This window comes from Zophobas morio, unplaced genomic scaffold (genome assembly GCF_036711695.1).
Source record: "Zophobas morio isolate AGI-343-1 ecotype UQ-CSIRO unplaced genomic scaffold, CSIRO_AGI_Zmor_V1 ptg000081l, whole genome shotgun sequence".
Lineage (NCBI taxonomy): Eukaryota > Metazoa > Arthropoda > Insecta > Coleoptera > Tenebrionidae > Zophobas > Zophobas morio.
In genome coordinates, this window is record NW_026972186.1 from 1,127,658 (window position 1) to 1,199,746 (window position 72,089).

The 72,089-nt window shown below is 31.4% G+C and overlaps 1 protein-coding gene across 1 annotated transcript; it reads left to right on the top strand.

Annotated features, from left to right (window-relative positions):
• The first annotated feature begins 24,785 nt into the window (after positions 1–24,785).
• On the top strand, positions 24,786–43,746 carry LOC135144057 (uncharacterized). The gene is made up of 3 exons (XM_064076002.1): positions 24,786–25,013; positions 42,801–42,916; positions 42,966–43,746. The coding sequence occupies exons 2-3, from the start codon at positions 42,810–42,812 to the stop codon at positions 43,636–43,638; spliced, it is 780 nt and encodes a 259-aa protein (XP_063932072.1). The 5' UTR covers positions 24,786–25,013; positions 42,801–42,809; the 3' UTR covers positions 43,639–43,746.
• The last annotated feature ends 28,343 nt before the right edge of the window (positions 43,747–72,089 follow it).

Below are 72,089 nucleotides of genomic sequence, written 5' to 3' on the forward strand. Positions count from 1 at the left end.
TCCCGTTTACAGCACAAAGAAATGGAGACACCGAAGGCAAAACTGATGACTCCGGGCTTCTACAGCAATAGAGCGAAAAACCATCAGACCTTCAGTCCAGTTGTTACGTTTCATTCTACCCCATTCGAATCGTTCTAGCAATAGTCCCCAGAAGCTCCGAATTGTATTAATCCGAGATACAACAGGAATCGAGGGAGCATCGACCAGCAGGAATCATTCTAATATGACAGCAAGTGGGCTGTGACTTCGGTGGCGATGGCGACGCACTGATGTAACACGACGGGGGACTACGAAATTTTGGAAAATTTTCACTTTTCGAAATTAACGGTTTGAAAATATTTTGTCAAACTTGTTTATGACGAAAGATTTTTCAGTAGTTGATCCACACCTGAAAATTTTGCGTTTTGTGAAATGATGAAAATGAAGTTTTAAACCGGATTATTCGTAACTACGAGCAGTTTTCAAGATTTATAAAATTTTGACGAATTTTTGAAAAATTAAGGAACAATGAAAAACGTGTAATTTTAATTTTCAGACTGACCTTATTTAGAAAATCCAAAAGTGTTATTCAAGAAAATATATGATTTTTTTTTTTGTAATGAGAAGATTAATTTTTCCTTTTATCAAAAAATTTTTAAATGTCTATTAAACTCAAAAATTCGATTATAGGGGAAATCAATGACTATGTTATTATAATATGTGTCCTGGATAAAGAGTTCTTTTAGAAAAATTTCACGAAAATAAGGTTTTTCTTTTGTTATAGATAACGCTTTAAAAATATATTTGTGGGAGTTGAGTTTTACAGATGTGAGTGATCTGGAAATAACTTGCTTACGACGAAAATACAGATACAAATATATTTTTTTATTTTTTTTTAATTAATGAATCCCCATTTGAAAATTTTGACTATTTTTGTGAGAATCAATGTGAAATTTCAAACCAGGTCTTTAATTTTTTGTGTCAAGAGTGTTTAGGTGAATACATTATGGCATTTATAGCTCGTAACAACAATCGGATTTTAAGATTTACAAAATTTTGACGAATTTTTGAAACATTAAATAACAATGAAAAAGGTGTAATTTTAATTTTCAGACTGACGTTGTTTAGAAAATCCAAAACTGTTATTTTTTAGCTTCGACAACCTCAGGATCTCAACATTCAAGAAAATATATGATTTATTTTTTTTTGTAATGAGAAGATTAATTTTTCCTTTTATCAAAAAATTTTTAAATGTCTAATAAACTCAAAAATTCGATTATAACGGAAATAAATGACAATGTTATTATAATATGTTCTCTGGATAAAGAGTTTTTTTAGAAAAATTTCACGAAAATAAGTTTTTTTTTTTTTTTTTTTTTGTTATAGATATCGCATTAAAAATGGGTGGGTGGGTGGGGAACTTTTATTTTTACTACAGTAAAATATCTTTGTAGGAGTTGAGTTTTATAGATGTGAGTGATATGGAAATAACTTGCTTACGACGAAAATACAGATATTTTTTTATTTTTTTTTTTAATTAGTTAATCTCCATTTGAAAATTTTGACGATTTTTGTGAGAATCAATGTCAAATTTCAAACCAGGTCTTTCATTTTTTATGTCAACAGTGTTTAGGTAAATAGATTATGGCATTTAAGCCCCGTAACAAAAAGCATATTTTAACATTTACAAAATTTTGACGAATTTTTGAAAATTAAATGACAATGAAAAACGTGTAATTTTAGTTTTCAGACTGACCTTGTTTAGAAAATCCAAAAGTATTATTTTTTACCTTCGACAGCTTCATGATTTCAACATTCAAGAAAATATTTGATTTCTTTTTTTTTTGTAATGAGAAGATTAATTTTTTATTTTATCAAAACATTTTTAATGTCTAATAAACTCAAAAATTCGATCATAAAGGAAATAAATGACTATGTTATTATAATATGTTCCCTGGATAAAGAGTTTTTTTAGAAAAATTTCATGAAAATAAATTTTTTTCTTTTGTTATAGATAACGCATTAAAAATGGGTGGGTGGGTGGGGAACTTTTTTTTTATTATAGTAAAATATCTTTGTTGGAGTTGTGTTTTACAGATGTGAGTGATCTGCAAATAACTTGCTTACGACGAAAATACAGATATTTTTCTATTTTTTTTTAAATTAGTTATTCCCCATTTGAAAATTTTGACGAATTTTGTGAAAATCAATGTCAAATTTCAAACCAGGTCTTCCATTTTTTGTGTCAGCAGTGTTTAGGTGAATACATTGTGGCATTTACGGCCCGTAACAACAATCAGATTTTGAGATTTACAAAATTTTGACGAATTTTTGAAAAATTAATTAACAATGAAAAACGTGGAATTTTAATTTTCAGACTGACCTTGTTTAGAAAATCCAAAAGTATCATTTTTTAACTTCGACAACCTCAGGATCTCAACATTCAAGAAAATATATGATTTCTTTTTTTTTTTGTAATGAGAAGATTCATTTTTCCTTTTATCAAAAAATTTTTAAATGTCTAATAAACTCAAAAATTCGATTATAACGGAAATAAATGACTATGTTATTATAATATGTTCTCTAGATAAAGAGTTCTTTTAGAAAAATTTCACGAAAATAAGTTTTTTCTTTTGTTATAGATAACGCATTAAAAATGGGTGGGTGGGTGGGGAACTTTTATTTTTATTATAGTAAAATATCTTTGTAGGAGTTGAGTTTTATAGATGTGAGTGATCTGGAAATAACTTGCTTACGACGAAAATACAGATCTTTTTTTATATTTTTTTTAATTAGTTAATCTCCAATTGAAAATTTTGATGATTTTTGTGAGAATCAATGACAAATTTCAAACCAGGTCTTTTATTTTTTGTCTCAACAGTGTTTAGGTAATACATTATGGCATTTATGGCCCGTAAAACAACCAGATTTTAAGATTTAGAAAATTTTGACGAATTTTTGAAAAATTAAATAACAATGAAAAACGTGTAATTTTAATTTTCATACTGACGCTGTTTAGAAAATCCAAAACTGTTATTTTTTAGCTTCGACAACCTCAGGATCTCAACAGTCAAGAAAATACATGAATTATTTTTTTTGTAATGAGAAGATTAATTTTTCCTTTTATCAAAAAATTTTTAAATGTCTAATAAACTCAAAAATTCGATTATAACGGAAATAAATGACTATGTTATTATAATATGTTCTCTGGATAAAGAGTTCTTTTAGAAAAATTTCACGAAAATAAGTTTTTTCCTTTGTTATAGATAACGCATTAAAAATGGGTTGGTGGGTGGGGAACTTTTATTTTTATTATAGTAAAATATCTTTGTGGGAGTTGTGTTTTACAGATGTGAGTGATATGGAAATAACTTGCTTACGACGAAAATACAGATATTTTTTAATTTTTTTTTAAATTAGTTACTCCATTTGAAAATTTTGACGATTTTTGTGAGAATCTATGTGAAATTTCAAACCAGGTCTTTCATTTTTTGTGTCAACAGTGTTTAGGTAAATACGATATGGCATTTAAGGCCCGTAACAACAATCAAATTTTAAGATTTATAAAATTTTGACGAATTTTTGAAAAAATTAAATAACAATGAAAAACGTGTAATTTTAATTTTCAGACTGACCTTGTTTAGAAAATCCAAAAGTATTATTTTTTACCTTCGACAGCTTAACAATCTCAACATTCAAGAAAATATTTGATTTCTTTTTTTTTTGTAATGAGAAGATTAATTTTTCCTTTTATCAAAAATTTTTTAAATGTCTAATAAACTCAAAAATTAGATTATAGAGGAAATCAATGACTATGTTATTATAATATGTTTCCTGGATAAAGAGTTTTTTAAAAAAATTTCACGAAAATAAGTTTTTTCCTTTGTTATACATAACGCTTTAAAAATGGGTGGGTGGGTGGGGAACTTTTACTTTTATTATAGTAAAATATCTTTGTGGGAGTTGTGTTTTACAGACGTGAGTGATCTGGAAATAACTTGCTTACGACGAAAATACAAATAATTTTTTAATTTTTTTTTTAAATTAGTTAATCTCCATTTGAAAATTTTGACGATTTTTGTGAGAATCTATGTGAAATTTCAAACCAGGTCTTTCATTTTTTGTGTCAACAGTGTTTAGGTAAATACGATATGGCATTTAAGGTCCGTAACAACAATCAAATTTTAAGATTTACAAAATTTTGACGAATTTATAAAAAATTAAATAACAATGAAGAACGTGTAATTTTAATTTTCAGACTGACCTTATTTAGAAAATCCAAAAGTGTTATTTTTTCGCTTCGACTACCTCAGGATCTCAACATTCAAGAAAATACATGATTTATTTTTTTTGTAATGAGAAGATTAATTTTTCCTTTTATCCAAAAATTTTTAAATGTCTAATAAACTCAAAAATTCGATTATAGAGTAAATCAATGACTGTTATTATAATATGTTTCCTGGATAAAGAGTTTTTTTAGAAAAATTTCACAAAAATGAGTTTTTTTCTTTTGTTATAGATAACGCATTAAAAATGGGTGGGTGGGTGGGGAACTTTTATTTTTATTATAGTAAAATATCTTTGTGGGAGTTGAGTTTTACAGATGTGAGTGACTTGGAAATAACTTGCTTACGACGAAAATGCAGATATTTTTTTATTTTTTTTGAATTAGTTAATTCAAGTTTGAAAATTTTGACGATTTTTGTGAGAATCAATGTGAAATTTCAAACCAGGTCTTTCATTTTTTGTGTCAACAGCGTTTAGGTGAATACATTATGGCATTTAAGGCCCGTAACAACAATCAGAAATTAAGATTTACAAAATTTTGACGAATTTTTGAAAAATTAATTGACAATGAAAAGCGTGTAATTTTAATTTTCATACTGGCCTTGTTTAGAAAATCCAAAACTGTTATTTTTTCGCTTCGACAACCTCAGGATCTCAACATTCAAGAAAATATATGATTTATTTTTTTTGCAATGAGAAGAGTAATTTTTCCTTTTATCAAAAATTTTTTAAATGTTTAAGAAACTCAAAAATTCGATTATAAAGGAAATCAATGACTATGTTATTATAATATGTTTCCTGGATAAAGAGTTTTTTTAGAAAAATTTCACGAAAATAAGTTTTTTTCTTTTGTTATAGATGACGTATTAAAAATGGGTGGGTGGGTGGGAAACATTTATTTTTATTATAGTAAAATATCTTTGTGGGAGTTGTGTTTTACAGATGTGAGTGATCTGGAAATAATTTGCTTACGACGAAAATACAGATCTTTTTTATTATTTTTTTTAATTAGTCAATCCCCATTTGAAAATTTTGACGATTTTTGTGAGAATCAATGTGAAATTTCAAACCAGGTCTTTCATTTTTTGTGTCAACAGTGTTTAGATAATACATTAAGGTATTTATGGCCCGTAACAACAACCAGATTTTAAGATTTAGAAAATTTTGACGAATTTTTTAAAAATTAAATAACAATGAAAAACTTGTAATTTTAATTTTCAGATTGATCTTGTTTAGAAAATCCAAAAGTGTTATTTTTTCGCTTCGACAACCTCAGGTTCTTAACAATCAAAAAAATATGTAATTTCTTTTTTTTTTTTGTAATGAGAAGATTAACTTTTCCTTTTATCAAAAAATTTTTAAATGTCTAATAAACTCAAAAATTCGATTATAGAGGAAATCGATGACTATGTTATTATAATATGTTTGCTGGATGAAGTATTTTTTTTAGAAAAATTTCACGAAAATAAGTTTTTTTCTTTTGTTTTAGATAACGCATTAAAAATGGGTGGGTGGGTGGGGAACTTTTATTTTTATTATAGTAAAATATCTATATGGGAGTTGAATTTTACAGATGTGAGTGATATGGAAATAACTTGATTACGACGAAAATACACATGTTTTTTTATTTATTATTATTCCAATTAGTTAATCTCCATTTGATAATTTTGACGATTTTTGTGAGAATCAATGTGAAATTTCAAACCATGTCTTTCATTTTTTATGTCAACAGTGTTTAGGTAAATACATTATGGCATTTAAGGCCCGTAAGAACAATCACATTTTAACATTTACAAAATTTTGACGAATTTTTGAAAAATTAATTCACAATGAAAAACGTGTAATTTTAATTTTCAGACTGACCTTGTTTAGAAAATCCAAAACTGTTATTTTTTAGCTTCGACAACCTCAGGATATCAACATTCAAGAAAATATATGATTTCTTTTTTTTTTGTAATGAGAAGATTAATTTTTTCTTTTATCAAAAATTTTTTAAATGTCTAATAAACTCAAAAATTAGATTATAGAGGAAATCAATGACTATGTTATTATAATATGTTTCCTGGATAAAGAGTTTTATAAACAAATTTCACGAAAATAAGTTTTTTTCTTTTGTTATAGATAACGCATTAAAAATGGGTGGGTGGGTGGGAAACTTTTATTTTTATTATAGTAAAATATCTTTGTGGGAGTTGAGTTTTAGAGATGTGAGTGATCTGGAAATAACTTGCTTACGACGAAAATACAAATATTTTTTTATTTTTTTTTTTAATTAGTTAATCCCCATTTGAAAATTTTGACTATTTTTGTGAGAATCAATGTGAAATTTCAAACCAGGTCTTTAATTTTTTGTGTCAACAGTGTTTAGGTGAATACATTATGGCATTTATAGCTCGTAACAACAATCGGATTTTAAGATTTACAAAATTTTGACGAATTTTTGAAACTTTAAATAACAATGAAAAACGTGTAATTTTAATTTTCAGACTGACCTTGTTTAGAAAATGCAAAAGCGTTATTTTTTAGCTTCGAAACCTTAGGATCTCAACATTCAAGAAAATATATGATTTCTTTATTTTTTGTAATGAGATGATTAATTTTTCCTGTTATAAAAAAATTTTAAATTTCTAATAAACTCAAAAATTCGATTATAGAGGAAATTAATGACTATGTTATTATAATATGTTCCCTGGATAGAGAGTTTTTTTAAAAAAATTTCATGAAAATAAGTTTTTTTTTTGTTATAGATAACGCATTAAAAATGGGTGGGTGGGTGGGGCACTTTTATTTTTATTATAGTAAAATATCTTTGTGGGAGTTGTGTTTTACAAATGTGAGTGATATGGAAATAACTTGCTTACGACGAAAATACAGATATTTTTTTATTTTTTTTTTTAATTAGTTATTCCGCAATTGAACATTTTGACGATTTTTGTGAAAATGAATGTCAAATTTCAAACCAGGTCTTTCATTTTTTGTGTCAACAGTGTTTAGGTGAATACATTGTGGCATTTACGGCCGGTAACAACAATCAGATTTTAAGATTTACAAAAATTTGACGAATTTTTGAAAAATTAATTAACAATTAAAAACGTGTAATTTTAATTTTCAGATTCACTTTGTTTAGAAAATCCAAAACTGTTATTTTTTAGCTTCGACAACCTCAGGATCTCAACATTCAAGAAAATAATTGATTTTTTTTGTTTTGTAATGAGAAGATTAATTTTTCCTTTTATCAAAAAATTTTTAAATGTCAAATAAACTCAAAAATTTGATTATAGAGGAAATCGATGACTATGTAATTACAATATGTTTCCTGAATGTAGTGTTTTTTTAGAAAAATTTCACGAAAATAAGTTTTTTTCTTTTGTTATAGATGACGCATTAAAAATGGGTGGGTGGGTGGGGAACTTTTTTTTTATTATATTAAGATATCTTTGTGGGAGTTGTGTTTTACAGATATGAGTGATCTGGAAATAACTTGCTTACGATGAAAATACAGATATTTTTTTTATTTTTTTTCAATTAGTTAGTCTCCATTTGAAAATTTTGACGATTTTTGTGAGAATCAATGTCAAATTTTAAACCAGGTCTTTCATTTTTTGTCTCAACAGTGTTTAGGTGAATACATTATGGCATTTATAGCCCGTAAGAACAATCAGATTTTAGGATTTACAAAATTTTGACGAATTTTTGAAATACTAAATAACACTGAAAAACGTGTAATTTTTATTTTCAGACTGATCTTGTTTAGAAAATCCAAAAGTATCATTTTTTAACTTCGACAACCTCAGGATCTCAACATTCAAGAAAATATATGATTTCTTTTTTTTGTAATGAGACGATTAATTTTTCCTGTTATCAAAAAATTTTTAAAAGTCTAATAAACTCAAAAATTCGATTATAAAGGAAATAAATGACTATGTTATTATAATATGTTCCCTGGATAAAGAGTTTTTTTAGAAAAATTTAATGAAAATAAGTTTTTTTCTTTTTTTATAGATAACGCATTAAAAATGGGTGGGTGGGTGGGGAACTTTGTGGGAGTTGAGTTTTATAGATGTGAGTGATCTGGAAATAACTTGCTTACGACGAAAATACAGATCTTTTTTTATATTTTTTTTTAATTAGTTAATCTCTGTTTGAAAATTTTGACGATTTTTGTGAGAATCTATGTGAAATTTCAAACCAGGTCTTTCACTTATTGTGTCAACAGTGTTTAGGTAAATACATTATGACATTTACCGCCCGTAACAACAATCAGATTTCAAGATTTACAAAATTTTGACGAATTTTTGAAAAATTAAAAAGAACAAGTGTAATTGTAGCAGTTCGAAAATATTCAGGGCTTTTGTTGGTAGTACATTTGAGTGACCGAAACTCAGTGCTGCCTTATAGTGTCATCGAACTATTCGGCCGCCCCCGCCGCCTCCGTTCCATCATTCTTGGCCCTCTCCTAGAACTAACTCCTCGTCGAGTTATTTCCCAAACAAACTCCGTCGCGCGTCTGTCAGCCTCAGACAGCAGCTGTCAGAATGCCGTCCGCCCGGTTCACAGCACACAAAAATCCTCTCCTCCTCCTCGCCGCCCCCGAATTTCTTGCGTTGTCCTTTCGCAGCCGCCCCCGGGGCGCGGGTGCGGGGGCGCGGTGTCCGCTTTAAATTTTGATTTGGCGTTAATTCGGCGCATTTCGCGTCCGCATCCGGGGGCCGCGGGGGCGGCCCTCCTGTCACTTCGCCCGTTACTTACGGCCGGCGGCGGTTACCGGGCCGAGGGGAGTCGCATTGTTCGAGTGTTAAACGCACTCCCTCATAATGGAGTGTTAATTTTTTAGCACCTGGTCGGTAGAAGTTTCAAAGTTGATGCGGTGTCTGACTGATTTCAATTCCGTAGAATGGGGTAGAAACGTCAATCAAGCCTCCGTTCACGCAAATTCGCGAAAATGAATTTTTCACGAGCGCCCTTAAATAATTTACCCGAAATTATCTGCGTGATTTGTTATTGATTGGGGCCGGGGGCGGCGGCGGCGGGCGATTTTCCTACGTATGAATGTATAAGTGGCCGAGTGTCCGTTCGCGAGGCCGCTAAGACTGCGGGGAGGGCGACCAGGATCGATAGAGCGCCCCCTCCCTCCCCCCGCACTTTACACTTCCCGCAGGACTTTCACTCTCCGGACTCTGGACTTTCTCCTCCGCCCCAGCACAGCGGCGGCGTGCCGCGGTGCATGCTCAGGCGGCGGATGCACCTGCGGGCGCGGGGGCGCCGGATGCGTCTTGGGGCGGTAATTGCGGCATTTTTAGACGGGAAGCGGGGGTGGGACGCCGCCGACACCGCCGAAACGCGGTCAGGAGGCTCACTGGGCCACGGAGAGGGCACTGACTTGCGAGGAAGTTGAAGAGGATCGTTTGAGTGGCGTTCATGGACATCGACGGTTTCAATACCGTCATTATGTTGTTATTTTGTTCTGATGGACTTCTCGGCTTCCGTATGGAATATATTTAGCTCCCGGTGAACATATGTTCGATTAAATCTGGGTTCGTGGACAATCACGATTTTTTATCTCTGCTTAATTTCATAATTTCATTTATTATTTACGATTTTATTTTTCGAAAAGCGTATTTACGCTTTGAGTGGATAATACGACAATTTTACAAGTGATTTACAGAAACGTGACGTCTCGAAGTTATGCCTTCAAAATCTGACAAGGGTTGCTGTGTTAACAAATTTCTGGGCTTTGTTACAGTTTAGTTTTAATCTTTGTTTGTGGGTTTGGCTCAAGGTTGCTTACTTTGATTTCTAGTTCAAAAAACAAATCTTAGGTCAAGTCACCTCAATTAAGATCAAGTCAGGACAGATTAGGTCAAGTTAAGCCAGGTCAGGTAGATCAGTGGGATAAGTCAGGTCAGGTCAGGTCGGGTCACGTCAAGTCACGTCAAGTCAAGTCAAAAAAAATCAAATTGAGTCAAACAAGTCAAGTCACGTCAGGTCGAATCTGGTGAAGTTAAGTCAGGTCAGGTCAGGTTAGGCGCAGCCAAGTCAAGGCAGGTCTGGCTTGCTCAGTTCAATTCAGGCCAAACTGTTAGGTCAAGTCAACCCAGGTTAGGTACGCTCAAGTCAAATCAGGCCAAGTCAAGTCTAGTCAGGCTAGGTCAGAATATTTTGTTGAATTAATACATATTTTCAAATTTATGTTGGACAAGTATGCCAAGCTGAAAAATTTTAACATACAAGAATTCATAAATTACATTTTATTTTTGTAAATAAAAAGGTTTTGTTTAGGAAAATTTCATGAAAAAGATTTTTTTTTACTCGACGCATTAAAAGATGGGTGGGTGGGGGGGAAATTTTATTTATATTGTAATGAGATATTTTTGTGGAAGTTGAATTTTAGAGATGTATATGATCTGGAAATAAGTTGTTTACGACGAAAATAGAGACGGTGTTAGAATTTTTTTACTACCTGGTCTCCAACTGAAAATTTTGACTATTTTTGAGAAATGGAGTATAAAATTTCAAATCAGATCTTTCATTTTTTAGTGTCAGTAGTGCTTAACTAAATACATGGTGACATTTGGGGTTCATAACAACAAACAATTTTTAAGATTTATAAAATTTTGACGAATTTTTGAAAAATTAAAATAAAATTTAGACGCATCTGTGGCAGATTTTTCCACACTGACCTTGTTTAAAAAATCCAGAAGTGTTATTTTTTAACTTCGACAACCTTAAAATCTCAACATTCAAGAAAATATGTACCTTATTTCTTCCCCATGAGAAGACAAGCTTTTATTTTTATTAAAAAAATATTTAAATGTCTAACGAGCTGAAAAATTTTAATAAACAAGAAACCATAGATTACATAATTATTTTATTTTTTTGTAAATAAAGAGCTTTTGTTTAGGAAAATTTCATGAAAATAATTGTTTTTGTTATAGTTGACGGATTAAAAGATGGGTGGGTGGGTGGGGAAACTATTTTTAATGTATCGAGATATTTTTGTGGAAGTTGAGTTTTAGAGGTGTATATGATTTGGACATAAGTTGCTTACGACGAAAATGGAGACGGTGTTAGAATTTTTTTACTACCTGGTCTCCAACTGAAAATTTTGACTATTTTTGAGAAATGGAATATAAAATTTCAAATCAGATCTTTCATTTTTTAGTGTCAGTAGTGTTTAACTAAATAAATGGTGGCGTTTGAAGTTCATAACAATAAACAATTTTTAAGATTTATAAAATTTTGACGAATTTTGAAAAATTAAATAAAAAATTAGACGCAATTTTGGCAGATTTTTTCACACCAATCTTATTTAGAGATTCCAAAAGTGTTAATTTTTAGATTCGACAAGAAAATATGTACCTTATTTCTTTACCATGAGAAGATCAGCTGATATTTTTTATAAAAAAAATATTTAAATCTCCAATGACCTCAAAAATTTGAATATATAAGAAATTATAGATTACATCATTATTTTGCTTTTTGTAAATAACGAGCTTTTGTTTAGGAAAATTTCATGAAAAGGATTTTTTTTTGTTATAGTCCATGCATTAAAAGATGGGTGGGTGGGTGGGGAAACTTTATTTTTTATGTAATGAGATATTTTGTGGAAGCTGAATTTTAGGAATGTATATGATCTGGAAATAACTTACTTACGACGAAAATAGAGATGGTGTTAGAATTCTTTTATTATCTGGTCTCCAACTGAAAATTTTGACTATTTTTGAGAAAGTGAATATAAAATTTCAAATCAAATCTTTCATTTTTCAGTGTCAACAGTGTTTAACTAAATACATTGTGGCATTTGCAGTCCACAACAAACAATTTTTAAGATTTATAAAATTTTGACGAATTTTTGGAAAATTAAATAAAAAATTAGACGCAATTTTGGCAGATCTTTTCACACTGATCTTATTTAGAGATTCCAGAAGTGTTAATTTTTAGATTCGACAAGAAAATATGTACCTTATTTCTTTACAATGAAAAGATCAGCTTATATTTTTTATTAAAAAAATATTTAAATCTCTAATGACTTCAAAAATTTGAATATACAAAAAATCATAGATTACATCATTATTTTGCTTTTTTGTAAATAACGAGCTTTTGTTTAGGAAAATTTCATCAACAGGATTTTTTTTTGTTATAGTCCATGCATTAAAAGATGGGTGGGTGGGTGGGGAAACTTTATTTTTTATGTAATGAGATATTTTGTGGAAGCTGAATTTTAGGGATGCATATGATCTGGAAATAACTTACGACGAAAATAGAGATGGTGTTAGAGTTTTTTTACTACTTCGTCTCCAACTGAAAATTTTGACTATTTTTGAGAAATGGAATATAAAATTTCAAATCAGATCTTTCATTTTTCAGTGTCAACAGTGTTTAACTAAATACATTGTGGCATTTGCAGTCCACAACAAACAATTTTTAAGATTTATAAAATTTTGACGAATTTTTGAAAAATTAAATTAAAAATTAGACGCAATTTTGGCAGATCTTTTCACACTGATCTTATTTAGAGACTCCAGAAGTGTTAATTTTTAGATTCGACAAGAAAACATGTACCTTATTTCTTTACCATGAGAAGATCAGCTTACATTTTGTATTAAAAAAATATTTAAATCTCTAATGACTTCAAAATTTTGAATATACAAAAAAATCATAGATTACATCATTATTTTGCTTTTTTGTAAATAACGAGCTTTTGTTTAGGAAAATTTCATCAAAAGGATTTTTTTTTTTTGTTATAGTTCATGCATTAAAAGATGGGTGGGTGGGTGGGGAAACTTTATTTTTTATGTAATGAGATATTTTGTGGAAGCTGAATTTTAGGAATGTATATGATCTGGAAATAACTTACTTACGACGAAAATAGAGATGGTGTTAGAATTCTTTTATTATCTGGTCTCCAACTGAAAATTTTGACTATTTTTGAGAAAGTGAATATAAAATTTCAAATCAAATCTTTCATTTTTCAGTGTCAACAGTGTTTAACTAAATTCATTGTGACATTTGCAGCCCACAACAAACAATTTTTAAGATTTATATAATTTTGACTAATTTTTGAAAAACTAAATAAAAAATTAGACGCAATTTTGGCAGATCTTTTCACACTGATCTATTTAGAGACTCCAGAAGTGTTAATTTTTAGATTCGACAAGAAGACATGTACCTTATTTCTTTACCATGAGAAGATCAGCTTATATTTTTTATTAAAAAAATATTTAAATCTCTAATGATCTCAAAAATTTGAATATACAAGAAATCATAGATTACATCATTATTTTGCTTTGTTGTAAATAACGAGCTTTTGTTTAGGAAAATTTCATGAAAAGGATTTTTTTTGTTATAGTCCATGCATTAAAAGATGGGTGGGTGGGTGGGGAAACTTTATTTTTTATGTAATGAGATATTTTGTGGAAGCTGAATTTTAGGGATATGTATGATCTGGAAATAACTTACTTACGACGAAAATAGAGATGGTGTTAGAATTTTTTTACTACCTGGTCTCCAACTGAAAATTTTGACTATTTTTGACAAATGGAATATAAAATTTTCTTTTCTTTCTTTCATTTTTTAGTGTCAGTAGAGTTTAACTAAATAAATGGTGGCATTTGAAGTTCATAACAACAAACAATTTTTAAGATTTATAAAATTTTGACGAATTTTTGAAAAATTAAATTAAAAATTAGACGCAATTTTGTCGGATTTTTTCACACTGATCTTATTTAGAGATTCCAGAAGTGTTAATTTTTAGATTCGACAAGAAAATATGTACCTTATTTCTTTACCATGAGAAGATCAGCTTATATTTTTTATTAAAAAAATATTTAAGTCTCTAATGACCTCAAAAATTTGAATATACAAGAAATCATAGATTACATCATTATTTTGCTTAGTTGTAAATAACGAGCTTTTGTTTAGGAAAATTTCATGAAAAGGATTTTTTTTGTTATAGTCCATGCATTAAAAGATGGGTGGGTGGGTGGGGAAACTTTATTTTTTATGTAATGAGATATTTTGTGGAAGCTAAATTTTGGGGATGTATATGATCTGGAAATAACTTACTTACGCCGAAAATAGAGATGGTGTTAGAATTTTTTTATTATCTGGTCTCCAACTGAAAATTTTGACTATTTTTGAGAAATGGAATATAAAATTTCAAATCAGATCTTTCATTTTTTAGTGTCAGTAGGGTTTAACGAAATAAATGGTGGTCTTTGAAGTCCATAACAACAAAAACAATTTTTAAGATTTATAAAATTTTGACCAAATTTTGGAAAATTAAATTAAAAATTAGACGCAATTTTGGCAAATCTTTTCACACTGATCTTATTTAGAGATTCCAGAAATGTTAATTTTTAGATTCGACAAGAAAATGTGTACCTTATTTTTTTACCATTAAAAGATCAGCTTATATTTTTTATAAAAAAAATATTTAAATCTCTAATGACCTCAAAAATTTGAATATACAAGAAATCATAGATTACATCATTATTTTGCTTTTTGTAAATAACGAGCTTTTGTTTAGGAAAATTTCATCAAAAGGATTTTTTTTTTGTTATAGTCCATGGATTAAAAGATGGGTGGGTGGGTGGGGCAACTTTATTTTTTATGTAATGAGATATTTTGTGGAAGCTGAATTTTAGGAATGTATATGATCTGGAAATAACTTACTTACGACGAAAATAGAGATGGTGTTAAATTTTTTTTACTACCTGGTCTCCAACTGAAAATTTTGACTATTTTTGAGAAATGGAATATAAAATTTCAAATCAGATCTTTCATTTTTCAGTGTCAGCAGTGTTTAACTAAATACATTATGGCATTTGCGGTCCATAACAACAAACAGTTTTCAAGATTTATAAAATTTTGACTAATTTTTCAAAAATTAAATTAAAATTTAGACGCAATTGTGGCAGATATTTTCACGCTGATCTTATTCAGAGAATCAGAAGTGATAATTTTTAGATTCGACAACTTCAAGATCTTAATATTCAAGAAAATGTGTACCTTATTTATTTCCCATGAGAAAACCAGCTTTTATTTTTTATTAAAAAAATATTTAAATGTCTAACGAGCTGAAAAAATTTAATATACAAGAAATGATAGATTACATAATTATTTAATTTTTTTATAAATAAAGAGCTTTCGTTTAGGAAAATTTCATGAAAAGGATTTTTTTTTTGTTATAATCGATGCATTGAGAGATGGGTGGGTGGGTGGGGAATTTTATTTTTATAGTAATTAAATATCTTTGTAGAAGTTGAGCTTTACCAGTGTGTATCATCTGGAAATCATTTGTTTATGACGAAGACAGAGACGATGTAGGGATTTTTTTTTTCGTACTTAAACTCAAACTGAAAATTTTGGCGAATTTTGAGAAAATCACAGCGAAACTTCAAACCACGTTTTTCATTTTGTAGTGTTTACAATGTTTAACTAAGTACATTATGGCATTTGTAGTCCGTAACAACAATCAATTTTCAAAATGTATAGAAATTTGACTAATTTTTAAAAAATTAAATTAAACAAGTGGTGAAATTTAGAAAGAACTGACTTAAAATAATATTTAATGAATAAAATTTAGGCAGCGGATAAAATAGCTTTACCTCCCAACATCGCAGAATTTTAACAAAACATAAATAGAGAGCAGATAAAAGCATAAACAAAGACAAACGTTAAAATCGACTGTAATTTGATAAGATTAAAATTCTATCAAAATTCTATGACTGTTTCTAAACGTGATTTTTGTTGATGTAGATGAGGTACAAATTACAAAATAAAAAAAAAACTATTTTAAAGTTACATTTGGATTTTAGTAAAGTTTTTATACTTAGTTTAATAAACAGTGTTTTGGAAAAAGAGAATTAATTTTTAATTACCACCAGAATATACACAAGGATTTGTTTTCAAGCTTATTTTATGTCCAGCAACTCGTAAATTTTAAATTTAAGGTTAAAATAAAGTGTTGAGAAAGCTTGAAATTGTACATTTGTCAAAAGGATTTCGTTAATGAAAGAATCAGAAATTCGAGATTTTCCCTAACCATTTAATAACTGCTCATTTTCCTAAAATACAAGATTAAAATCAAATTTGTGTTCAATTATCACCGTTATTTGCTCTCCTTTGACTGAAAGTCAAACTTTGCGGTCGTCTAATCAGATTAAATTTTTTAAGAAAATATAACTCCCTCTCGAACCAACAATGTTTTAAAGTTGTTGGAAATATTTCTACAAAGTGTATATTTAATAACCCGATTTTTCCTCATTAGACTCGTCTCCTTGGAATTATCTTCGTCAGTTCGTATGTCATCTCGCGCCTCTTCTTCGTCGCTATCTCTAAAAACCCCCCGATCCGTCGATTTCCTGCTCTGCCCTCGATATGCAAAATCCGCGACGAGCCACCCCTGGCCGAAATGACCAGCGGCCGTGGGCTTCTAAACTTCACAGTGCTCGAGCTAGAGTGCGGGGCGAAGGGAGCGGACGAAGGGGCTGTAAACTTTCCCTTCTCAAAGATCAATACCTCTACTCTAGTCCGGCGTCCAGCGGGTAGCTTATACTTGGACTTGATGCTCGTCCTGCCGAACGCTCTCCTGCTGTCCCTGCTGCTCTTCCTCCCCGAATTATCCTGCGAGCGTGGCCGCTTCCTGCTGATGGACAGCGGGAGGACGGCGTCGCCTTAATTGCGGCCAGCAGGAGCTCCCTTAGCAACGTCGTCCTGAAGGATTTCCGTTTAGCGGGTCCTGCAGGATTGCGGTAACAGGCTTGCATGAAAATGGAGGAGAGTGGGAATCCTTGTCCCGGCTTGCATGTATAATGGATGCGGGGCGGCGGCGGGCGGCCGCGGGGACCGAGCGGAATTAATGCTAATGCTGAAATTATGTTATTAATTTACAGGAGCAATTATCGGCGGCGGCGGCGATCGGAAAAATGCGCCGCCGACGAGAACTTCGGGAATAGATTATATTTGCGGGGTTCAAATGCCTCCGCAACTTTGGAAAAGTTTAAGGATATCAGTGGGAAAGGTCAGGTTCGAGTTGCTGGAAAACATCAAAAGTTTAGAAATGAGATATGTCAGAATTCTGGGTTATTTTCGAGGATTTCCGGACTATCCCGGCTACATCAACATCGGGCTTCAAGTAGATTCGCATGCACGGCGGTTTCGGTACAAGGGAGGGGCGGCGGGGGCTGGGAACGGCAGATGGGCGAGCACGCGATTTTTTCCTTGTTAACTATTTACTCGTGCTATCGATCTCCGGTGACAAAAATCGCTTTATTAATTTACTCAAAGCCGGGAATTCGAATCCACGCAAATTTAACTCCAACATTTTCCGTGTCATTCTAACTCAAGACCATGTTGTGTTCGCTGCGATTTTCCTCGGTAAACATTTTTCCGCCACTGCGCCCTTATTATGAAGAGAATCATCGAAATAACCCTTCAACGGCGCGCTTGATCTCGTCTCTGTGTCCTTTTACTTCTATTAGATTTTCTCCGGCGTTCCTAAGAAATGTGGACGAAGAAACGTCGGAAAGAATGTTCGTATGTAGTGCAGATTTGGTAAATTCAAGTTTCGTACAACAATTTGTTCGGAAAAGTTTTACGTACGTTTGTTTTTGTGTTTCGAATTCTTGTTATAACTAAAAGTGGAGGTGGTGCCGTACCTTCCCCTAGCTGACATTTTCCGGGCTACGATCGAAGCAACATTAAAACAAACTAAATGAAGAAATTATTCTAAACAAGTGCCGTAATTTATATTGATCATTAAAAGACGGTCGTTAAGTTCTACGAAAAATGTTTAAATATCTGTCGTATAATTTATTAATTTTTAACTTTTTTTTTCGAAAAAAATGATGGAGGTGTCAACATAGATTGGATTTTTCTTTATTATTTCAACAACAGTCGCGATCCTGAGCGAATTTCTGATAAGATAAACCTTTTTCTCGATCGATCTGAATAACTTTTATTTTGTCGCAAAAATGGTGGATGCGCCGGGATAAATTTGCGGCTTTTTTTTCTCTTTAATTTCAACAAATACTATGAGTTGAGATTAACATTTTTCTTGATTACTCTGAACATATTTAATTTTTGTAAAAAAAATGGTAAAGGCGCCAAAAGCTATTTGATTTTTCTTGTTCTTATGTTTTGCATTTTTTTTCTTAGTTTTTTCTTCACAACAAGAAACTGGAAAAAACAATTCGAATTTCACACCGAATATTTCGAAAATATTGTCCGTGAATCTAAAGAGGCTGTATTTTTGTAATCAGCGCGTTAAGATCTATAACCATGAATTTTTTGAAAATTTTTACACGACTTTTCAGAAATAAAATTTTCCCTTATGTAAATTTCGACCCATTTTCGACTTTTCGGAATTTAACTACATACATTTTCTGGTAGATTCCTGGTCCTGATAAAATTTTCGATAAGATAAACATCTTTCCTAATCGCTCTGAGTATCTTATTCTTTTCGAAAAAAAAAAAATGGTGGAGGCGTCTAGATAAATTAAATTCTCCGTTATTATTTCCACAAAATCGCAAAAAAATCACGAATTCGTCATCCTGAGTAAATTTCTGACAAAATAAACCTTTTTCTCGATCGAACTGAGCAACTTTTAGGTTTTGTTGAAAATGGTGGATGCGCCGGGATAAATTTGCGGTTTTTTTTTTTTTTCCTTATCATTTTAACAAATATTGCGAAAATTAACACCGATTCGTGATCCTGGACAAATTTCTGACAAAATGAACCTTTTTCTCGATTGATTTGAGCAAGTTTTATTTGTGTAGAAAAAATGGTGGGTGCGCCAAAATAAATTTGTAAATTGAACAATCGGATAATTGAAAAATCGAAACATCGAAAAATTGAATAATTGAAAATTTAAAAATTCCGAAAATTGAAAAATTAAAATAGAAGAACTGAAAACTCGAGCAATCGAAAAACTGAAAAATCACAAAATTGAAGGAAATATCCAAACATTGGGAAATCTGGGAAATGGAAAAGTCAAAAAAGCAAAGTCGAAAAATCGCAAACTTAAAAACCCGAAAAATTGAAAAACTGAAGAACTGAAAAATCAAAGCTTTCGGACATCGAGAAATGGGAAAATAAAAATAGATTAATTGAGAAATCGAAAAACTGAAAATTCAGAAACCTCAAAATTTCAAAAAATAAAAAATATTGAACAACTGAAAAATCGAAAAATCTAAAATTTAAAACATTGAAAAATTAAAATATCCTAAAATTGAAAAATGGAGAAATCGAAACATCAAAAAACAAAAAATAAATAAAAATTCGAAAAACTAAAATTTAAAAATCGAAAAACTGAAAAATCAACAAATCGGAAAATCGAAACTCGAAAATTTAAATAATTGGATAATTCAAAAATCGAAATATCGAAAAACCAACAAACCGAAAAGTCGCAACATCAAAAAATTTAAAAACTGAGACATCGAGAAATCGAAAAATCAAAAGATCGAGAAGTTGAGGAGTCGAAAAGTCTAAAAATTGAGAAACCAAAATAGGCCAAAATCGAAAAATCGAAAAGTTAAAAATGAAAAAATTGAGAAATCGGGAGACTGAACAATCAAAACAAGAGATCTCAAAAAATTGAAAAATCGAAAATTTAAAAATTCGGAAAATTGAAAGATTAAAATACCTATAGAAGAATTGACTCGAGCAATTGAAAAATCTATAATTTTAAAAATTGAAATTTAAAATATCGAAAACTTGAAAAACTGAGAGATCGAAATATAAAACAGTCGACAAGTTAAAAAGTCCAAAGCTTAAAAAACGAAAAATTGAACATCTAAAACGTAAAAAGTCGAGAAATCGAAAAATCCAGAACTCGAAAAATCGAAAAGTAGAAATATGTACTAAAAAATTCCAAAACTGAAATATCAAAAAATTGATAACTAGAAGAAAAATTGAAGAATCGAAAAACTGAAAAATCACAGAATTGAACGAGATTTCCAAACATTGGAAAACAAAAAAAAATAAAAATTGGGAAATGGAGAAGTCAAAAAAACAAAATCGAAAAATCGCAAACATAAAAAACCGAAAAATTGAAAAATTTGGAAAACTTAAAATTCAGAAATGTCAAAATTTGAAAAATTAAAAACTATTGAAGAACTCAAAAATCGAAAAATTTAAAATTTATAAAATTGAAAAATTGAAAAATCCGATAATTCAAAAATCGAAAAACCGACAAATCGAAAAACCGAAACATCAAAAAATTCAAAAACTGAGACATCGAGAAACCGAAAAATCAAAAGATCGAGAAATCGAAGAGTCGAAAACTCGAGAAGTCCAAAAATCGAAAAATTGAGAAACTGATGGAAAAATCGAAAATTAAAGATGAAAGATTAAAATAGAGAAGAACTGAAAACTCGGAAAATTGAAAAATTTAGAATTTTAAAAATTGAAAGATTAAAATACCTATAGAAGAATTGACTCGAGCAATTGAAAAATCTATAATTTTAAAAATTGAAATTTAAAATATCGAAAACTTGAAAAACTGAGAGATGGAAATATAAAACAGTCGAAAAGTTAAAAAATCCAAAGCTTAAAAAACGAAAAATTGAACATCTAAAACGTAAAAAGTCGAGAAATCGAAAAATCCAGAACTCGAAAAATCGAAAAGTAGAAATATGTACTAAAAAATTCCAAAACTGAAATATCAAAAAATTGAAGAATCGGAAAACTGAAAAATCACAGAATTGAACGAGATTTCCAAACATTGGAAAACAAAAAAAAATTAAAAATTGGGAAATGAAGAAGTCAAAAAAACAAAATCGAAAAATCGCAAACATAAAAAACCGAAAAATTGAAAAATTTGGAAAACTTAAAATTCAGAAATGTCAAAATTTGAAAAATTAAAAACTATTGAAGAACTCAAAAATCGAAAAATTTAAAATTTATAATATTGAAAAATTGAAAAATCCGATAATTCAAAAATCGAAAAACCGACAAATCGAAAAATCGAAACATCAAAAAATTCAAAAACTGAGACAACGAGAAACCGAAAAATCAAAAGATGGAGAAATCGAGGAGTCGAAAACTCGAGAAGTCCAAAAATCGAAAAATTGAGAAACTGATCGAAAAATCGAAAAGTTAAAGATGAAAGATTAAAATAGAGAAGAACTGAAAACTTGGAAAATTGAAAATTCTAGAATTTTAACAATTGAAAAATTAAAATAGCGAAAACTTGAAAAACTGAGAAATCGAAATATAAAACAGTGGAAGAATTAAAATACTGGAAAATCATAAAAAAGAAAGAAATATCCAAAAATTGAGAAATTAAAAAATTGGAAAATTGAGTAATCGAAAAACCAAAAAAGCAAAGTCGAAAAATCGGAGAATTGAAGAACTGAAAAATCGAAAGTTCAAGAAGTCGAGAAATGGGAAAATCAAAAATAGATTAATTGAGAAATCGGAAAACTGGAACCTTAGCAACGTCGAAATTTGAAAAACCAAATAATTGAGTAATCGAAAAACCTAAAATATAAAACATTGAACAATTAAAACTGAAAAATCTACAAATCTAGAAATCGAATCTTCAGAATTTAAAAAAAGTGAAAAATCGAAAAATCGAAACATCAAAAAATTCAAAACGTGAAAAATCGAAATATCTGAATTCGGTAAATCGAGAAATCAAAAAATTGAAAAATCGAGAAATTTTCAGAAAGAAAAATTGGAAAAATCGAAAATTTAAAAATTCGGAACATTGAAAAATTGAAATATAGAAGAAGTGAAAACTCGAGTTATCGAAAGACCTAGAGTTTTAAAAATTCAAAAATTAAAACATCGAAAATTTGATCAATTGAGAAATCGAAGTATAAAACAGCTGAAAAATTTTGGATTGGGCGTGTCGAGATCTACGTCCCTGAATTTTTTCATAATTTTTAGACAACTTTTTGAAAATTGAAATTTTTTAACGGTCCCCCCTTCTAAAAAATAAAGTTTTACGAAAAATTGTAAATCCAAAAAGTAAAAAATCCAGGAGTCCAAGAATCGAAATATTGAAAAATTCCAAAACTGAAAGGAATATCCTAAAAATTGAGAAATTAAAAAATTGGTGACGTGAAATATCGAAAAACTGAAGAAACAAAGTCGAAAAATCGTATGCTTAAAAAATCGAAAAATTGGAAAATGAAAAATCCCTAAAAAATCGAAAAATTGAAAAATTGAAAAAATCGAAACTTTTGGAAGTCGAGAAATGAGCAAATAAAAAATAGATTAATTGAGAAATCGGAAAAATGAAAATTCAGAAACGTCCAAATTTGTAAAATTAAAAAATATCGAAAAACTGAAAAATTGTAAAATCGAAAAATCTGAAATTTAATACATTGAAAAATTGAAATATCCTAAAATTGAAAAATGGAGAAATCGAAACATCAGAAAAACAAAAATTCGGAAATCTAAAATTTAAAAATGGAGAAACTGAAAAATCAACAAATGGAGAAATCGAAACATCAAAAAATTCAAAAACTGGGACATCGAGAAATCGAAAAGTTAAACAGAAAAAAATTGACAAATCGAGAGATTGAACAATCAAAACATTGAAACATGCGAATCTCGATAAATCGAGATCTCAAGAAATTAAAATATCGAAAACTTGAAAAACTGAAAAATCGGAAAATCCGTAAGTCGAAGAATTAAAATACTGGAAAAACCTAAAAATGAAAGAAGTATCCAAAAATTGAGAAATAAAAAAATTGTAAAATTGAGAAATCGAAAAACCAAAAAAGCAAAGTCGAAAAATCGGAGAACTGAAGAAGTCAAAAATCGAAATTTAGAGAAGTCGAGAAATGGGAAAATCAAAAATAGATTATTTGATAACAGTTAAAAGATTGCAAAATTGAAAAATCGAGAAATCCAGAAATAATAAAAATTCGAAAATCTAAAATTTAAAAATCGAAGAACTGAAATCGAAACATCGAAAAATTCAAAAGTAAGACATCTAGAAATCGAAAAATAAGAAAATCGAGAAATGGAGGAATGGAAAGCCGAGAAGAAAGGTTAAAAAATTCGATAAATCGAGAAGACCTAGAATTTTAAAAATTCAAAAATTAAAATATCGAGAAGTTGATCAATTGAAAAATCGAAGTGTAAAACAGTCGAAAAATTGAAAAATTTCAGTTTAACGAAAAATCGAAAATCCAGGAGTCCAAAAATCGAAAAATGATGCCACTTACGAAAGTGTGCGAAACGTTGAGCCCAAAAACTCTTTTATAAAAAAATGGTGGAGGCGCCGAGAATAAATTCGCCTTTTTTTCTCCCTCATTTCAACAGATATTTCCAAAACTAAGCACAGATTCGCTATTTTTCGTCCCAAAAATAACCTCTGATTTGTGAAAATTTTCGAATGAGTTTTTGATCGATCTGGTAGTTTATATATTCGAGTCCATTCCTTTTAATACAAACACACAAAGAACACAGCACCCAATTTTCCTGGTAGGTAACAATACGTACAAAAGTTTGCATATACGAGTAGTTTCCGGAGTTACACTGATCGATATTCCCATACCCATATCTTTTGTAAAAAAGTAATAGATACGACTTCGACTACATTTCAGGCCAAGGACGCAAATTCGCAAATAATTCGAAACGCGGTTAGCCGAAAATTTCTTCCCCAACTGTCTTTATCTACAAATAGTTCGCCATTGTTCCAGCAGCAACAAATAATTATCGTACGAATTAAAAGCGATTTCCCCGCAGCCAGCAACCTAACACCGCGTGGTACCTGCCAAATCGGGCCCAAAACGGCACAATTAGTGCTTCAGACATCTAATTTACTAGTTATTTTAGAATTATGTCCTGACATCCCGGCTTTATTCCTGCAAAAACGCAATCTCGTTCGTACGGCTATAATTTACACAGCACGAATGCGCTGCGGCCGGACGAAGGAAAAGGATAACGGATATCGGGGTTGTTTATCAATTTGTAAGGTGGCAGCGCGTGGTTGTTACTTATAGTCGGCCCTCTAATCACTCGATTATGAGCCTTGGGAAAAAACAAGTGCACCGTATCGGGGAACAGATAAGCGCGCGGGGCATGACCGCCCCCACTTTGGCCGGGAATGGGTTGCCTAGGTCGGGTTGATTTAGGCTAAATGGGCCGCGGGCTGGGTTATTGTTTGTCAACAAGCGGGCTCGTGCTGAAAAACTCGCGTGATGGGACGAATTATGGGCCAGAAGTTGCCTTTTCGTACTCCATAAACGGCGATTATTTATCGGGGGAGTCCGGCGCGGAGACAGTGATTTGCGGATTAGACTAATCGCGGGAGAAATTTTCTTCGGTTTTTGAGTCCGTCTAAAGGGCTAATTATACCGTCCGGGTACCACGCGGTGTAAGGCTGGCGGCTGGTCCGGAAGTCGGCTTTTAATTCGTCGCGATCCATCATCGTTGATCGAGCAATCGAGGCGGCATTAAAAATTGCGCCGCACCGGAAATTGGCGAGTTTTTCGCTCGCTTCCGCTGCACCACCGCCAACTTAATAATTGGGGAAGAAGTGACGTGCGTTCTTTTTCTCTGCACGCAACACCGTAATGTAACTGGCAGGCTTCAGTGTTGGCTGGGTTGCGTGCTCGGTAATAAGTAGGCGCTTTTTGAAACCGATACCGGACGATTTACACGGGATTTAGACACCGATGGCTGAAGAAGAAGAGGAATTGCTGTGTTAGTCGTGGGGGTATTGATAAAGCGGGATGTGCCGGCTGTGAGGGTATGTGACGAGAGGAGGAGGGAGGTTTGACAGGTAATTGACACGTAGGAGTCTAGTTTTTAATTTAGGAGCTTGCGGAGAGTGACAAGTGCGTTAGTGAGGTTTTCTATGAAGTAGGCAACCAACAATACTAATTTTAATTACGAAGGTTGTGGTTAATTCGCACCGCCTGAGTTTTCTGCTTCAAATTAGGCTTATTATTTTTGAATAACTTCCTAATAGTTGACTCTGCTTTAGAAAACCTTGAAAACAACAGCAGTTTGCCATAAATCAAGTTTTTTTTTGTACTAACTTGCGAAAACTAACCACATTAAGATAAAAATAATAATAAATCTTTGTCGAAAGTAAATTATACTACGGAGAATTGTCCCCACGTCACGGCAGACTGCTGTGGAATTTTTATTATAAACAAATAATCACCAATACACAATTCGTTGTTATGTTTAATTTTCAGTTTTTATGTTGTTATCAATTTCGGTTTTAGTTTCAGCATTCATTGAAGACAGTTACCAGATTAATTAATTATAACAGTTCACTCAGCTTTAAGTTCTTTTTTCTTCACGAGTGTGAACAAATTCATCGGACTTTCATGTTTTCTAGATGTGTCACAAGTCCTAGAATACGAAAAAATAGATCTCCCGTTTCCGTCTGTCTGTCTGTATGTCCCCCGTCTGTGTATTTTTATTAGGTAGAGAGTATCCGAAACTACCGAACCGATTGTTGTCAAATTTTATGTGTATATTAGGAATATCACGTATATGGTAAAACGCTAGCCAAAACTTGTCTGATTATCCCCACTAACAATGGAATGATGTCATCTTCAAAATTTACATTAATAAATGTTTTTTAAATATTCCAGTTTTTGTTTCAATTTTTCGATGGTTTGATTTCTCAATTTTTCGATTTTTGCATTTCAGCTTTTGGATTTTTCAATATTTCGATTCTTCAATTTTTTTCATTTTTGGGCTCTTCGATATCTCAATTTTCCTACTTTCAATTTCTCATTTTTCGTTGTTTCAGTTTTTCGATTTTTCAATTTTTCGGTATTTCAGTTTTTGGGATTTTTCAATTTTTCGAAAATTCGATTTTTCAATATGTCGTGAGTGCAATTTTGGGATTTTTCAATATTTGGATTTTTCGACTTTTCGATTTTCCGTTCTTTCAGTTTTTTTTCTTCAGTTTTTCGGTTTTTGGATTTCTCAACTTCTCGATTAATGGATTTTTTGACCTTCCGATTTCTCGATTTTTTGAGCTTCTCAATTTTTTGATTTTGCCATTTCTCGATTTCTCGAATTTTCACTGTTTCGATTTCTCGATTTTTCGGTTTTTCAGTTTTTCATTTTTTATGTTTCAATGTTTCAGTTTTTCAGATTTTCAATTCTCCAATTTCTCTTCCATTTTTCAATTTGGGTATTTTCGATATTTCTCAACTTCTCGATTTTTTACTTTTTCGATTTTTTGATTATTTGATGTCTCGATTTCTCGATTTTTCAATTCTTCGATTTTTTAAATTTTAGATTTTCGATTTCTAGATTTTTCGTTTTTTTAATTTTTCGATTTATCAATGTTTCAGTTTTTATGGTTCAATTTTCCGATGTTTTGATTTCTCAATTTTTCGATTTTTAAAATTTTCGATTTTTCAGTATTTCCACTCCTCAATTTTTCGTTGTTTCACTTCCGGGATTTTTCAGTTTTTCGATTTCTCAATTTTTCAGTAGTCAGTTTTGGGATTTTTCAGTTTTTCTATTCTTCAGTTTTTCAATTTTTCATTATTTCAATTTTGGAATCTTTCAGTATGTATTTGGATTTTTCACTTTTTTTATTTTTTTTTTTCTTCAATTTTTCGGTTTTTTTATTTCTCAACTTCTCTATGAATGGATTTTTGAACTTTCTGATTTCCCGATTTTTTCAGCTTTTCAATTTTTTGATTTTGCCATTTCTGTATTACTCGACTTTTGGATGTTTCGATTTCTCGATTTTCCAATTTTTCAGTTTTTCATTTTTTATGTGTCAACGTTTCAATTTTTCAAATTTTCGATTCTTCGATTTCTCTTCGATTTTTCAATTTTTCCACTTTTCGATTTCTCAATTTTCCGATGTTTTGATTTCCCAGTTTTTCGATTTTTTAAGTTTTCGATTTTTCAATTTTTCCAATCCTCAGTTTTTCGTTGTTTCAATTCTGGAATTTTTCAGTTTTTCGGTTTCTCAATTTTTCAGTTAATCAGTTTTGGGATTTTTCAGTTTTTCTATTCTTCAAGTTTTCTTCAATTTTTCCTGATTTCAGTTTTGGGATTTTTCAATATTTGGATTTTTCACTTTTTTTATTTTTCGACTTTTCGATTTTTCGATTACTTGATTTTCCAAATTTTGATTCCTCATTTTTCGTTATTTGAGTTTTGGGAATTTTCAGTTTTTTGTTTCTTCCATTTTTCGATTTTTCAATTTTTCGATTTTTGGATTTCTCAATTTCTCAAAAATCTCGATTAATGGATTTTTTGATTTTCCGATTTCTCGATTTTTCGATTTTTCAGTTTTTCATTTTTTAAATTTCAATGTTTCAAGTTTTCAGATTTTTGATTCTCCAGTTTCTCTTCGATTTTTCAGTGTTTGGAAATTTTAGATCTGGAAATTTTCGATATTTCCATTCTTAAATTTTTCGGTTTTTCGACTTTTCGATTTTTCGGTTTCTCAATTTTTCGATATTTTACTTTTTCGATTTTTCGATTATTTGATGTTTCGATTTCTCGATTTTTCAGTTCTTCGATTTTTCGGCATCTCAATTTTTCGATTTCTAAAATTTTAGATTTCCTGATTTTTTGATTTTCGATTTCGATTTCTTAGATTTTTCAATTTTTCAATTTTAGGAACTTCAAATTTTAGATTTTATTTTTGATGTTTCAATTTTCGGTTTTTCGACTTTTTAAATTTTAAAATTTTCGATTTTTTGATTAATCGAATTGTTTTAAGCTTACATTTTTCAATTTTTAATTTTTCGATTTTACTATTTTTTGATTTTGGGCGTTTCGATTTCCCGACTTTTCGATTTCTCGACCATTTGATGTTTTGATGTTTCAATTTTTCAGTTTTTTCGTCTTTTTGATTATCCCATGTTTGGATTTTCCAATTTTTCGATTCTTCAAATTTTTTGGTTTTTCAGTTTTTCATTTTTTTCAATTTTATATTTTGCTTTTTTGCCGATTTTTTATATTTTTTGTTTCAATTATTCGATTTTTCGATTTCTCAACTTCTCCATTAATGGATTTTTTAACTTTATGATTTCCCGATTTCTCGGCTTTTAAATTTTTTGATTTTACCATTTCTCGATTTTTCGATTTTTCAATTTTTCATTTTTCATGTTTCGATTTTCCAATTTTTCAATTTTTTGATTTTTTTGTGGTTTCGTTTTCTCGATTTTTCGATATTTAAATTTCCCGATTCTTTAAATTTTAGATTTTAAAATTTTTTTGATGTTTCGATTTTTCAGTTTTTCGATTTTTCGTTTTTCGATTATCTATTTTTTCAAGTTTAAAATTTTTAAGTTTTAATTTCTCGACTTTTGGATTTCTCAACTATTTGATATTTCGATGTTTCAGTTTTTCAAGTTTTCGATTCTCGAATTTTTCTTCGATTTTTCAATTTTTCGATTTACGATTTTTCAACTTTTCGATTTTTTACTTTTTTGATTTTTCCATTTCTCGATTTTTCAATTCTTCAATTATTCGATATTTAAATTTTCCGATTTTTTTAACTTTTAGATTTTCATTTTCTGGATTTTTCAGTTTTTCGATATTTTAATTTTTCAGTTTTTTAAATTTTAAATTTTTCGATTTTTGGATGTTTCTACTGCTCGATCTTTGGATTTTTCGATTTTCCAGATTCGATTTTTAAGTTTTACAATTTTTAAACATTTTATTTTTTGATTTCTCGATTTATGTTTAAATTTTTCCAGGTTTTCGATTCTCCAATTTCTCTTCGATTATTCAATTTTTCGAATTTTCGACTTTTCGAATTTTCAATTTTTCAATTTCTCGACTTTTTACGTTTTCGATTTTTCGATTTTTGTTTCGTTTTCTCGATTTTTGGATAGGTATTTAAATTTTTGGATTTTTGAAATTTTGGATTTTTGGATTTCTGGATTTTTCGATTTATGACTTTTTCGATTTCTCTATTTTTTAGTTTTTTTCTTATTCTGGTGTATCATTTTTTTAAATTTCATATTTTGCCTTTTTCCCGATTCTTGCATTTTTTAAAGTTTCAATTTTTCGAATTTTCAATATCTCGACTTCTCGACGTTGCAATTTTTCGATTTCTCAATTATCCAACATCTTAATTTCGAAAAATTTTCATTTTCGGGATTTTTTCAGTTTTTCGATATTTTAATTTTTCAGTTTTTTGAATTTTAAATTTTTCGATTTTTGGATGTTTCTACTGCTCGATCTTTGGATTTTTCGATTTTCCAGATTCAATTTTCCGATTTTACAGTATTTAAACATTTTATTTTTTGATTTCTCGATTTATATTAAAATTTTTCCAGGTTTTCGATTCTCCAATTTCTCCTCGATTATTCAATGTTTCGAATTTTGAACTTTTCGATTTCGATTTTTCGATTCTTCAATTTTTCGATTTTTCAACTTTTCGAATTTTCAATTTTTCAATTTCTCGACTTTTTACGTTTTCGATTTTTCGATTTTTGTTTCGTTTTCTCGATTTTTGGATAGGTATTTAAATTTTTGGATTTTTGAAATTTTGGATTTTTCGATTTATGACTTTTTCGATTTCTCTATTTTTTAGTTTTTTTCTTATTCTGATGTATCATTTTTTTAAATTTCATATTTTGCCTTTTTCCCGATTCTTGCATTTTTTAATGTTTCAATTTTTCGAATTTTCAATATCTCGACTTCTCGACGTTGCAATTTTTCGATTTCTCAATTATCCAACATCTTAATTTTGAAAAATTTTCATTTTCGGGATTTTTTCAGTTTTTCGATATTTTAATTTTTCAGTTTTTTGAATTTTAAATTTTTCGATTTTTGGATGTTTCTACTGCTCGATCTTTCGATTTTTCGATTTTCCAGATTCGATTTTCCGATTTTACAGTATTTAAACATTTTATTTTTTGATTTCTCGATTTATGTTTAAATTTTTCCAGGTTTTCGATTCTCCAATTTCTCTTCGATTATTCAATTTTTCGAATTTTGAACTTTTCGATTTCGATTTTTCGATTCTTCAATTTTTGGATTTTTCGACTTTTTGAATTTTCAATTTTTCAATTTCTCGACTTTTTACGTTTTCGCTTTTTCGATTTTTGTTTCGTTTTCTCTATTTTTGGATAGGTATTTAAATTTTTGGATTTTTGAAATTTTGGATTTTTGGATTTCTGGATTTTTGGATTTCTGGATTTTTCGATTTATGAGTTCTTCGATTTCCCTATTTTTTAGTTTTTTTCTTATTCTGATGTCTCATTTTTTTAAATTTCATATTTTGCCTTTTTCCCGATTCTTGCATTTTTTAATGTTTCAATTTTTCGAATTTTCAATATCTCGACTTCTCGACGTTGCAATTTTTCGATTTCTCAATTATACATCTTAATTTTGGAAAATTTTCATTTTCGGGATTTTTTCAGTTTTTCGATATTTTAATTTTTCAGGTTTTTAAATTTTAAAGTTTTCTATTTTTGGATGTTTCTACTGCTCGACCTTTGGATTTTTCGATTTTCCAGATTCGATTTTCCGGTTTTACAATTTTTAAACATTTTATTTTTTGATTTATCGATTTATATTTAAATTTTTCCAGGTTTTCGATTCTCCAATTTCTCCTCGATTATTCAATTTTTCGAATTTTGAACTTTTCGATTTCGATTTTTCGATTCTTCAATTTTTGGATTTTTCGACTTTTCGAATTTTCAATTTTTCAATTTCTCGACTTTTTACGTTTTCGCTTATTCGATTTTTGTTTCGTTTTCTCGATTTTTGGATAGGTATTTAAATTTTTGGATTTTTGAAATTTTGGATTTTTGGATTTCTGGATTTTTCGATTTATGACTTTTTCGATTTCTCTATTTTTTAGTTTTTTTCTTATTCTGATGTATCATTTTTTTAAATTTCATATTTTGCCTTTTTCCCGATTCTTGCATTTTTTAATGTTTCAATTTTTCGAATTTTCAATATCTCCACTTCTCGACGTTGCAATTTTTCGATTTCTCAATTATCCAACATCTTAATTTTGGAAAATTTTCATTTTCGGGATTTTTTCAGTTTTTCGATATTTTAATTTTTCAGTTTTTTGAATTTTAAATTTTTCGATTTTTGGATGTTTCTACTGCTCGATCTTTGGATTTTTCGATTTTCCAGATTCGATTTTCCGGTTTTACAATATTTAACCATTTTATTTTTTGATTTCTCGATTTATGATTAAATTTTTCCGGGATTTCGATTCTCCAATTTCTCTTCGATTATTCAATTTTTCGAATTTTGAACTTTTCGATTTCGATTTTTCGATTCTTCAATTTTTCGATTTTTCGACTTTTCGAATTTTCAATTTTTCAATTTCTCGACTTTTTACGTTTTCGATTTTTCGATTTTTGTTTCGTTTTCTCGATTTTTGGATAGGTATTTAAATTTTTGGATTTTTGAAATTTTGGATTTTTGGATTTCTGGATTTTTCGATTTATGACTTTTTCGATTTCTCTATTTTTTAGTTTTTTTCTTATTCTGATGTATCATTTTTTTAAATTTCATATTTTGCCTTTTTCCCAATTCTTGCATTTTTTAATGTTTCAATTTTTCGAATTTTCAATATCTCGACTTCTCGACGTTGCAATTTTTCGATTTCTCAATTATCCAACATCTTAATTTTGAAAAATTTTCATTTTCGGGATTTTTTCAGTTTTTCGATATTTTAATTTTTCAGTTTTTTGAATTTTAAATTTTTCGATTTTTAGGTGTTTCTACTGCTCCATCTTTGGATTTTTCGATTTTCCAGATTCAATTTTCCGATTTTACAGTATTTAAACATTTTATTTTTTGATTTCTCGATTTATATTAAAATTTTTCCAGGTTTTCGATTCTCCAATTTCTCCTCGATTATTCAATGTTTCGAATTTTGAACTTTTCGATTTCGATTTTTCGATTCTTCAATTTTTCGATTTTTCAACTTTTCGAATTTTCAATTTTTCAATTTCTCGACTTTTTACGTTTTCGATTTTTCGATTTTTGTTTCGTTTTCTCGATTTTTGGATAGGTATTTAAATTTTTGGATTTTTGAAATTTTGGATTTTTCGATTTATGACTTTTTCGATTTCTCTATTTTTTAGTTTTTTTCTTATTCTGATGTATCATTTTTTTAAATTTCATATTTTGCCTTTTTCCCGATTCTTGCATTTTTTAATGTTTCAATTTTTCGAATTTTCAATATCTCGACTTCTCGACGTTGCAATTTTTCGATTTCTCAATTATCCAACATCTTAATTTTGAAAAATTTTCATTTTCGGGATTTTTTCAGTTTTTCGATATTTTAATTTTTCAGTTTTTTGAATTTTAAATTTTTCGATTTTTGGATGTTTCTACTGCTCGATCTTTCGATTTTTCGATTTTCCAGATTCGATTTTCCGATTTTACAGTATTTAAACATTTTATTTTTTGATTTCTCGATTTATGTTTAAATTTTTCCAGGTTTTCGATTCTCCAATTTCTCTTCGATTATTCAATTTTTCGAATTTTGAACTTTTCGATTTCGATTTTTCGATTCTTCAATTTTTGGATTTTTCGACTTTTTGAATTTTCAATTTTTCAATTTCTCGACTTTTTACGTTTTCGCTTTTTCGATTTTTGTTTCGTTTTCTCTATTTTTGGATAGGTATTTAAATTTTTGGATTTTTGAAATTTTGGATTTTTGGATTTCTGGATTTTTGGATTTCTGGATTTTTCGATTTATGAGTTCTTCGATTTCCCTATTTTTTAGTTTTTTTCTTATTCTGATGTCTCATTTTTTTAAATTTCATATTTTGCCTTTTTCCCGATTCTTGCATTTTTTAATGTTTCAATTTTTCGAATTTTCAATATCTCGACTTCTCGACGTTGCAATTTTTCGATTTCTCAATTATACATCTTAATTTTGGAAAATTTTCATTTTCGGGATTTTTTCAGTTTTTCGATATTTTAATTTTTCAGGTTTTTAAATTTTAAAGTTTTCTATTTTTGGATGTTTCTACTGCTCGACCTTTGGATTTTTCGATTTTCCAGATTCGATTTTCCGGTTTTACAATTTTTAAACATTTTATTTTTTGATTTATCGATTTATATTTAAATTTTTCCAGGTTTTCGATTCTCCAATTTCTCCTCGATTATTCAATTTTTCGAATTTTGAACTTTTCGATTTCGATTTTTCGATTCTTCAATTTTTGGATTTTTCGACTTTTCGAATTTTCAATTTTTCAATTTCTCGACTTTTTACGTTTTCGCTTATTCGATTTTTGTTTCGTTTTCTCGATTTTTGGATAGGTATTTAAATTTTTGGATTTTTGAAATTTTGGATTTTTGGATTTCTGGATTTTTCGATTTATGACTTTTTCGATTTCTCTATTTTTTAGTTTTTTTCTTATTCTGATGTATCATTTTTTTAAATTTCATATTTTGCCTTTTTCCCGATTCTTGCATTTTTTAATGTTTCAATTTTTCGAATTTTCAATATCTCCACTTCTCGACGTTGCAATTTTTCGATTTCTCAATTATCCAACATCTTAATTTTGGAAAATTTTCATTTTCGGGATTTTTTCAGTTTTTCGATATTTTAATTTTTCAGTTTTTTGAATTTTAAATTTTTCGATTTTTGGATGTTTCTACTGCTCGATCTTTGGATTTTTCGATTTTCCAGATTCGATTTTCCGGTTTTACAATATTTAACCATTTTATTTTTTGATTTCTCGATTTATGATTAAATTTTTCCGGGATTTCGATTCTCCAATTTCTCTTCGATTATTCAATTTTTCGAATTTTGAACTTTTCGATTTCGATTTTTCGATTCTTCAATTTTTCGATTTTTCGACTTTTCGAATTTTCAATTTTTCAATTTCTCGACTTTTTACGTTTTCGATTTTTCGATTTTTGTTTCGTTTTCTCGATTTTTGGATAGGTATTTAAATTTTTGGATTTTTGAAATTTTGGATTTTTGGATTTCTGGATTTTTCGATTTATGACTTTTTCGATTTCTCTATTTTTTAGTTTTTTTCTTATTCTGATGTATCATTTTTTTAAATTTCATATTTTGCCTTTTTCCCAATTCTTGCATTTTTTAATGTTTCAATTTTTCGAATTTTCAATATCTCGACTTCTCGACGTTGCAATTTTTCGATTTCTCAATTATCCAACATCTTAATTTTGAAAAATTTTCATTTTCGGGATTTTTTCAGTTTTTCGATATTTTAATTTTTCAGTTTTTTGAATTTTAAATTTTTCGATTTTTAGGTGTTTCTACTGCTCCATCTTTGGATTTTTCGATTTTCCAGATTCAATTTTCCGATTTTACAGTATTTAAACATTTTATTTTTTGATTTCTCGATTTATATTTAAATTTTTCCAGGTTTTCGATTCTCCAATTTCTCCTCGATTATTCAATTTTTCGAATTTTGAACTTTTCGATTTCGATTTTTCGATTCTTCAATTTTTCGACTTTTCGAATTTTCAATTTTTCAATTTCTCGACTTTTTACGTTTTCGATTTTTCAATTTTTGTTTCGTTTTCTCGATTTTTGGATAGGTATTTAAATTTTTGGATTTTTGAAATTTTGGATTTTTGAAATTTTGGATTTTTGGATTTCTGGATTTCTCGATTTATGACTTTTTCGATTTCTCTATTTTTTAGTTTTTTTCTTATTCTGACGTCTCATTTTTTTAAATTTCATATTTTACTTTTTTCCCGATTCTTACATTTTTTAATGTTTCAATTTTTCGAATTTTCAATATCTCCACTTCTCGACGTTGCAATTTTTCGATTTCTCAATTATACAACATCTTAATTTTGGAAAATTTTCATTTTCGGGATTTTTTCAGTTTTTCGATATTTTAATTTTTCAGGTTTTTAAATTTTAAATTTTTCGATTTTTGGATGTTTCTACTGCTCGATCTTTGGATTTTTCGATTTTCCAGATTCGATTTTCCGGTTTTACAATATTTAACCATTTTATTTTTTGATTTCTCGATTTATGATTAAATTTTTCCAGGATTTCGATTCTCCAATTTCTCTTCGATTCTTCAATTTTTCGATTTTTCGACTTTTCGAATTTTCAATTTTTCAATTTCTCGACTTTTTACGTTTTCGATTTTTCGATTTTTGTTTCGTTTTCTCGATTTTTGGATAGGTATTTAAATTTTTGGATTTTTGGAATTTTGGATTTTTGGATTTCTGGATTTTTCGATTTATGACTTTTTCGATTTCTCTATTTTTTAGTTTTTTTCTTATTCTGATGTATCATTTTTTTAAATTTCATATTTTGCCTTTTTCCCGATTCTTGCATTTTTTAATGTTTCAATTTTTCGAATTTTCAATATCTCGACTTCTCGACGTTGCAATTTTTCGATTTCTCAATTATCCAACATCTTAATTTTGAAAAATTTTCATTTTCGGGATTTTTTCAGTTTTTCGATATTTTAATTTTTCAGTTTTTTGAATTTTAAATTTTTCGATTTTTAGGTGTTTCTACTGCTCCATCTTTGGATTTTTCGATTTTCCAGATTCAATTTTCCGATTTTACAGTATTTAAACATTTTATTTTTTGATTTCTCGATTTATATTTAAATTTTTCCAGGTTTTCGATTCTCCAATTTCTCCTCGATTATTCAATTTTTCGAATTTTGAACTTTTCGATTTCGATTTTTCGATTCTTCAATTTTTCGACTTTTCGAATTTTCAATTTTTCAATTTCTCGACTTTTTACGTTTTCGATTTTTGTTTCGTTTTCTCGATTTTTGGATAGGTATTTAAATTTTTGGATTTTTGAAATTTTGGATTTTTGGATTTCTGGATTTCTCGATTTATGAGTTCTTCGATTTCCCTATTTTTCAGTTTTTTTCTTATTCTGATGTCTCATTTTTTTTAAATTTCATATTTTGCTTTTTTCCCGATTCTTACATTTTTTAATGTTTCAATTTTTCGAATTTTCAATTTCTCGACGTTGCAATTTTTCGATTTCTCAATTATTCAACATCTTAATTTTGGAAAATTTTCATTTTCTGGATTTTTCAGTTTTTCGATATTTTAATTTCTCAATTTTTTGATTTTTTGATGTTTCCACCGCTCCACTTTTCGAGTTTTCGACTTTCCAAATTTCGATTTTTCGGTTTTACAATTCTTCAGTTTTCCAATTTCTCGATTTTTCAATTTTCATGTTTCAATGTTTTAGTGTTTCAATTTTTCAGGTCCTCGATTCTCCAAGTTTTCTTTGATTTTTCGACTTTTTGATTTCTCGATTTTCTATTTTTCGATTTTTGGATAGGTATTTAAATTTTTGGATTTTTGAAATTTTGGATTTTTGGATTTCTGGATTTTTCGATTTATGAGTTCTTCGATTTCCCTATTTTTTAGTTTTTTTCTTATTCTGACGTCTCATTTTTTTAAATTTCATATTTTACTTTTTTCCCGATTCTTACATTTTTTAATGTTTCAATTTTTCGAATTTTCAATATCTCGACTTCTCGACGTTGCAATTTTTCGATTTCTCAATTATACAACATCTTAATTTTGGAAAATTTTCATTTTCGGGATTTTTTCAGTTTTTCGATATTTTAATTTTTCAGGTTTTTAAATTTTAAATTTTTCGAGTTTTGGATGTTTCTACTGCTCGACCTTTGGATTTTTCGATTTTCCGGTTTTACAATTTTTAAACATTTTATTTTTTGATTTATCGATTTATGTTTAAATTTTTCCAGGTTTTCGATTTTCCGATTTCTCTTCGATTATTAAATTTTTCGAATTTTGAACTTTTCTATTCTTCAATTTTTCGATTTTTCGATTTTTCGAATTTTCAATTTTTCAATTTCTCGACTTTACGTTTTCGATTTTTCGATTTTTGTTTCGTTTTCTCGATTTTTGGATAGGTATTTAAATTTTTGGATTTTTGAAATTTTGGATTTTTGGATTTCTGGATTTTTCGATTTATGAGTTCTTCGATTTCCCTATTTTTTAGTTTTTTTCTTATTCTGATGTCTAATTTTTTTAAATTTCATATTTTGCTTTTTCCCGCTTCTTACATTTTTTAATGTTTCAATTTTTCGAATTTTCAATATCTCGACTTCTCGGCGTTGCAATTTTTCGATTTCTCAATTATTCAACATCTTAATTTTGGAAAATTTTTATTTTCTGGATTTTTCAGTTTTTCGATATTTTAATTTTTCAATTTTTTGATTTTTTGATTTTTTGATGTTTCCATTGCACCACCTTTCGAGTTTTCCACTTTCCAGATTTCGATTTTTCGGTTTTACAATTCTTCAGTTTTCCAATTTCTCGATATTTCGATTTTCATGTTTCAATATTTTAGGTTCCAATTTTTTAGATCCCCGATTCTCCAAGTTTTCTTTGATTTTTCGCTTTTTCAATTTCCCGATTTTTTACTATTTTGATTTTTGATTTTTCGATTTTCTATTTTTCGATTTTTCGATGTTTAAATTTTTTGATTTCTTAAATTTTAGACTTTTGGATTTCTCGATATTTCGATTTTTCAATTTTTTATAAAATTTTTAAATTTTTTGAGTTCTCGATTTTTCAATTTTTGGATTTGCCGCTTTTTCGATCTGTGGATAATGTTTAGATGTTTCCATTTTTCAATTTTTCGATTTTTCGATTAGCCAATTATGCGATGTTTCGATTTTTCAATTTTTCTGTTTCCCAATTTTTCAACAGATTTGAGATTCTTTATTTTTTTTATCTCTCCATTTTTGGTTTTTTGTTAATTTTAAATTTTGATTTTTTTCAATTTCACATTTCATTGATGTTTTGATTTCCCGATTTAAAAATTTTTTAATGTTTCAATTTTTCGACTCTTCGGTTTTTCTATTGTTCAAAATTTTTGAACGTTGAGATTTTTCAATTTCTCAATTATTCAACATTTCAATTTTGGGATTTTTTTATTTTCTATATAGAAATAATATAATAATCACCTACAATTCAATAAAATGGCGTTAAAGATATCAAATAAGTATATTTCTAATTTTAGTTTTATCTCCGGAATTCATTGAAAGTTTTCTTCGATTTCGGATTCAGCTGCGATTCAATCGTACATTTCGATAAAAAATCGTAATTGCAACCAGCCATTAATTGACCAATCAAAATCGTCGCACTAAAACGCACCACTCCGCTGAAACCCCACATCCAAACTTTACCTTCCACCGCCAACTTCCCCGAGGAAGTTAAAAACGACCTAAAAATAACTTTTCTCTTTTATTTTCTCCTCTCCGCTCTCTCGGAAACAATTCCTTTCAACTTCGCGTGCAAGCTCCCAGTGCATCGAATCGTCAACGTCATTCACTCGAAAAACTTGCAAAACCATTAACAAAGCAGTGACAAGTCTTTTATTCTCGATGCATGTGGGAGGGACCTCGTGTTATTCCGACATCTGAACGACAATAAAGAGGAAACGGACAATAACAAAAATCGGCCTTTGTGTCGGTATTTTTGCGAAAAACACCGCGCCAGATATTGCATATAAAGGTGACTGAGGACATCCGAATCGTAAATCATATTTTTTAAAACAATAAAATTTTTAATGCCTTTCTCGTCTAGACTAATCACGCCTGTTTGCGCGCTGGCCCGCAATCCCGACACGCCGAAAACACGCCGCCGACCGCATACAGGGTGTTCGCTAAATTTGACATTCATTAAAAAAAACTAAAAATTTACAAATTTACGCATGCGTGAACATGGCGCAGTCACCAGTAAGATTAAAAAATTGGTCTAAAGAGTTTAGACAGTACTTCCCTCGCTATCGGAAACTTGACGACTGCATGCCTATTGTGTTTTTTTTCTCATTACATTTTTGTAGTGCGAATTTAAAAAAAAATTGCGATGACGTCATCAACATTTTTGCAAGGACACGTATATCAGTTGGGATAGATGTAGTGTAATACTAAGAATAAAATTATTATATTCTCAAATTTTCGGGAAAATGAATTGGGTCGTTTTGAATATTGATTTGTAATAATCAATAAAATAACGAAACAATTTACTCACGTATACGTATCAGAGGCAACTGAAAATCGTGTATGTATAAACATTCTTAATTTAAGATGACAGGCGTAACAGCATACGTGAGAGTCAAACAGAGAAACTGTAAACAAAACGACCATCGGTTTTATTGCTTCGACTTCCGCTTATTATATAAAACATTGGGTTTTATTTTAATTCTTGACGGTGAAATTCACAATTGGTTGATTATAAACATGTCTATTTCACATTCGCGGAACCAAGTGAGCGCATAAAACAAATGCAGGTCTATAATGTTAAAGTCGATGTAAATAAGCGTGCAACCCTTATGTTTCAACCGAGTTTTTCCTTTAACAAATTTTGTGTCTACCAAATTGGGTTGGTTGGGGTGTAATACTAATAATAAGTGTTGCCTTTAATTTAATCAATAAAATAAATTGACTTCATTAATTTTTTTGAACCACCTCTTAAGAAAATCTAAAAAATATGAATGGAATGATAAATCACAAGTACAAACTCATCACATTTTTTGCATTTTAGATAGGATTTATTCAGCAAAATTTAAGGGTGACGTCATCAATTTTTTTAGGAGGGATGAACAAATACATTTTGAACAAAAGTTTACCATACTTATAATAACTTTAAAATATTCCCAAGATTTCAAAGCATTCGGTTTTGTAGTTCCTGATTAAATCAATAAAATAAATTTACGCATTCATTAATTTTTTTGAGTCACCCTGTATATGCAAATCGAAAAAATTTGAATGGAATGATAAATCACAAGAAGAGACTCACCATATTTTGTACATTTTAGATAGGATTTATTCAGCAAAATTTTGTGGTGACATCATAAATTTTTTAGGGGGGACGACCAAATACGTTTTGATCAAAAATTTACCATGCTTATGATAATTTTAAAATATCTTCAAGATTTCGAAGCATTCGGTTTTGTAGTTCCTGAGTAAATCAGTAAAATAAATTTACGCTTTCATTTATTTTCTTGAATCACCCTGTATATGCAAATCCAAAAAATATGAATGGAGTGATAGATCACAAGTACAGACTGATCATATTTTGTACATTTTAGATATGATTTATTCGGCAAACTTTCGAGCTGACGTCACTGAAGTCGAGAAATTGTAAAATTGAAAAATCAAAAATAAAAAACGAAAAATTACAAAATGAAAACTTGAAAAATCTTAAGAACCAAAAAAGAACAATTCGAAAATCAAAAACTTAAAAATCGAAAAACTGAAAAATCGACAAATCGAAACTCCAGAATTTAAAAAAATTGAAAAATCGGATAACTGAAAAATCGAAACATCGAAAAATTGGAAAATCCAAAAATCGAAACATCGAGAAATAGAAAAAAATTAAGAAATTGATAAATTGAGAAATTGAGCAATCAAAACATCCAAACATCTGAATTCGATAAATCGAGAAATAAAAAAAAATGAAAAATTTTAATAAAGAAAAATTGAAACATCGAAAAGTTGAAAAAAAAAATCGAAGTATAAAACTGTCGAAAATTTGAGAAATCTACAGTTTAACGAAAAATTGAAAATCCAAAAAGTTAAAAAGGAGTGGAAACCCAAAAACTGCAAACTGAAAAATTTAAAAATCGGAAAATCGACGAATTGGAATCGATTGGCCTGAAAATTTGAAAAATTGAATAAACGAAAAAAAATTGTGATATAAAATCAAGAAAATGAAAAATAAAAAGTCAGGAAAAACTAAATTCCGCCCTGCAGCTCACGATTCATCACAATAGAGAAGGGGTGGGTGGGCGGGGCTTATAAATTGTCCATTTTTGCTTAATATATAAATTCTTCTTTCCCAACAAGAAATTGACAATATATTTAACTATCCTGTTGTTGAGAGAAAATTCTCTATATTAAAAAAAGCAAAAACTAAGCCCCACCCACCTACCCCGATCTCAATTATAATGAGTTTTTCGTTCGTAATCAGACGAGGGGCGGAGTTTAATTGTACCATTAATATTTCTCTAGAAAATTCTATCGTTTTGAAAACATATTTCATATGGTAACTTCTTGTATAAAGAAATGAGAATTTTGTAACTAAACTTCACCCTTCAGCTCACGATGAATAAAGCATTCATCACAATGTGTGTGGGTGGGTGGGCGGGGTTTATATTTTGTCCATTTTTGCTTAATATATGAAGTCTTCTTTTCCCAACAAGAATCTGACAATATATTTAACTATCCTGTTGTTGAGAGAAAATTTTCTATATTAAAAAATAAAGCAAAAATTAATCCCCACCCGCCCACCCCGATCTCAATTATGATGTGTTTTTCATTTCTAATTAGACCGAAGCGCAGACTTTAATTGTAAGATCAATATTTCTCTAAAAAATTCTACCATTTAAAAAACATATTTAATATGGTAACTTCTTGCAAAGAAATGACGATTTTGCAATTAAACTCCGCCCATCAGCTCACGATGAATAAAGTATTCATCACAATTGAGAAGGGGTGGGTGGGCGGGGCTTATATTTTGTCCATTTTGTCTTAATATACGAAACCTTCTTTTCCCAACAAGAAAGTGACAATATATTTAACTATCCTGTAGAAAATTCTATATATTAAAAAAAAACAAAACAAAATTAAGCCCCACCCGCCCACCCGGATCTCAATTGTAATGAATTTTTCATTCGTTGTTAGACCGAGGGGCGGAGCGTAACTGCAAAATAAATATTTCTCTATTGATTTGAATGAGTTTGTCTTCTCGAAACATTTATTATGCTCTTTATGACCTTAAAACATCTGCAAGATTTCAGAGCATTCGGTTTTGTAGTTCCTGATTAAATCAATAAAATATATTTACGCATTCATTATTTTTTTTGAGTCACCCTGTATATGCAAATCCAAAAAATATGAATGGAGTGATAGATCACAAGTACAGACTTATCATATTTTGTACATTTTAGATATGATTTATTCCACAAACTTTTGAGCTGACGTCATCAAGTTTTTGGAGGGGATAAGCAAATATTTTTTGACTAAAGATTTATGATGCTCTTTATAGCCTTAAAACATCTGCAACATTTCAAAGCATTCTGGTTAGCAGATTAAAAATTAAATTTCAAAATGTTGTTTTATAATTTTGATTTTTTTTCCAAAAATCTGGACGTTTCGGGTGAAAAGTCGATTCAGAGTTGTAAACTACATGTTGTAGGACTATGTTATTTTATACAATTGAAAACCCATTTACTATGTACAATTTTGAAGTGACGTCATCGCATTAGTGGTGGGGATGATTAGACAAATTTTGGTTAGCGTTTTACCATCTACATGATATTCTTAATATAAGTACAAAATTTCACAACAATCGGTCGAGTACTTTCGGAGATTATCTGTCTAATAAAAATCCGGGACGGCAGACGGACAGACGGACAGACGGACGGACAGACGGACGGACAGACGGACAGACGGACGGACAGACGGACAGACGGACAGACAGACGGAAATGGGAGACCTATTTCTTCGTCTTCTAGGGGTCACGAAAGATCGAGAAAACGTAAAAGTAGAGAGTCGGCCGACGGACTCGATTACAATACTTCCTTTGCTTACGCTCGGGAAGTAAAAACTATAGTCATTTTTTTTTTCGATAGGTCTCCACCATGAAGTGCACCTCCATGAAACTGTCCACCCGCCAGGACCATCCAGGCACCCATCGTGCCCTCCACAAGGAGAACCACCCAGCGTTCGCAGGTGAAAACGGCCACAGGTGCCACAGCCCCCCGTTTCCATACACTTTAACAATTTCTTGTTTGCAGCTACTCGTTTCCGTTCTCGCGCCCCAAAACCACCCCCGACACCTCCACGACGCTCACCATCACCACCATCAACCTCCCCGACAACCTCCAGTGCTTCAACACCGGTTCTTCGCTCGACAAGTGGTCCAAAAAACGCACTCGACTGAAGTCGGCCAAAATTTCCAAAACCCCGACTGAGTTCGACAAGGATTTCTGCTACGAAACCCTCGAGACTGACCTGTCTATTCTTCTGAACGACCCAGAGGACGGAGCAAGGTCTAGGTCCGGGTCTTTGGATAATCTTCACTATGAAGTGCACTCAGACATCGAGAAGTTGTTGGAGGAGACGCGCAGGAGCGTGGAGGAGGAGGACCAAGTGGGGGAGAGAAGACGCAAGAAACGAGGGAAAGGGAGGAAGAAGAAAGTGAAGATGATAAGGTTTTCGAAGACACCGAGTCCGCAGACGGAGCAAGTGATAAGAGTGGATGTGACGTCGAACGTGTCGGCGAACGACGATAGAAGAAGAACCGTGGAAATTGCGAAATTGGAGGAGGAGGAATGTGCGAAAAGGGATGAAATTGACGTGGAGAGGAAAAACCTGGAGGAAAACGCGGTGGAAATGTGTGACGAAGAGTTCATAGTTAGGTGCAGGCAATTAGCACTAAGACAAAGGAGGAGCAAGAGGCTGAGATAATTTCACCTCCAAGACAAATTAATTATTGTTATTATTCTAAGATAATTTTAATGTCCATGTTTTCCTTGTACTTATTTTTATTCTCAGAAATATAACTGATTACCCATAGTGGTTTGCAGCGCCTCTAGTGGACGCTCGGTTCGCAAAATGGCTAATCGCCGTTTTTTATCTCAATGGCAACAGTTCTCCCAGACGCCGATAATTAATTTCGTGTCGCGCTGTTGACAGTCTTCAGATTCCGTCCAGATAATGTCTGAGTATGGGAGAGGAGCGAGCGGTCATATTTTATTGTTTCGTTTCGTTGACGTAAGAGTAAAGTTTGTTGGGACCCAGTTTTTGCCGAGTTGTATACAAAAATGAATGGGATTCATCCTTTACCTTCATTGGGAGAGGTCGGGATCGAAGTTTCAGGACCGGAGCGGTCGCGTGTGGCGCCCGCTCTAATATTGCCGCGTCTATCTTGCACTTTTTGTCCTACTTTTCGCGTTTTTTGCGCCAGGCTCCGGCCTAATTAGAGATTTACCTGATTGTGGACCGGCCTGGGGGGTTATTGTTGAGGTTTGTGGCTTAAATTGGCCTCGGTAATGCGGATAAAAGCGCTTGCGGTGTGGAAGTCGGCATGCGAATTAAATCTAATTTTAAGAGCATCTGGCGGGTGATGAAGGAAGTGGAAGAATGGACATTTTCCGTTATGATAGGTGGAATTAATTCGTCTACTATGAGTTCTAGAAAAATTGGGCTGAAGGAAGATTTTGTCGATGAAGTATTGAGATAACGTCATCTTAGAATTCATTCTAAAATAAAAATAAAGGACCCTTAAGTTTCCACTGATTTTTTTCTAAAATTAAATAAAGGACAACAAGTCACCACAGGCCCTCAAAATTCTTTCAAATTTTTTCGAGATTCTACGATTTTTTTAATCAAATGCCAGAAATCCGTCAAGATTATGTTAGATGTTTTCGAAAACACCAGGAACTCTTAAGATTCTTTCAAAAACAAGGCATCAGGGACTCTGAAGATTCTCTAGAATTATTTCTAAAACACATCTCTGAGATTTTCCCACTCATTTCAAAAACAAGATATCAAGTACCTGCACGATTCTTTAAAATTAGTTCAAAAACAAAACTAAGATTCTCAAGATACTACCAAATTATTTCCAAAAGGAAACACCAGAATCACCAGATTCTTCCAGTTTTTTTTTCAACAGAAAGACATTACTGATACCAACATTCCTTCAAAATCTAAAAAAAAAAGTACAACTGAGCCGTTAAAATTCTAAATTTTTCCGAAAACAAGAAGCAAAACACCAAGGTACAAGATTCGCAAGGTTTTTTAAGTTTCTTTCAAAAACCAGATGTTAGAGGCTCCAAAGATTCCCACAATTCTTCTACTTCTTTCGAAAACAAGATACAAGATCGACAAGATTCTATCAAATCTTTTCAAAAACACGACGTCAACACCCTCAAGATTCTCTCGAATTAGTTCTAAAAACAAAAAACACCAGGGATCCCAAGATTCTTTCAGTTCTTTCAAAAACAAGAAATACTAATAATTACAAGATTCCTTCAAAATCTTTCAAAAACAAAATACAACTGGGCTGTAAAAATTCTATTAAATTTTTCTGAAAGCAGAACTCTCAACATTCTTCCAAATTCTTTCAAAAACTAGAGATCAAGAACTCTAAAATTCTTTCTTAAACAAAACATCAGGAATCTCCAAAATTCTTCTATTTCCTTTAGAAATAAAGGTACAAGATCCACAAAATTCTTTCAATTTCTTTCAAAAACCAGATTTCGAGGGCCCAAAGATTCTCTCAAATTAGTTCTAAAGCAAAGCATCAGATTTTCCCAAAATTCTTCTACTTCTTTCGAAAACAAGATGCAAGATCTACAAGATTCTATCAAATCTTTTCAAAAACACGACGTCAACACATCCAAGATTCTCTAGTAGTTCTAAAACCAAAAAACACCAGAAATTTCCAAGATTCTTCTAGTTCTTTCAAAAACAAAATACACTGATTTCAAGATTCCTAAAAATCTTTCAAAAACCAAATACAAGTGGACCGTCAAAATTATATTAAATTTTTCAGAAAGCAAGACACCAAGAGCCCTCAAGATTCTTCCAGGGTCTTTCTAAAACTAGATATTAAGAACTCCAAAGATTCTCTAAAGTTATTTCTAAACCAAATATCAGGAATCTCCGCAATTCTTCTATTTCTTTTAGAATTAAAGAAGAGAGTCTTTAAATTTCTTAAAAAAAAATGTCAGGAGCCTCAAAGATCCTCTCAAATTAGTTCTAAAACAAAGCACTAGAAGTAGATTCCTAAAATTCTTCTACTTCATTCGAAAACAAGTTACAAGATCGACAAGATTCTATCAAATTTTTTCAAAAAAACGAAGTCAACACACTAAAGGTTCTCTCGATTTAGTTTTCAAACCAGAAAACACCAAGGATCACCAAGATTCTTCCAGTTCTTTCAAAAACAAGACACACTGATTCCAAGATTTCTTCAAAATATTTGAAAAACCAAATACAAATGGATCTTCAAAATTCTATTAAATTTTTCCGAAAGCAAGACACCAAGAGCCCTCAAGATTCTTCCAGGTTCTTTCAAAAACTAGACATCAAGAATCTCCGCAATTCTTCAATTTCTTTAAAAAATGATACAAGATCCACGAGATTCTTTGAATTTCTTTCAAAAACCAGATGTCAGGGGCCTTAAAGATCCTCTCAAATTAGTTTTAAGACATAGCACTAGAGATTCCCAAAATTCTTCTATTTCTTTCGAAAACAAGATTCACGATCGACAAGATTTTATCAAATCTTTTCAAACATACCACGTCCACACACCCAAGATTGTCTAGAAATAGTTCTAAAACCAAAAAACACCAGGGATTCCAAAATTCTTCTAGTTCTTTCAAAAACAAGATACACTGATTCCAAGATTCCTCGAAATCTTTCAAAAACCAAATACAAGTGGGCCGTCAAAATTATATTAAATTTTTCAGAAAGTAAGACACCAGGAGCCCCCAAGATTCTTCCAGGTTCTTCCAAAAACTAGGTATTAAGCACTCCAAAGATTCTCTAAAGTTATTTTTAAACCAAACATCAGGAATCTCCACAATTCACCTATTTCCTTTAGAAAAAAAGATACAAGATCCACAAGATTCTTTAAATTTCTTAAAAAAAAATGTCAGGAGCCTCAAAGATTCTCTCAAATTAGTTCTAAAGCAAAGCACTAGAAGTAGATTCCTAAAATTCTTCTACTTCATTCGAAAACAAGTTACAAGATCGACAAGATTCTATCAAATTTTTTCAAAAAAACGAAGTCAACACACTAAAGGTTCTCTCGATTTAGTTTTCAAACCAGAAAACACCAAGGATCACCAAGATTCTTCCAGTTCTTTCAAAAACAAGATTCCAAGATTTCTTCAAAATATTTCAAAAACCAAATCCAAGTGGATCGTCAAAATTCTATTAAATTTTTCCGAAAGCAAGACATCAAGAGCTCTCAAGATTCTTCCAAATTCTTTCAAAAACTAGACATCAAGAATCTCCGCAATTCTTCTACTTCTTAAAAAAATGATAGAAGATCCACGAGATTCTTTGAATTTCTTTGAAAAACCAGATGTCAGAGACCTTAAAGATCCTCTCAAATTAGTTCTAAGGTAAAGCACCAGAGATTCCCAAAATTCTTCTACTTTTTTCGAAAACCAAGATTTTGTCAACTCTTTTCAAAAACACAACGTCAACACACCCAAGATTCTCTAGAATTAATTCTAAAACCAAAAAACACCAGGGATTCCAAAATTCTTCTAGTTCTTTCAAAAACCAAATATAAGTGGGGTGTCAAAATTATATTAAATTTTGCAGAAAGCAAGACACCAAAAGCGCCCAAGGTTCTTCCAGGTTCTTTCAAACACTAGATATTAAGAACTCCAAAGATTCTCTAAAGTTATTTTTAAACCAAACATCAGGAATCTCCGCAATTCTTCTATTTCCTTTAGAAAAAAAGATGCAAGATCCACAAGAGTCATTAAATTTCTTTCAAAAACCAAATGTCAGGGAGCCTCAAAGATCCTCTCAAATTAGTTCTAAGTCTAGAACGAGATCCCTAAAATTCTTCTACTTCATTCGAAAACAAGATACAAGATCGACAAGATTCTATCAAATCTTTTCAAAAACACGACGTCAAAACCCCCAAGATTTTCTCAAATTAGTTCTAAAAACAAAAAGGACACCATACATCCCAAGATTCATCCAAATCTTTCAAAAAGAAGGTGCTACTGATTCCAAAATTCCTTCAAAGTCTTTCAAAAAAAAAAACACAAAGTGGGCCGTCAAGATTATATTAAATTTTTTCGAAAACAAGACACCAAGAGACTCTAAGATTCTTCCAAATTCTGTTAAAAATGAGACATCAGAGACTACAAAGATTGTCTCAAATTAGTTCTAAAACCAAACACCAGGAATCTCGGAAATTTTTCTATATCTTTCAGAAACAAGATACAAGATCCATAAGATTCTTTACATTTCTTTCGAAAACCAGATGTTAAAGTCCCCAAAGATTCTCTCAAATTAGTTTCAAAAACAAAAAAATACACCATGGATTCCAAGAGTCTTCCAGTTATTTCAAAAACAAGATACTACCGATCCCAAAATTCCTTCAAAATCTTTCAAAAACAAAACACAAGTGGGCCGTCAAGATTCTATTAATTTTTTCCAAAAACAAGACACCACGAACCACAAATTTTTTTTCAAATACTTTCCACAACAAATTTTCTCAAAAACCATTTCTCAGGAACCACAAAGATTCTCTCAAATTAGTTCTAAAACGAAAAATCTCCGAAATTCTTCTGTCTTTCAAAAACAAGTTACAAAATCCACAAGATTCTTTCCATTTCTTTTGAAAACCAGATATTAAGAGCCCCAAAGATCCTATTAAATTAGTTCTAAAAATAGGCACCAGAGATTCCCGAAATTCTTCTACTTCTGTCGAAAACAAGATACAAGATCTGTAAAATCTTTTTAAAAACACAACGTCAGCACTCCCAAGATTTTCTCAAATTAATTCTAAAAACAAAAAAAAAAACACCATGGATCCCAAGAATCTTCAAGTTCTTTCAAAAACAAGATACTCCTGATGCCAAAATTCCTTCAAAATCTTTCAAAAATAAAACACAAGTGGGTCGTCAAAATTCTTTTAATTTTTTCCAAAAACAAGACACCAAGGATCCCAAAGATTCTTTCAAATTAGTTCTAAAACAAAACAAAAGACCCTCAAGATTCTTCCATTTCTTTCAAAAGAGGATATTAGTGATTCCAAGATTCTTTCAAAAGTTTCAAAAATAAAACACAAATGACCCTAAAAGAAGACACCAAGGACCCCTAAATTTCTTTCAAATTCTTTCAAAAATAAGGCATCAGGGACCCTAAAGATCGTCTCAAACTAGTCTTAAAACAAAACACCAGAGATCTACGAAATTCTCCTATTTCTTTCAAAAACAATACAAGATCTACAAGATTCTTTAATTTTTTTTCAAAAACCAGACGTCAAGAACCTCAAAGATTCTTTAAAATTAGTTCTAAAACAAAACACCAGAGATTCCCGAAATTCTTCTACTTCCTTCGAAAACAAGATACAAGATCGACTAAATTCTTTCAAAAACAAGATATCAGCTTCCCCAAGATTATCTCGAATTAGTTCTAAAACTAAAAACACCACGAATCCCCGAAATTTTTCCAATTCTTTAAAAAAGAAGACGTCAGGGATCTGCAAGATTCTTCCAAATTAGTTCTAAAATATAACAAAAGAGCCCCAAGATTCTTTCAAAAGCTTCAAAAATAAAAGACAAATGACCTTAAAAGAAGACACCAAGTACCTACCCCTAAATTTCTTTCCAATTGTTTCAAAAATGAGACATCAGGGACGCTAAAGATCTTCTCAAATTAGTCTTAAAACAAAACACCAGAGATCTTCGAAATTCTTCTATTTCTTTCAAAAACAATACATGATCTACAAGATTCTTTAAAATTATTTCAAAAACCAGGCGTCAAGAACCTCAAAGATTCTTTCAAATTAGTCCTAAAACAAAACACCAGAGATTCCCGAAATTCTTCTACTTCCTTCGAAAACAAGATACAAGATCGACAAAATTCTTTCAAAAACAAGATATCAGCATCCCCAAGATTCTCTCGATTTAGTTCTGAAACCAAAAACACCAGAAATCCCCCAATTTTTTCCAATTCTTTAAAAAAGAACACGTCGAGGATCTGCAAGATTCTTCCAAATTAGTTCTAAAATATTTATAACAAAAGAGCCCCAAGATTCTTCCATTTCTTTCAAAAAGAGGATATTAGTGATTTCAAGATTCTTTCAAAATTTTCAAAAATAAAACACAAATGACCCTAAAAGAAGACACCAAGGACCCCTAAATTTCTTTCAAATTCTTTCAAAAATGAGACATCAGGGACCCTAAAGATCGTCTCAAATTAGTCTTAAAACAAAACACGAGAGATCTTCGAAATTCTTCTATTTCTTTCAAAAACAATACAAGATCTGCAAGATTCTTTAAAATCTTTTCAAAAACCAGACGTCAAGAGCTTCAAAGATTCTTTCAAATTAGTTCTAAAACAAAACACCAGAGATTCCCGAAATTCTTCTACTTCCTTCGAAAACAAGATACAAGATCGACAAAATTCTTTCAAAAACAAGATATCAGCATCCCCAAGATTCTCTCGAATTAGTTCTAAAACTAAAAACACCACGAATCTCCGAAATTTTTCCAATTCTTTAAAAAAGAAGACGTTGGGGATCTGCAAGATTCTTCCAAATTAGTTCTAAAATATAACAAAAGAGTCCCAAGATTCTTCCATTTCTTTCAAAAAGAAGATATTAGTGATCCCAACATTCTTTCAAAAGTTTCAAAAATAAAACACAAATGACCCTAAAAGAAGACACCAAGGACCCCTAAATTTCTTTCCAATTCTTTCAAAAATGAGACATCAGGGACGCTAAAGATCTTCTCAAATTAGTCTTAAAACAAAACACCAGAGATCTTCGAAATTCTTCTATTTCTTTCAAAAACAATACAAGATCTACAAGATTTTTCAAAATTTTTTCAAAAATCAGACGTCAAGAACCTCAAAGATTCTTTAAAATTAGTTCTAAAACAAAACATCAGAGATTCCCGAAATTCTTCTACTTCCTTCGAAAACAAGATACAAGATCGACAAAATTCTTTCAAAAACAAGATATCAGCTTCCCCAAGATTCTCTCGAATTAGTTTTAAAAATAAAAACACCACGAATCGCCTTTTTTCCTCTTTTCAGTCTTTGAGTAAGTTTTTGCTTTTTTTTACTTTAAAAGAAGAATAATCAACTAAAATTATTTAGTGTTATTTTTTTGGCGCCATAAACAATAAGTTGAAATTTGACTTGCTCATTTTTTTTATTTGTTCTGACCTGACTTGACCTGATCTGACCCGACCTGACCTGACCTGACCTATATTTTCATATTTTTCGGTGCTATGACGTTTTGTTCCAGAATGTCACAATTAACTCTTACAGTTTGCGCATGCCCAGTACGACGCAGACATCGTTCGCCCGGACCCAAAACCGCCAAGATCTGTGGAAACCTCTGCATCGAAACTTGCTTCAGAGTCCGAAAAGCAAAAAAGGGGTTTTGTCCGCGAGCCAGCGCCGAGAAGAGCAAGACCTTCCGGCATCCGTCAGGTCGCGTCCTTGCCGCTTCCCTTATCCCTGACCTTTCCGATGTCCCTTCCGCCTTCTTCTCGTGCAGTCTTATTAATCCCGGCGGTGTTCCGCGCCCCAAATCCTTTAAGACAGGGTCGGCGGAAGGGGCGGAGGGGTCGGAGGGAGCGCAGGGAGCGCAGCGGGTGCATCGGCTGGCGGTCCCCGACCTACGCCAACACGACCGCGGCCACAGTTACTCAAGTTTACACTTTTACATATCAATAGCAGGAAGTTAGGTCGAGGCGGCGTGGAGCGGCGGCCCCGCCGAGACCCGGACTTAAGAAAGGGAAAGCGCCCGGATTCAAAGGATTCGGGAAAGGGTAAAGATCAGTCGGCAACCTGTTACGTATACGAGCGCACCCGCCCACGATGCGATACGCTCGCTACTCTCTTTCACTGCTCCGGATCTTGAGGACTCCTTAAATTGCTCGAAATTAATGGACGATTAAGTCGCATTCACCCGACGTCAAGATTAGCCTTTGAGGCCATTTGTCAGCGCACGCCGGAGAAGGAGGCGCCGGGGGCGGCGGCGGCGGCTGCGGGAACGAGAGGTTATGTATTGTCGACGGGTACCTGGGGGACGATCCGGGCGCACTTTGTCTAACTGACGTATAGATTGTGGGACGTAATTGGCGACTTTCCAAAACAAGTACGTCTTTAGTACGGAGATGGATGGCGGATTACACGATCGCGACAATTTCCGTCTGGCTGTCTGTTTTTATTTCTCCAGCATCATGTTATTAATTCAATCAAAAATGGATTATGTTAATTCGCAAAATCAAATTTTATAATAAGTACTTAATTTACCTAAGAAACTGGATTGTATGTAACTTTAGAACTTTGGTGGTGTTGTTTGATCTTAAAAAAGTTTGAAATAATCCAAAAAAGTTTTAAGTGCTTAGAGCTTTGTTTTTGAAAGAACTGAAAGAATCTCAGGGGCCTTTGTGTTTTTTGACCTAATTTGAAGGAATTCGGGAGTTTCCGATATTTTACTTTTGAAAAAAAATTGAAAGAACGTCAAGGGCCTCTGTTGTTTTGTTTTTGAAGAAATTAAACAAAAATCTAAGGAGCCTCTGGTGTTTAGTAGTAGGACGTAAACTCCTACTTCTGGACCAGGATATTTGGCGTCTTAAAAAACTTACAAAATCCGTTGTTTTTAGACATTCCAAATGGCTTTTTATTTCTGGAATCAAAAATCGTTTTAAAACAGGAACCAAACACCTTATCCAAATCCCTCGGTTTTCAACAACTCGAGATGTTTATTTCTTTGCCAGAGAAATGTCGAAATGCGGACACCTTAAAAATCCAATGAAAATTAAGAATATTTGTCCCAAAAAGTTATTAAAATTATTGAAAAAAAGGTCAAAGTTCTTCATTTTTAGATAACCCGCCAAAATGGCTTTTCATTGATGGACCAGGATAGTAATAGCTAAAATAAAATAAAAATCAGACAGAAAAAAAAACAGAATTCTTGTTCAATTCCCTCAGTTTTCAACACATCAATATTCCCGAGTTAATAAAAATAAATGCAAAACATTCCCCGTTTTCGTTCCGAATACAATCCGATCCATTCTTATCTTAGCAGGTACTAGCCCGGCCCTCTATTTTCTTAGAAGAATCTCATTTGCCAAAATCAGCCATATTTATCCGAAGAAAAGTGAGGGCGGGTGGGCGGGGCTAGTACCTGCTAAAATAAGATCGATTTTGGCAAATGCCAAACCCTATAAGAAAAGATAGGGCGGGTGGGTGGGGCTAGTACCTACTAAAATAAGACCGAGGCTAGTACATGCCAAAATAAGACAGATTTTGGCAAATGACCTAGTGTCTAAAAAATTGATATTGCCAAATAGCGTACCCTCGAAGAAAATAAAGGGTGGGTGGGTAAGGCCAAAATAAGACTGATTTTGCCAAATGATATATGTACCCTCTACCTTTCATTTTCTTATAGAGTAGATATCAGTCTTATTTTAGTAGGTACTAGAACCCCCCACCCCCACCCACCCTCTCTTTTGTTAGAAGGTATCTCATTTGCCAAAATCAGTCTTAACTTAGCAGGTACTAACCCCGCCCACCCGCCCTCTCTTTTCATCGAGGGTATCTTATTTGCCAAAATCAGTCTTATCTTAGCAGGTACTAGCCCCTCCCACCCATCCTCTCTTTTCTTTTAGCATAGATATGACTGATTTTGGCAAATGAGATCTATCTAAGAAAATAGAGGGCGGGGCTAATACCTGCTAAAATAAGACCGATTTTCGGCAAATAACATACGCTCTAAGAAAACGAGGGTGGGTGGGCGGGGCTAGTACCTGGTAAAACAAAACCGATTTTGGCAAATGACATACGTTCTAAGAAAAGATTGATTTTACCAAAAAAAAAAAAAACAGGAAATCTCTAGATTCTTTGAGATTCTGAAAAAAATATGAAAAAAATCTCCAAGAATCTCGAGACCCTTAGTGTTTTATTTTTGAAAAACTCTAAAAGAAGAATTCTGGTGTTTTATTTTATAAAGAATCTCGGAGAATCTTGCGCTACCTTGTTTTTTTTTTAGCAAAATTTTAGAGAATTTCGGGGACCCTTGGTGTTTTATCCTTGAAAATAATCTGAAATAATTTTGGAGGTCCTTATGTTTGATTTTTGAAAAAATCTGAAAGAATCTAGATATTTCCCGTTTTTTCGGTAGGATTAAAAAAAAACGACCAAGATAAAAAAAAGGTTTTTGGCAAATCACATATCCTCCAAGAAAAGTGTGGGTGGGTGGGCGGGTCTAGTAGCTACTAAAATAAGACCGATTTATCTGGGCCTCAAAATTCTCAGGGGCTCTGGGTGGTTTGTTTTTGAAATAGATTGAAATTATCTCAGGGGCCTTTAGTATTTGATTAATTAAATTTTAATAAATCTCGGGAGTTATACTGATTTTTATTGGGAAAATTTTTGAAAGAATCTCAGGGCTGCTAGTATTTTGATTTTGAAAATGTTTTAAAGAGTCTCAGAAGACCTGGACATTTAGCCTTTGAAGACATTTGAAAAAATCCTAGCGCCTGTAGTGTTTTGGTTTTTGAAAAAAATTCTCAATGGTTCCCGGTATTTTATTTTTCAAACAGTTCTAAAGAATCTCAAAAGCTTCTCGTGTTTCATTACTAAGAAAATGTTAAAGAGTCTTGAGGACTACTAATGTTTTGTATCTGAAAAAAAAAGAATCTCAGGAGTCTTAGGTATTTTTTTTTTTTTGGAAATTTTTGAAACATCTCAGGGCCTGAAGATTCTCAGGACCTTTGCTTTTAAAATAGTTTGAAAGTATCTCAGGGGCCTCTAGTGTTTAATTAACTAAATTTTAATGAATCCCTGGACTTTGATTTGTATTTGAAAATATTTGCACAAATCTCAAGGGCTTCTAAGTAAGTATTTTGATTTTGAAAATGTTTTGAAAAGTCTCAGGGGACCCTGAGATTTAGCCTTTGCAGAAATTTGAAAGAATCCCAGGGGCCTGTAGTGGTTTGTATTTGAAAAAAAAAAAAAATCTCAGTGATTCTCGATATTTTATTTTTAAAACAGTTTCCAAGAATATTAAGAGCCTCTCGTGTCTTACTACTAAGAAAATTTTATAGAATCTTGAGGGCTTCTAGTGTTTTGTATTTGAAAATAATAAAAAAAAATCTCAGGAGTTTCAGGCATTTGGTTTTTGAAAATATTTAACAGATCTCAGAGACCTCTAGATTCTCAGGGGCTCTCGGTGGTTTGTTTTTGAAATAGTTTGAAAGTATCTCAGGGGCCTCTAGTGTTTAATTAATTAAATTTTAATGAATCTCGGGCGTTCTGTTGATTTGTATTTTAAAATTATTTGAAAGAATCTCAGGGGCTCCTGGTGTTTTGATTTTGAAAATGTTTTAAACAGTCTCAGGAGACCCTGAGATTTAGCCTTTGAAAAAATTTGAAAAAATCCCAGGGGGCCTGTAGTGTTTTGTTTTCGCATAAAAAGGATTTTAGGGGTCTCAGGTATTTTTTTTTTTTTGACAATATTTAAAAGATCTCAGGTGCCTCAAGATTTTCAGGGGCTCTCGGTGGTTTGTTTTTGAAATAGTTTGAAATTATCTCAGGGGCCTTTAGTGTTTAATTAACTAAATTTTAATGATTCTCTGGATTTTAATTAATTTGTATTTGAAAATATTTGATAGAATCTTAGGGGCTTCTAAGTATTTTGGATTTGAAAATATTTTAAAAAGTCTCAGGGGACCCTGAGATTTAGCTTTTGAAGAAATTTGAAAGAATCCCAGGGGCCTGTAGTGGTTTTGTATTTGAAAATAAAAAGAATCTCAGGAGTCTCAGGCATTGCGTTTTTGAAAATATTTAAAAGATCTAAGGCGCCTCAAGATTCTCAGGGGCTCTCGGTGGTTTGTTTTTGAAATAGTTCAAAAGTATCTCAGGGGCCTCTAGTGTTTAATTAACCAAATTTTAATGAATCTTTGGACTTTGATTGATTTGTATTTGAAAATATTTGAAAGAATCTCAGGAACTTCTAAGTGTTTCGAATTTGAAAATGTTTTAAAAAGTGTCAGGAGACCCTGAGATTTAGCCTTTGAAGAAATTTGAAAGAATCCCAGGGGCCTGTAGTGGTTTGTATTTGAAAAAAAAAAAGAATCTCAGGGGTCTCAGGCATTTCGTTTTTGAAAATATTTAAAAGATCTCAGGTGCTTCAAGATTCTCAGGGGCTCACAGTGGTTTGTTTTTGAAATAGTTTGAAAGTACCTCAGGGCCTTTAGTGTTTAATTAACAAAATTTTAATGAATCTCTGTATTTTGATTAATTTGTATTCGAAAATATTTGAAAGAATCTCAGGGGCTTCTAAGTATTTTGATTTTGAAAATGTTTTAAAAAGTCTCAGGGGACCCCGGAGATTTAGCCTTTGAAGAAATTTGAAAGAATCCCAGGGGCCTGTAGTGGTTTGTATTTGAAAAAAAAAAAGAATATCAGGAATCTCAGGCATTTCGTTTTTGAAAATATTTAAAAGATCTCAGGCGCCTCAAGATTCTCAGGGGCTCTCGGTGGTTTATTTTTAAAATAGTTTAAAAGTATCTCAGGGGCTGCTAGTGTTAATTAAATTTTAATGAATTTCAGGAGCTTCTATTGTTTTGTATTTGAAAATATTTGAAATAATGTCAAAAGCTCCTAGTGTTTTGATTTTCAAAATATTTTAAAGAGTCTCAGAGGTCCCTGAGGTTTTGGAAAAAAAATATCAGTGGTTCCCGGTATTTTATTGTTCAAACAGTTCCAAAGAAACTCAAGAGTCTCTCGTGTTTCACTACTAAGAAAATTTTAAAGAATCTCGAGGGCTTCTGGTGTTTTGTATATGAAAAACAAAAAGGATCTCAAGGGTCTCGGTTATTCTATTTTTGAAATGGTTTGAAAGTATCTCAGGGGTCTCTAGTGTTTAATTAAATTTTGATGAATTTCAGGAGCTTCTATTGTTTTGAGTTTGAAAATGTTTGAAAGAGTCTCAGGGAGTACCACTAGATTTTGGAAAAGTTTTAAAGAGTCTCAAGGTACCCTGACTGAAGAAATCTGAAAAAAGTCCAGTGGCCGCTAGTGTTTCATTTTTGGAAAAAAAAAAATCTCAGGAGCTCCTAGTGTTTTGTTACTGATACAGTTTGAAAGAATCTCAGCGACTTCTTGTGTATTTTTTTTAATTAAAAATTCTCGGACACTCCCGTGTGTTGTTTTTGAAACAGCTTGAAAAAATCTCACGGGCCTCTACTGTCTCATTACTGAAAAAAAATTGATAAAATTTTCGCTTTGAATTAAAAAAAAAGAATCTCAGGCCACTTTGGTATTTAGTCTTTGAAAAAATTTGAGAGAATCTCAGGAGTTTTAGTTTTTTTTTAAGATTTCAATGCACGTTGTTGTTTAGTTGGCTATGAGGGAACTGTTGAAATACATGGGAAGAGAATACAACGACACTTTATTACATCAAGAAATGAAGGGACATCACTACAAGGTTGAGAAAATTGAAGCAGTGCATCCGGTATTTAAGAAACGAAACCGCAAAAATGCCAAAATTACAGTGGAACCACGCTAATGACTACAATAGAGAAAGTTTGTAAAAAAGTCCTTGAAAAAAATATTAAGAAAATGATCAAGGATGAAATTCGCGTGTCACAAAGTCGTTTAACAAAAGGACGTAGTATTCAAAGCCATATATTTTCAGCAAGAAAAAACGTCGTAAGCTGTATAGTTAAATAAAAAACCACACATATATAGAAAAAAAAACTGAATGGGCCTTGGATAACGAGAAATTCTGGTCGTTATTTTAACAAGAAAAATAGACCAAAAATAAACAGTGGGCCTTGAGAATATTTGGAAAATTGGCAGCACAGATGTTTTGAACAAGGAGACACTTTAAATCCAGCATTATTTACGATTCTGATAGATGATGTTGTAGCAGTTTCAATAGAAACGTCATTCTTACCAATGAAACTTTAGCATGAAACAAAATAAAGGCTAGAAAATGAAAACCACTATCAGTGTTAGGTTGGTTGCCTACTTGTCGCCATTTTGTGTCCAGTTTGATGCGGTGTAAATGAAACTTCCAGGAAATTTCTACTTAGTTAAAAAACAACCGTCGAAACTTGCAGAACTAGTTAACACTGAGTTTCGCATTCCTCTGCGTCCTTGTCCCTCCCGGGCGAAATTTTTGCCCCTCCCGCCGATTATGCGTATGTAAATAAGGGATGATTTAGCCTTGCACGAACTAGCGTTAAACGCGCTTCGGGTTGTCTATAAAGTGACCAAGGTCCAAAAGGGCCCTCGTGGGGTTTTCCAGATAATTATAAGTAAGGTGTAAATGAGGTTGCGCCCTGCGAGACACCTCGACCTAATTATGCCCCTGCGGCTAATTTTATTCGAAAATATATCGCCGCGGCCACCTCCCGTAATTATTATTGGTGGCAAACGGGCCACAGTCCTGATTTACGGCCGCAACAGAGCTCAGTCTAATTGCGCCAGCTCGCCGAACACGCACTAAAACTTTAAATTGGCGCGCGTCGCACCTTATGTCGCCGCCGGCCCGCCGCCGTCCGCAGAGCGCAACCCGCAGCGCCACCTCGCCGAAAAACGCCGACCTAATTACGTCGTAAATCCCCATCGAGAGTGCGGGAACGTAAGTAGCTGAAACATCGCGGGCGGCCGGTTGCGGAAGGTCGGGGTTCCTTGACAACGAGGATAAATAAATACACTACAGCAGGAGCAGATAAAGTGGCGGCGGCGGTGGTTTGAGAACGTTCCAGTTTTGCCCCTCTTCATTTCATTCAGACGCGGCGGCATTCATTGATAGCGACGCGTCGGCGACGTCGACCCGCGAACGCGACCGCAAATGCTTTCACTTTTATTCTCATGTTATGGTGGCATTGTTGCGCCGCTCGCCGCCCCCGACGCTGACATTCGGAAGAGGCGCGACGTATTACTGGTTGCAGAAGCGGGTAATTTTTTAAGGGGGCGCTTGGATGAATTTCGAGGGTTGTTTATATTTACTCGTGTACATAAGTCGAGTAGGCCAGGTATGTTCGTGACGTCACTTGGAGCCGAGTCAAAGTCATAAAACTGCTATATCTCTCGTCCCAGCATAGGTGCGTTTCACTGTTGTAAACAACAAATCTATAATTATATTATTACAGCAATACATAATAATAAATAATAAATGTTATGTATGCAATTGATTAAACTCATTTTAATCATTTTTTTTTGGAAGAATTTTGAAAATGCTAGACTCATTTTTCACGTTCATTTGAATTGATATCATGACGGAGTTTTCGGGTTTTTAATTAGTGTAAGATTACATACAAATGAACACCAATTTTCTGACAATTGAACCAATTTTAACCATTTTTTGAAAAATTTGGAAAATTTGAAACCCATTTTTGCCATTTATTTAAATAGGTGTGGTGACAACGATTTCGGATTTGTAACTAGTAGAGGATTATCTACAATTTCATACCAATTTGCAATCGATTGAACAAATTTGAATCATTTTTTGAAAAAATTTTGAAACTTTTTGACTCATTTTTCACATTCATTTCAATGGATATCTTGATGGAGTTTTCGGATTCTTAATTAACGAAAGATTACATACAATTTGACACCAATTTTCCCTCGATTTGACGAATTTAAACCACTTTTTTGGAAAATTTTTGAAAATTTTGAACTCATTTTTACATTTATTTGGAGAGATGTGGTGACGACGATTTCGGATTTGTAACTGGTGGAAGATTATCTACAATTTGAAACCAATTTCCTGTCGATCGAACAAATTTTAACGTCTTTTTTTAAACATTTAGAAAATTTTAGACTCATTCTTCACGTTTCGATTGAATCGATATCGTGACGGAGTTTTTGGATTCTTAATTAGCGGAAGATTATATACAATTTGATACCAATTTGCAATCGATTGAACCCATTTGAAGCATTTTTTTGAAACAATTTTGAAAATTTTTGACTCATTTGTCACGTTCATTTCAATAGATATCTTGATGGAGTTTTCAGATTCTTTATTAACGAAAGATTATGTACAATTGGACACCAAATTTCTCTCGATTGAACGAATTTTAACCACTTTTTTGGAAAAATTTTGAAAACTTTGGACTCATTTTTCACATTTATTTGAAGAGATTTAGTGACGACGATTTCGAATTTGTAACTGATTATCTACAATTTGAAACCATTTTGCAATGAATTGAACCCATTCTAACCATTTTTTTAGAAAAGATTTGAAAATTTTAGAGTCATTTTTCACGTTTATTTCAACGGATGTATTGATGGGGTTTTCGGATTCTTAATTAGCGGAAAATCATATACAACTAGACACCAATTTGGAAAAATTTAACCCATTTGAACCATTTTTTTGAAAAAAATTTGAAAATCTTTGACTCATTTTTCACGTACATTTCAATAATTATCTTGATGAGGTTTTTGGATTCTTAATTACCGAAAGATTATATAGAATTTGACACCAATTTTCTCTCGATCGAACGAATTTTAACCACTATTTTGGAAAACTTTTGAAAATTTTGGACTCATTTTTCACATTTATTTGAAGAGATGTGGTGACGACGATTTCGGATTTATAACTGGTGGAAGATTATCTACCATTTGAGACCATTTTGCAATAGATTGAACCTTATTCTAATCATTTTTTTGCCATTTTTTTGAAAAAATTTTGAAAATTTTAGACTCATTTTCCACGTTTAATTGAGTAGATATCGTGACGGGGTTTTCGAATTCTCAATTAGTGCAAGATTACGTACAATTCGACACGAATTTCCTGTCGATTGAACACATTTTAACCATTTTTTTAACCATTTTTTTGGAAGAATTTTGAAAATTTTAGACTCATTTTTCACGTTGATTTGAATAGATATCGTGACGGAGTTTTCGGGTTCTTTATTAGCGGAAGATTATACACAATTTGACACCCATTTTCTGTCAATTGAACCGATTTTAACCATTTTTTTGGAAAAATGTTGAAAATTTGAGATTCATTTTTGAATAGGTGTGGTGACAACGATCTCTGATTTGTAGCGGGCAGAGGATTATCTACAATTTTACACCAATTTGCAATTGATTGAATACATTTGAAGCAGTTTTTTGAAAAAATTTTGAAAATTTTTGACTCTTTTTTCACGTTCACTTCAATATATATCATGACGGGGTTTTCGGATTCTTCATTAGCAGAAGATTATTTACAATTTGGCACCAATTTTCTGCCTATTCAACCCATGTTAACCTTTTTTTTGGAAAAATTTAGAAAATTTTAGAGCCATTTTTCACGTTTATTTGAATGGATATTGTGACGGAGTTTTCGGGTTCTTAATTAGCGGAAGATTATATACAATTTGACGCCAATTTTCTGTCAATTGAGCCGATTTTAACCATTTTTTTGGAAAAATTTTGAAAATTTGAGACTTATTTTTGACATTTATTCGAATAGGTGTGGTGACAACGATTTCGGATTTGTAACTGGTAGAGGATTATCTACAATTTCACACCAATTTGCAATCGATTGAACCCATTTGAAGCAGTTTTTTGAAAAAATTTTGAAAATTTTAGACTCATTTTCACATTTATTTCAACAGAAATCTTAATGGGGTTTTCGGATTCATAATTAACGAAAGATTGTATACAATTTGACACCAATTTTTTCTCGATTGAACTAATTTGAACCACTTTTTTGGAAAAATTTTGAAAATTTTGGACTCATTTTTCACAATTATTTGAAGAGATGTGGTGACGACGATTTCGGATTGGTAACTGGTGCAAGATTATCTACAATTGGGAATAATTTTGCAATGGATTGAACCAACTTTAAGCATTTTTTTTTTGGAAAAGTTTTAAGAATTTAAGACTCATTTTTCACGTTTATTTCAACAGATATATTGATAGGGTTCTTGGATTCTTAATTAGCGGAAAATTATATACAATTTGACACCAATTTGCAATCAATTGAACCCATTTGAACCATTTTTTTGAAAAAATTTTTGACTCATTTTTCACGTACGCTTCTTGATGGGGTTTCCGGATTCTTAATTAACGAAAGATTATATACAATTTGACACCAATTTTCTCTCGATCGAACGAATGTTTATCACTTTTTTGGAAAAATTTTGAAAATTTTGGACACATTTTTCACATTTATTTGAAGAGATATGGTGACGACGATTTCAGATTTGTAACTGATGGAAGATTGTTTACAATTTGAAACCATTTTGCAATGGATTAAACCCATTTTAACCATTTTTTTTTGGAAAAATTTTGGAAATTTGAAACTCATTTTTCACGTTTATTTCAACAGATATATTGATGGGGTTTTCGGATTTTTAATTAGCGGAAAATTATATACAATTTGACACCAATATTCTCTCGATTGAACAAATTTTAACAATTTTTTTTGAAAAATTCTGAGAAGTGTAAATTCACTTTTCACGTTTAGTTGGCTAAATATCGTGATGGTAATTTCAAATTCGTAATTAGCAAAAGACTTTCTACTGTTTGAAACAAATTCCCAGTCGTTTAAACCCATTTTTATCAGTTTTTTTTTTAAATTTTGAAAACTTTAAACTCATTTTTCACATTTATTTAAACAGATGTAGTGATGACAATTTCGGAATTATAACTGATGGAAGATTATTTACAATTTGATACCAATTCGCAATCAATAGAACCCATGTGTACAATTTTTTTGAAAAAAATTTGAAAATTTTTGACTCATTTTTCACGTACATTTCAATAGATATCTTGATGGGGTTTTCGGATTCTTAATTAGCGGAACATTATATACAATTTGACACCAATTTGCAATCAATTGAACCCATTTGAACAATTTTTTTGAAAAAATTTTGAAAATTTTTGACTCATTTTTCACGTACATTTCATTAATTATCTTGATGGGGTTTTCGGATTTCCTGGTTAACGAAAGATTATATACAATTTGACACCAATTTTCTCTTGATTGAACAAATTTTTACCACTTTTTTGGAAAAATTTTGAAAATTTTGGACTCATTTTTCACATTTATTTGAAAAGATATGGTGACAACGATTTCGGATTTGTAACTGGTGGAAAATTATCTACAATTTGAAACCATTTTGCATTGAATTGAACCCATTTTAACCATTTTTTGGAAAAATTTTGAAAATTTTAGACTCATTTTTCACGTTTATTTCAACAGATATATTGATGGGGTTTTCGGATTCTTAATTAGCGGAAAATTATATACAATTTGACACCAATTTTTTGTCGATTGAATACATTTTAACATTTTTTTGGAAAAATTTTGAGTGTAAATTCAGTTTTCACGTTTCTTTAGCTAAATATCGTGATACCAATTTCAGATTCGTAATTAGCAAAAGACTTTCTACTGTTTGAAACAAATTCCCAGTCGTTTAACCCTTTTTTACCAGTTTTTTGAAAAAATTTTGAAAACTTTAGACTCATTTTTCACATTTATTTAAATAGATGTAGTGATGACAATTTCGGAATTATAACTGGTGGAAGATTATTTACAATTTGAATTGAACCCATGTGAACCATTTTTTTGAAAAAATTTAGAAAATTTTTGACTCATTTTTCACGTACATTTCAATAATTATCTTGATGGGGTTTTCGGATTTGCTAATTAACGAAAGACTATATATAATTTGACACCAATTTTCAGGCGATTGAGCCCTTTTTAGTCTTTTTTTTTATTTTGAAAATTGTAAACTCACTTTTGACGTTCATTTAAATAGATATTCTAATAATTTCGGATCTGTAATTTACGGATTTTTTTTCATGAATTTGTCTGATTTAGAAAAAAAATGCCTTTTTTATATTCGATGTCCAAACTAAACCTGACCTGACCCGACTAAAGAAATAAATTTCAACCTTTGTGTTTAATTTTTTTAATGCCAAGGACTTTCACCAAAAAATTTAGAACTTTTGAGATTGTAGAAATTTTTAAAATTTTTTGAAAATTTAAAGTGAGTATAAATTAAGCATCACTGTGGCCCGTTTTCTCACGCTCATCTAATCTAGAAAGTCCAGAAATATTTCTTTTGTTTAGGGTGTTTATTTCTTTGGTTTTTACTTCCCGAGCGTAAGCAAAGGAAGTATTGTAATCGAGTCCGTCGGCCGACTCTCTACTTTTACGTTTTCTCGATCTTTCATGACCCCTAGAAGACGAAGAAATAGGTCTCCCATTTCCGTCTGTCTGTCCGTCTGTCCGTCTGTCCGTCCGTCTGTCCGTCTGTCCGTCTGTCCGTCTGTCCGTCTGTCCGTCTGTCCGTCCGTCTGTCCGTCTGTTGTCCCGGATTTTTATTAGACAGATAATCTCCGAAAGTACTCGACCGATTGTTGTGAAATTTTGTACTTATATTAAGAATATCATGTAGATGGTAAAACGCTAACCAAAATTTGTCTAATCATCCCCACCACTAATGCGATGACGTCACTTCAAAATTGTACATAGTAAATGGGTTTTCAATTGTATAAAATAACATAGTCCTACACATGTAGTTTACAACTCTGAATCGACTTTTCACCCGAAACGTCCAGATTTTTGAAAAAAAAATCAAAATTATAAAACAACATTTTGAAATTTAATTTTTAATCTGCTAACCAGAATGCTTTGAAATGTTGCAGATGTTTTAAGGCTATAAAGAGCATCATAAATCTTTAGTCAAAAAATATTTGCTTATCCCCTCCAAAAACTTGATGACGTCAGCTCAAAAGTTTGTGGAATAAATCATATCTAAAATGTACAAAATATGATGAGTCTGTACTTGTGATCTATCACTCCATTCATATTTTTTGGATTTGCATATACAGGGTGACTCAAAAAAATTAATGAATGCGTAAATATATTTTATTGATTTAATCAGGAACTACAAAACCGAATGCTCTGAAATCTTGCAGATGTTTTAAGGTCATAAAGAGCATAATAAATGTTTAGTCAAAATATATTTGCTTATCCCCTCCAAAAACTTGATGACGTCAGCTCGAAAGTTTGCCGAATAAATCATATCTAAAATGTACAAAATATGATGAGGCTGTACTTGTCATTTATCACTCCATTCATATTTTTTGGATTTGCATATACAGAGTGACTCAAAAAAATTAATGAATGCGTAAATATATTTTATTGATTTAATCAGGAACTACAAAACGGAATGCTCTGACATCTTGCAGATGTTTTAAGGTTATAAAGAGCATAATAAATGTTTAGTCAAAATATATTTGCTTATCCCCTCTAAAAACTTGATGACGTCAGCTCGAAAATTTGCCGAATAAATCATATCTAAAATGTACAAAATATGATCAGTCTGTACTTGTGATCTATCACTCCATTCATATTTTTTGGATTTGCATATACAGGGTGATTCAAGAAAATAAATGAAAGCGTAAATTTACTTTACTCACACACACAATAGGCATGCAGTCGTCAAGTTTCCGACAGCGAGGGAAGTACTGTCTAAACTCTTTAGACCAATTTTTTTTTTTTATTATGGCTACATTAATAATTTTTATTAATGATTAAAAATTTTTAAGTTATAGTTTTGCGCCCGAAATATTTAAAAAACTATATTTTAAAATGAAATAATTTCGGTATTTTTGTATCTATTATGGTGATTTTTCATTGAGGACGATCAAATTTAAATTTAGTGTTTTAAATAATGGCTAAAGTTTGTAAGTATAGTTGTTCGAGTTCGTCTCTCTGTGAAAAAATGGCGTCGTCCGCTGATCAAGGTGAGTCGTGACTTACGTCCCCTTCGGCAAAAAGCGCCACTATCCGAAAAATATGCGCATATTCACCGAATCAAAAGCATAAAATCCGTTATGAAACGGCGTTTCGGGAACTCTTCGGCAAATATTTGACGCCATAAAGTGAAAATAAATCGTCGGATAATTGCAGCTGCTCTCGCTTCTTCCCGATCAAACAATCCAAGATGGTCAAGGCTGTCGTCGACATAAAGACCGAATCCCTCGGACCCATTATGTAAATGAACGTAGGGCACCATGAATGGAAGCGTGCACCGCTAAAAACTACAAAAAAGACACGAGAAAGAGACGCCAAAATGCGGTTTCGGCCGAAGCCGCACTTAACTTTTATTATAAATCGCCCGTTTGGCCCCATTACCAAATTGAGGTGTTCTGGGGTGAAATTGACCCATTTTAAATATATTATGGGAGCGGGAGCAGGAAGAGGCCGTGAGAAATGCAAACACGTGGACGTTTTTTTCGCCTTTTTTAATTGAGCGATAAAAGTATCGGATTCGTCGCAAAAAGTCGCACGGGGTTACCTTCTCCCCTAAACCCAAAATTTAACTGCGCCCCTGCATCTTCGACTAAATATCCAAATATTGTTGAATAATTCAAACATGCACGCGGTTCTAACCACGATCATTTAAATATTTTCTCTTTTTGATCGTGTTTAGTCCGCGGTGGCGCTTTTTTGCCGAAGACGACATAATAAGTCACGACTCACCTTGATCAACAGACGCGATCATTTTTTTGGCAAAACTGGCGAACTGGAAGAATTAGAGGATCAAAAGTCGGCCGCGAAACGGAGAAGTGATTAATTAATGGCGGCCTTGAGGAGCACAAAGACGCCGTCGTCGGGTTATAGGTAAACGTGGTGCGGAACAAAGGAGTATAGTAAACGCGTTTGACGCGCCTGGGTGTGGATGAACAAACGCGAGTTACATTAATAACTTAAGTAGAAACTCGTAATTTGTTAGGAGCGGTCGGTGCGAGCAAGTCAGCAAAGCGTTAAAACGTTTGAGGCGAATGTGGAAGACGTAATTAAATTTAAATAATTTTTGCGATGACGTCATTGACTTTGTAGAGGGGAGGATTATATAAGTTTTTATCGTTGTTTTGTGTTCAGTTAGCTACTAATCACTAAATCGATATTAGTATTTTACTAACATTTCTGGCGTCTTTTTTGGAAACAATTTCAAAATTTGTTTTTAAGAAAAAAAAATATCAAAAACCTCGAGTGTGTTTTAGAAAGAAAAAAAAATTACTGTCTTGTTTAAATATATACATATAAGAATTTTGGGAACCCTAAAGTCTTTTGAAATAAAAGTGTCATCTCCACTTTGTTTCTTTTATTTCAGAAAAAAAAATTAAAGATTCTCAAAGTCCCTGGTGTCTTGTTTAAAAGCAGATATAAGAATCATGGAAAGCCCTCTGGTTTCTTAAAAAAAAATCCAAAATTTCGACGACTTCTGGTTTCTAGTTTTAGAAAAACTTCGAAAGAATCTCGGGAGGTCCTGGTGGTTTTTTTTTTTATAGAAAAAAAATCTTGGAGACCCTAGTGTCTTGTTAAAAACAAAGAGGAATCTTGAGGCCTCTAGTCTCTTTTTCAGAAAACAAAAAAATCCAAAATTTCAGGCTGTCTACTTTTTAGTAAAAAATTTAAGGAATTTCGTATGTTTTTCGTTTCTCGTTTTAATCTGAAGGGCTTCTTGAAAAAAAAAACATCGTGTTAAAAGAAGAAAAATCTCGGATGCCCTGATATCTTTTTTAGAAAAAATTTAAAGTCTAGGCTGTCTTATTTTAGAAAAAAAAAATCACGGCAGGTCCTGATCATCTTTTAAAAAAAATCTAAAATCTCGATGATTTCTCGTTTCTAGTTTTCGAAAAACTTTTAAAGAATCTCGAGAGACCCTGTTGATTTTTTAGAAAAAAAAATATATCTCAGGCTGTCTTTTTTTTCAGAAAAAAATTTAAAGGATTTCGAGGATTTTTTTGCAAAAATATAAAGAATATTGGTTCTCGGTTTCTAGTTTTTGCTTTTAAGAATCTGAAGCTCTTCCTGGTGTTTTTTTTTGCAAAAAAAAGTACTGTGAGCCCTTGTGTGTTTTTTTTTTTTTTGAAAAAAGAATCTTAGAGATCTCGGTTGCCTTGTTGGAACAAGAAAAATCTCAGGCGCTCTGGTCTCTTTTAGAAAAATAATCCAGAATCTCGGGGGAGTTCCCTTTTTTTAGAAAAATATGGAAAGGATATCGGGGGTTCCCTGTGTCCTGTAAAAAAGAACAAAAAATCTCCAACACTTCAGGTGTCTCGATTTAGAAAAATGTTTAAACAATCTCGGAATCCTTGGTATTTTCTTTTGGAAAAAATAAAAATAAAAATTTCGGGAAACCCTGGTGTATATATAAGAATCTTGGACTCTTTTGGCGAAAAAAGTTAAGAATCTCGCTCCTCTTGTATGTTAAAAAAAAAGTAAAAAATTGGGGAGGGATGTGTCTTATTTTAGAAAAAAATTTAAAAAATCTCGAGGACTTCTGGTGTCCCATTTTAGAAAATTGTTTAATGAATCTAGGGATTCCAGGTGTCTTCTTTTAGGAAAAGTGAAAATAACAGTCTAGTGGGACCCTGATTTCCTTTTTAGAAAAAAAAAAAAAAACTCTAGGCAACCCTCGCTGTTCTGTTTAAAAAAATATGTAAGAATCTTAGGGGTCCTTAAACTTTTTTCTTTTTTGGGAGAAAAAAATTAAGATTCTCGCTTCTTTTGTGTGTTAAAAAAAATCAAAAATTTGGGGAGAGCTGTCTCATTTTAGAAAAAAAATTTAAAAATCTCGAGGACTTCTGATGTCCCATTTTAGAAAAATGTTCAAAGAATCTCGGGATTCCAGGTGTCTTCTTTTGGAAAAAATAATAATAACAATCTCGACGGATCCTGATATCTTTTTTAGAAAAAAAATTAAACTCTAAGCAACCCTGGCTGTCCTGTTTAAAAAATATTTAAGAATTTTGGAGGCCCTTAGACTTTTTTGGAAGAAAAAATTAAGGATCTCGCTCCTCTTGTGTCAAAAAAAATGAAAAATTTGGGGAGGGCTGTCTTATTTAGAAAAAAAAAAAAATCTTGGAGATACTAGATATCTTATTTAAAAGCAAATATATATAAACAATCATGGGAGGTCCTGGTCCCTTAAAAAAAATTCTAAAATCTGGACGACTTTTGCTATCTCGTTTTAAAAAAGCATTTAAAGAATCTTGGGAGGATCTGGTGGGTTTAAAAAAAAAGGAATCTTTGCATCTTTTTTTGGAAAACAATTTAAAGGATTTCGGGGAAAAAGGATCTTTCAGAGCCCTTGTGTTTTTTTTAAGGATGTCGGGCGCCCTGGCATGTTTTTGTGAGAAAAAAAATTGAAAATCTTTAGTGTTTTGTTAAAAAAAGAATCTCACCCCCCTTGATCTTCCCTTTAGAAAAAAAAACAAAAATTTTGGAAAGGGGCTTTCCTTTTGTAAAAAATGAAAGGATCTCGAGGGTTCCTGACGACTTGTTAAAAAAAAATCAAAAAATTTCGAAGACTTCTTTGGTGTCTCGTTTTAAAGAATCTCGGGGGCCTCGTGTTTTTTTTAGAAAAAAAATAAAAATTCTCGGGGGGGACCTCTCTTTTTTTTACAAAAATATGTAAATGATTTCGGGAGCCCTGGCGTACTTTTTGTAGAAAAAAAATCAAAAATAACGGGAAGGGGGCTCACCTTCTCTAGAAAAAAAAAAGGATTTCGGGGGGTCCTGATGACTTAAAAAAAAATAATAATAAAAAAACCTAGAGAAAATCTGTTGTCTTGTTTTAGAAAAATTTTTAAACAATCTCGGGGGACCCCTGTTGTGCTTTTTATAAAAAAATTTAAAAAATTTCGGAGGCCTCTGGTGCCTTGCTTAAGAAAAAAAACTTGGACACCTCTGGTGTCTTGTGAAAAAAAAAGAAGAATCTCAGTTCCTCTGGTCTCTTTTTAGAAAAAAAATCAAAATTGTCAGGAGGAGCTTTTTTTTTACAAAAATATGTCTTTTTAAAAAAAAAGTCAAAAAATTTCGAGGACTTCTGGTGTCTCGTTTTAGAAAAATGTTTAAAAAAAATCGTGATCCCTGGTGTTTTCTTTTAGGAAAAATAAAAATAACAGTTTCGGAGGACCCTGATATCTTTTCTAGAAAAAAATTAAAACTCTAGCTAAAACCGTAAAATTGAAAAGGTGATTTTTTTTTAAATAATAATTATGACATATTTAAAATGAAAACTCAAAAAATTGCAAATCCAAAAATTGAAAAAACGGAAAACTGAGAAATAAAAAAAATAAAGAAAAATACAAAACCGAAACGAAAACTTGCAAATCGAAAAATTGAAGACATGAAAAATCGAAAAACTGAAAAATTAAAAATTAAAAACTTCTGAAATTGCTAATCAAAAATTTGCAAAATCTAAAAACTGAAACACTCAACTGTTGGAAAATCGAAAAAGTGAAAAATTTTAAAATGACAACTCAAAGAGTTGCATGTCGTAAAATTGAAAGAATAAAAAAATCCATAAGAAACGATAAACTGAAAAAATTGAAATTGAACAAACTAAAAATTATAAAATCGTAACATCGAAAACTCGAAAAATTGTAAAAATAAAGAAAATAAAAAACCGAAACGAAAAATTGCAAATCGAAAAATTGAAGAAATGAAAAATTAAAGAATCGGAAAATTGAAGATTTGAAAATTGAAAAATCGCAAAATGAAAAATTTAGGAAACAAAAAATTGAAAAAGCAAAAAATTATAAAATCGAAACCAATTTTTTTATCACAATTTTTCGTTTTACAATTTTTTGAGATCAAAATTTTTCTTATTTTCATTCTCTTTAATTTTTTAATTTTTTGTTTCTTCATATTTTCGATTTGCAATTTTTCAATTTCACAATTTTTCAATATTACAATTTTAATCAAAAATTCATTCGATTTTTCAATTTTTCGTTTTTTTCATTCCCTTCATATTTTCAAAGTTTCTTTAGATATTATAATTTTTGGATTATTCAATTTTCAAATATTCAGTTCCTCGATTTTATAATTTTTAAATTTTTCCATTTTACAATTTTTGGATTTCTCAATTATCCGATTTTTCAAATTCTTCAATTTTCAATATTTCGATTTTACAATACTTCGGTTTTTCAATTTTTCAAGTTCCTGATTTCCAAATTTTAGATTTTTCGAAGTTTTTTCATTTTTGATTTTTCAATTTTACAGTATTGCAATTTTTACATTTTTTTTGATTTGAAAAATTGATAAATTGAAAGATTGAAAAAGCAAAAAATTGAGCAGCTAGAGCAGCTAGAGCAGCCCTTCCTGTCCGGTTTAAAAGAAATATATAAGAATCTTGGGGGCCTCTAGACTCTTTTGGAGAAAAAATTTAAGAATCTTGCTCCTCTTGCGTCTTATTTAAAAAAATTAAAATCTCGGAGGTCCATGATGTCTTGTTTAAAGGGGGGGGACTTTGGTCTCTTAAAAGGAAATTCTAAAATTTCGACGATTTCTGGTATCACGTTTTAGAAGAGCTTTTAAAGAATCTTGAAAGGTCCTGGTGTTTTTTTTTTTCTAAAAAAAAAAGAATCTTGGTGTTGTGTTAAACAAAAATCTCGGGGATCAAAAATCTGAGGGGTTGTCTTTTTTAGAAAACAATTTAAAGGATTTTTTAAGAATGTCGGGAGCCCAGGTGTTTTTGTGAAAAAAAATCTTGGAAATCTTTGGTATCTTTTTGAAAAAAGAATCTGGGGTCACCTGGTCTCTGTTTTAGAAAAAAATCCAAAAATTGTGGAGAAGGGGCTCTCCTTTTTAAGAAAAAAAAAGTAATATTAAAAATAAAAAAATTAAAGATATCGAGAATTCCTAATGACTTTAAAAAATCCTGGGAAGCCCTGGTGGTTCTTTTGTAAAAAAAGAAACTTGGAGACCTCTGGTGTCTTGCTAAAGAAAAAGAAGAATTTCGAGCCTGTGTTGCATAGTTTTAGAAAATTTTTAGAAGAATTTCCTGATGTATTTTTTTTTATTTTAAAACTCCAGGGAGGCCTCGCTGTCCTGCTGAAAAAATATATATAAGAATCTCGGAAGCCCTAGTGTTTTTTTTTTTTTATACAATAAAAATATCGGGCAACTCTGGTCTCTTCTTTTAGGAGAAAATGCCAAAGAACCTCAGGATTCTTCGGTGTATTTTTTAGAAAAAAATTCAAAAATCTCGGAAGACTGGTGTCTTGTTGAAATAACATAAATAGAAACTCGGGGGACTTTGGTGTTACGTTTTTCGAAAAATTTGTAAGAATCTTAGGGCCCTTAATGTATTTTTAAGAATTTAAAATAATCTAATGGGTTCCAGTTTTATTTTAAAAAAAATTGAGCGAATCTCGAAAAA

Bases quoted from the DNA above. Each gene is read 5' to 3' on its own strand.
- LOC135144057 (XM_064076002.1), top strand. From the start codon at position 42,810: ATGAAGTGCACCTCCATGAAACTGTCCACCCGCCAGGACCATCCAGGC. The intron at 42,917-42,965 runs GTGCCACAGCCC...TCTTGTTTGCAG, and splicing joins GCAGGTGAAAACGGCCACAG to CTACTCGTTTCCGTTCTCGC.